The sequence below is a fragment of the Lactuca serriola genome, chromosome 2 (assembly GCF_051521515.1).
Source record: "Lactuca serriola cultivar US96UC23 chromosome 2, Lser_US96UC23_V15, whole genome shotgun sequence".
NCBI lineage: Eukaryota > Viridiplantae > Streptophyta > Magnoliopsida > Asterales > Asteraceae > Lactuca > Lactuca serriola.
This window is the reverse complement of record NC_136409.1, coordinates 221,504,811-221,576,899: the sequence shown is the minus strand read 5'-3', so window position 1 is coordinate 221,576,899 and position 72,089 is coordinate 221,504,811. Positions and strand designations below refer to the sequence as shown.

General features: G+C 39.7%; 1 long non-coding RNA gene across 1 annotated transcript; it reads right to left on the bottom strand.

The window, feature by feature from the left end:
* Nucleotides 1-41,630: 41,630 nt before the first annotated feature.
* LOC145090821 (uncharacterized) lies at nt 41,631-42,489 on the bottom strand. Its single transcript, XR_013701771.1, has 2 exons — nt 42,418-42,489; nt 41,631-41,806 (listed from the first exon to the last, which is right to left on the bottom strand). It is a non-coding gene; the product is annotated as an uncharacterized LOC145090821 (long non-coding RNA).
* Nucleotides 42,490-72,089: the final 29,600 nt, after the last annotated feature.

Sequence of the window (72,089 nt, the reverse complement as noted above, 5' to 3'; positions counted from 1 at the left end):
AATTGTGTGATTGCAGGTGGGTTGAGTCAGTCTTGCTTTGCGCTCTAGGCCAACAGACCCAGGACGACCCAGATAGACTGAAGGCCCATTGGGGCGTACCAGTCAGGCTAAAGGCCCGAAGAACGGTCCAGACATGCTGAAGGTTCTGAGAGTGGACCAGATAGACTGAAGGCCCGGTGAGGTGGTCCAATCATGCTGAAGACTCTATATGCATATTGTTTGTTTATGATATTGTCCTGTTGTATGGCGTTGATATTTTGGGGGAACTCACTAAGCTTCGGGCTCACAGTTGAGGATTTTGTTTCAGGTACTTCGGACGACCGCGAGAAGGCGAAGGCTTGATCGTGCACCTCCTCACATTTTATGTCATGACTTCTGGGATTCGCTGATGTTATAATATTTTGAAAACAATTTGTAAACAATGAATGTTTTGAGATAATTAAAAAGTTTAAATTTTTCATGAATTTTACGGATGTTAAACGGAGGTCGACAATGGGGACGGTGGTGTTGTGTGAAGTCGGCGATAGAGGAGGTGGTCGACGTTGGAGTTGGTTAGAGGTGGGAGGAGATCAGAGAGATGATCTAGTGAAGGTGAAGGTGGATGTGTATCGTGCATATGAGGGAAAAAAGGGATGGACGCACATTTTTTTATTTAGATCCAAGCTCAAGTATGAAAGTTTAAGAAGCTTTTAATCATATGGTACCAAACACTCTAAATTTGAAAAATGAAAAGATTGCCTCTTAATTTTAATTAAGAGACTACCAAACAACCCTTCAGATATGTGTACAAGTTGATTATTGGTTCAATTAATTTAGAGATTGCATGCTAGAATATTGTATTCTTATATAACCACCTTAGAAACCCCACTATTAGTGTCATCCAAATACGTGAGTTACCAGAACGGATTTCCTGATGTTGATTAAAATGGGGGAGGTTAAAATTTATCGATAGATTTACCAATACAATTTTCTTAAACTTTAATGAAAAAAATTGTTCGGTTATCTTATTCCAAATGCTTACCTTGAATTTCAAATCCAACCAAATGTCCACAAATTTGTCATGGATATTAATGATGAGTTTTGCATGAAATTGTTTTATTAATGGACTAGTTTATAACCCGTGAGAACCATGATTATAAAATTAACTAAAATTTTATATTAAAAATCAAAATTATTAATCAATCGTTTTAAATAAATTATTACTTAAGAGATATGTTTTTAGTTATATAAAATTATAATCATTGATTTAAATAAATACGTGAAGTTATATCACCTTATAATTTGTATTAATTTTATTTTATTTTTCAATGTAATGTTATTAATTTAATATAATTAAAGTGAGAAAATTTAAAATGATGAATCACTTATTAATTTAATGTAATTAGAGTGAGAAATTTAAATTTTGAAATTTGAAATGGATAATTAATATGTTGACAAGTGGCAGTATAGAGATATATAATATTAATGAAGAGTTCTAATTGTATGACACTTGTTAATAGAAGAATAAACCTATTCTTTTATTAGAATAGGGATTTCCCAAAATTATTTAGCAACGATTTCCCATCTGATAATTAATTATAGATTCTCATAGTTTTGTTTTAGGCTTTTAGCAACAGAGTGCACCCCACATGACAATTAGTTATAGATTTGTCACAGTTTTGTTTTAGCAACGAATTTGCATCGATGGCAGAGATACATCATACTTCTTAACAATAAGAAGTTCTATGGGTAATCCATCCCTAAACTATTTTTAAATAACATATAAAAAATAGACAAAAAAAATACATAAATGGTCCATGCGATTTATCAAAAGTCACAACTTCAATTCATGTTAATTTTTACGAACATGTTCAATGTGGTTTCCAAAACGTTTTTAGTTGGTCCTTAAGCCACATGAAATGATTCCTTTGCCATTTTTAATTTCTTTTGTGTTTTTCTTTAACCAAATTATTGAAAAAAAACAAGCCCATAATCCTCATATATTGTTTCCCCTATTTCTCTCTTTTCTCACACCTCTTTCTCTCTTTCACATTCGCACCACCATCTAAGTCACTGGAAAATCATCAATAAAAAAAATCAAGTAACTGACAATGTATAGGTGTATGTCAATAATATTCCCAGCTCTCGATTTCTATTCTCATACTCTCTGTTCTTCGTTTGTAATGTTTCCACAACATAATTTGTTCTTGATTCATGTATTTCAGTGCTCAATAATCTTATGATGTGTAAGTTTATGTCAATGTGTGCGTGTGTGTGAAATAGAATCATCTGATAAACCAAACCAGTGGTGTTTTGATGAAGTTACGTCATTTCGATTAAATTAAAGAGATGAAAATGAGATTTTTAATGCCTTTTTAATGAACTATGTTATAAGGTATAGAATTTGTTTGTTTTTACGGTGGGGGTACTTGAATTTGTATTTATAAAGTAATCAGTTTTTTCTTGTTGACGGTGCATTTAAATCGATGGGTGGGTTTCAAATCAAGGCTAGTTAAATGACTCAAACTCGTTGATTGGTTAGTTTTTGATGTTCATGGAGAACTCAACCTTGTAATTATATCTAATTTAGGGGTTTTCATTTCATAAATTGTGTTGTACAAAAGAAATGGAGGTATGTGTTTGTCGATTTCTTCCAAGGATTTGACTATCACCAGAATTGATGATCGAAGATACTATAATTACATTCCTACTAATAAATGAAGGTAAATTTCATACTTTAGTAGCTTATAACTTGTTCATTGAAGTTTATATGGTTGTACCCCTTGGTATCTTCCTTTAACCGCCAATACCTTATACCAAATTTCACATGATTGCATACCTGCAACAAATTATGTAGTTGGAGGTAGGAGACCTTGACTGCCAGTTTCCAACAAGAACATACTCTTGGTTATTCTTTTTTAATATTTGTAGTTAAAAAATATAAATAAAGACAAAATTACCAAACCTGGATATCGATTGAGAATGACAATAACAGGGGGAGAGCAGCATGTCGATCAATTGAGAACTTTACCAATCAATTTCTAGGTTTGTTCATGATTTTTTTCTCTTTGTTTAGGAACTTCAATAATCAATTTTTAGGTTTCAAGATCAGATCATAAAGGAGGAGTATGCATATATATATATATATATATATATATATATATATATATATATATAAGGAAGAAGAAGACGGTGGGGAGTTGGGGATGGGGTGAAATGTGTCTCTATTTATTATTTATTTATTTTAAGTAAAACTATATAAAAGAAAAGGCGAAATGAAATTGAAATAGGGTATAATAGTAACTTTATATTACTTTTGTAATAAAATGAAACCATGGGGATCAACCATGCAATATTTAGAAACCACGTGTGTAAGAACCCAAAATTTAGAGATATTTAACTTTGAGAGAGTTTTTGACTAAAATGACAATTTGGTCATTTAGAGAAATTTGATAAATTGAGAAGATAAAACTTCATGAAATGAGTTGAGACAAGTCTAAGTCATTTTATGAGAAAATATAAGTAGGTTCAATAGAATAAATGCAAAAGATTGTGCATTTAGGCCATAAAGAGTAAAATGAGAATTTTATACTTTTTAGGCCAAGTTTATGACTTAATAGATTATGACCCTATAAGTCGTCAGTTCTACGTGAATTAATGAAGTTGTAGAACTCATTCCTACCTTCGCATGGATATAAAGGTCACTGAAAACGGGTTTAAAATGAAGAAGTTACGAGTGTTAGAAGTTAGAATGAAAATTGACCAAAGTTAGAAAGAAATTAGCAAACAAGTCTGTTGACGTGCAGCAACTGCAACACGGTATAGTCCTTGCTACTGTGCGGTTTGCGAAGCAGTAAAATGGGCAAAGGTTTCGTCATAATTAAATAGCAATGTACTTTGCACCACTGCACTATAAAATGCTTATCATAACATGGTGAGGATGATCACCACGGCATAGCAACGTTCATGAGTCACGAACTTTTTAGGCTTCCATGACGTGGTTATGTATTGGCCACAACTTGGTAGCATCTGGGCTCAAAACCCTAGATCTTGGGCCATGGTCCCTATTTCAAAGATGTGATGGCTACGATTTCATCCGCCCTGAGCCTACATCCCCTCGAATTGCTTAGATCCAAAACTTAATCCCCTCTTCTCTACTTTTAAGCCACTTATGGTGTTCTTGGTATTCTGAAGGAAGAAAAAGCTTTGTGGAGCCAAAGGATCAACAAGATAACCTCGTTTCAGTCTCCTTGAGCTCTTTGTAGACCTTTGTAAGTCTACAAGTGCATATATTTTGCTCTACCTTTCTAGATCTAGGTTTTTGTGCACATTTCTTCATGAATGAGATGCATAGTTTGAATGGTTAGGATCAATAAATTTGGCAACTTTATTGATTCTTGCACTCCGAAGAGGGTTAAATGCTCTAGATTTTAAGTGTTGTGTAATTTTGAGTCCATGCAAGGGTTCTTGACCGCATTTCTCCCATTTTGACCTAGTTAGGTGAAAGAAATGCACTGGACATGCATGTCCACAAAGTAAGGATTTTTATGACGGATATAAGTGTGAAGAAGCCTTCTGGAAAATTTGAGCAAAGGACTTAAGGGATTTAGAGCTTAATCACTTAAGTTGTCTTCAGCCAGAAACCACGATGTCGCATGTTGCTTGTCATGACACAATGAAGGCGTTTTTGTGACTGTTTTGTCGTGTTGCTTCCATGGCATCGTGGCATGATTTCCACGACGTAGTGGCAGAGCTGGTCGCAATTGTCTTTCCGGAGAATAGCCACGACGTGGCTAATAGTATGCCACAATGTGGTGACTGCTGATTGTTGACTTTTTGACTTGGTTGACTTTTTGACTTGGTTGACTTTTAGTCAACTAAGTAGTTTTAGATGATAGACTAAGGTTTGATGTAACGTCCCAACATCACAACTAGATTTTTCATTTTAAATTATATAAAAACGTAGATTCTAGGAAAACCATGTCAAAAAAATCATAAGTATCAAAATACAATCATCCCAAAATCAAAGTATCATAAAGTGTGGAATCATGAAAGTTGTCAAGGACAGTGTACAGTCAACCCTTCAACTTTTCACGATTATCTGAAGTTACTAAAACACATTTAAATCCACAAGTATAAGCATGAAGCTTAGTGATTTCCCTAAAATATCACATACATCATAGCATAATAATTAGATATTGGTTATCAGCAACCCTGAAACTATCAACAATCTTGAGGACAATTAGTAGTCCTGAATATCACATACAACACGACAATATGAGCACTAATGGGTTATCAGTAACCATGTGACTATCAACAATCTTAATGGGATAACATCACCCTCTATGGGTTATCAGCAACCTTGAGGACTATCAGCAGTCCCAATGGGCTAACAGAATGCCCTAGAGCTATTAGCAACTCAATAACACGTAACATCAATCAAAAAATAAGACTCGGATGGTAAGTATGCACCCTACTATTACATAGGTAATATAGTGAAAAGATTCACCTCACAGGTAGCAGCTAAACACAACAAATCTTACACAATGAAGACCGATACAATGAGACACCTAACAACAATAAAGAAGTACACTCTCAGTCTACACCCTGAATACATTAAATTGAAAAAGTCAACTGTTGTCAAAGTCAACGCTCAACATCAAACTTAGCAGATCTCCATGTCGTGGCCACCCAAAGGCTACATCGTGGCAGCTTCCTAAAAAAATTGTCGAGCAACCCCTAGTCATGAGGTTGTGACGAGCAGGTTGTCACGTCATAGAAACTAGGCTTTCACAGCCTAATGGATTAGGCTCTCAATCCATGAAGCCACACATTCATACTTTCCAAAAAGCTTCCTAAGGTCTGATACAACATAAAAATTGATGCTTTTCAGTCATTCATGTCCAATGCATGACTAATACTCAAACTAGGTGAAAAATGGAGATATAACACTAAAGTATCATGCATGGAGCTCATTATACCAACAAACTTCAGATCTGGAATATATGTCCACCAAAGGACCTCAATAATCCATATAGTTTCTAACTTTATGGATTCCATGCACTCAACTCAACCCAAAAATGAAGAAAAGTGGGTAGAAACCTAGATCTTTCATGATATGAAGAGAAAGGTAAGATGTTTAGAGGCTTATAAGAGTCCAAAAATAGCATAAGGTGGTGAGGGAGATTTACTTTCTCGGACAAAGCACCAAGGATACATTCTTCTTCTTTTAGGCACTAAAACACCACCAAGAGCTTCACAAATCAACAATGAAGGCTAGGGTTTTCCTTGAGGGTGAAGAGATGTAACACTCGGAATTCATGTATGTTACCTTTTAGCACTTGGGTTAAATTTATTTTTTGCACTAGAGGCCCCTCTGTACTCTGGGCGTACATATGTGTACGCTTAGCGTACATGGGTGTTATGGACGCGGACTTTAACCACGTACGTTGGGCGTACTCTGGTGTACGCGGGGCATACGTGTCCAGAAAAAAACCCCTAATCTTAGGGCATGAGCCCTATTTAAGCTCACTTATGGCATTTTGATCTCACCCTTATCAACCTCCACTGCTTGTTATCGTCCCTTATACCTTAAATTGCTAGTGAGTGTGATCCGTAAGCTTTAAAGTGTCTTTGGTGGCCATTTTAGTGAGTGTGTAAGAAGAGGATCTTGGTGTGCAAGCCTTGCATGTGGTTGAGCTTCTAGATCCTATTGATGGGTTTTAGCCATAAGAACTTTCCTATGTGCGCATGCAAAACCCTAATGCTTGGATCTAGGCTTTCTAATTACACATGATTTGAATCCAAGACTTCTAATGACTATTTAGGTGTAATAACAATATTGAAACAGATCTAGAATCATACCTTTGAATTCCTTGTTGATCTTGTTGTCTTGGAGCTTCTAGAGTCACAATTGTCACTCCTCTAATGGCTTACAAACACCAAATAGCAAGGAGGATGATTTGAAAGAGAGGAGAGGGGAGGAAATTGGCCAGGGTTTCTATACTTTTTATGAAGTTCCAATTTCCTTATGCCATAGGGTCTATTTATACTTGTAGACTCCTTAAGGGTTACAACCTAAACCCTAATTGTATAATCTTCTCTTAAAGCTATCCAAATCCATTCCTTAGATAACTCTTGGACGATTTGAAGCTATCCTTAGCTTCTAGAATCCATCCAATACATATCTATATGGATTTACAGTCTAAAGCTTAACTATCAAACAATTGACAGTTTATACCTTCTTATTTAATTAATCTCTTTAAGTCACCAAATTAATTCCAATTAATTCTATGACTTATATTAATCAAATAACAATATTATTATTCTTTATATTATTCCCATAATATATTAATAATATTTACTCTCTCTTAATAAATCATCCTATCAAGTTGCTATGGTGAAAGCAACCCAAAAGGACCATGCACAACCGGGTCAAATACTTGCATAATATAGTTGCAGCCTTAGACACTATTCCAACAGTCTCCCACTTGGATAAGTCTAGTAACTATATGCACTAGTATAATTCGGTTTGCAATCGTAGCTCTCAAAGACGCTGTCAAACTCTGATCTATTCAATCTTGTCCTTTAGATAAGGGATCGTACAGTCCTCTGTTAGATATCATGCTGACAATCCTATGGAATGGTTAGTCAAGCATTTAGGTTTCTCGATCTCTGATTTATTTGACATAGAACTTAATCGAACACATCAATTCAGTTCTGACCGGGCCCGACACATAAGTCAAATCAAATCATCGAGCGGCCGAGATATCGTTTTTACCTTCTTAGATAAAAGTTACAGATAAACTTTGACTTATATGCATTTACTTATTCAATAATCAACTATACATAACAATGTGTTTTATAACATTGAGTTACCAATGCGTTTTCGCATTATCAATGTACAATCAATTAACAAATAACAAACCATATATCTAGGTTTTAAGACTATATGATATTATCGTCTTGCGATCACCCTTTTATATCATATTCCATAAGGTGATTCCAGCAAGCACGGGTTTGTTCCAATGCTCAAAACTAGTTCATAAGCACTCATGAACGTCGCAGCAACCCTTTGCTATGTCTAATACCATTTAGACAATCTATGCACCAATTCATGACAATCTTCATTCATATCTACTTCCAACACATGAACGATTGTGGACAATTTGAACAATTCGATTATTCCTAATAACCTCAATTATTCTGGAAGTCAAAACATGCAAAGTGAAACAATAGCTAAACAATTAACATAAGATAGTAACATTACTCATAAATAAAACTCCTTTATTTAATCATCAAATGTTAATTACATTTATCTATTACACGTTTCTAATACTATCTAATCTATGCTAATATCATCCTTCAGCCCAATACTCCTAGCATGCTGCAAGTGCTTAACCCTACTCAGTCCCTTCGTAAGCAGATCTGCTGGGTTATCTTCTGATGATATCCTCTTTACTACGAGTTGTCCTTCTTCTACACGATGTCTAATGAAGTGATATTTTCTGTCGATATGTCGTGATCTACCATGATCCCTCAGTTCCTTGGTCAAGGCAACCACTCCTTCGTTATCGCAGAAAATCTCCATGGGCTCCTTTATGGCAGGTACAACTCCAAGATCACCGATGAAGTTCTTTAGCCATATTGCCTCCTTCGACGCTTCGCTCGCTGCAATGTACTCTGATTCGCACGTTGAATCAGCTACGGTTTCCTGCTTGGAACTTTTCCATGTCACTGCTCCTCCATTTAGGGTAAAGACCCAGCCCGACTGCGAACGGTAGTTGTCCCTGTCGGTCTGAAAACTGGCGTCACTATACCCTCGCACCTTCAAGTCATCACTCCCTCCGAGGACTAAGAACCATTCCTTCGTCCTCCGAAGGTACTTAAGGATATTCTTCACCGCAATCCAATGGGCTTTGCCAGGGTTCCCTTGATATCTGCTAACCATGCTCAAAGCGAAGGCTACATCAGGGCGAGTACAATTCATAGCGTACATGATTGAGCCAACTGCGGAAGCGTATGGTACTCGACTCATTTCTGCTATTTTAGCTTCGGTACTCGGACTTTGAGTCTTACTCAACTTGGCATTACTTTGTATCGGTAATTCTCCCTTCTTCGAGTTTTCCATACTAAAACATTTTAGTACCTTCTCCAAGTAAGTGTTCTGACTAAGTCCAATCAGTCTCTTACTTCTTTCTCTTACTATCCTTATTCCCAAAATGTAAGAAGCCTCTCCGAGGTCCTTCATAGCGAAGCACTTCCCGAGCCAGGACTTAACCTCCTGCAGAGTCGGGATGTCGTTTCCTATGAGTAATATGTCATCGACATATAGAACGAGGAAGCTTACTATACTCCCACTGGCTTTGACATATACACATGATTCATCTTCGTTTCGTACAAATCCAAACTCTTTGACTTTGTCATCGAAGCAAAGATTCCATCTGCGAGACGCTTGCTTAAGTCCATAAATGGACTTCTCAAGCTTACACACTCTATTTGGATGCTTCGGATCCACAAACCCCTCTGGGTGAGCCATGTAAACATCCTCAGCCAACTTTCCGTTAAGGAAAGCGGTCTTGACATCCATTTGCCAAATCTCATAATCATGAAATGCGGCAATCGCTAGCATCACTCTAATAGATTTTATCTTCGCAACTGGTGAGAAGGTCTCATCATAGTCAAATCTGGGAGTTTGAGTAAAGCCCTTCGCAACCAATCGTGCTCTATATGTGTGTACGTTCCATCCACGTCAGTCTTCTTCTTGAAGATCCATTTGTACCCAACGGTCTTACGTTCGGGCACATAATCAACCAAATTCCAAACTTGGTTATCATACATGGATTGGATCTCGCTATCCATTGCCTCTTTCCATTTCGCAGACTCCGGGCCTGCCATGGCTTCCTTATAGTTATTCGGTTCATCAAGATTTATTAGTGTACCATCACTAATATACGTGCCCCCTTCGGTAGTAATATGAAAACCATAAAACTGGGGTAGAACTCTAACTCTATCGGAACGTCTAAGAGGTAAGGATTTGTCAATCGGTTCAACCGGAGTTTCCTCCTCGGGTTGAGTGCCAGCGGTAGAGGTTACTTCATCTATCGACTCTTGAATCTCTTCAAGCTCAATTTGCCTCCCACTGTCTCCTTGACTTATGAGTTCTCGCTCTCGGAAAACTCCTCTCCTCGCAACGAAGACAACATTGTCCTTCGGTCTATAGAAGAGATATCCAAAGGATGTCAGCGGGTAGTCGATGAAAATACATCGCTCACTTCGAGGTTCGAGCTTGTCGTGAGTATCTCGTCTTACGAAAGCCTCGCAACCCCAAACCTTGATATGTGCCAACGAGGGAGCTTTCCTTGTCCACATCTCGTGAGGTGTTTTGGCAACCTTCTTATTAGGGACTCGGTTAAGGATATGGGCGGCAGTCTCTAAGGCATACCCCAAAAAGAGATAGGTAGTGAAGCACGACTCATCATAGAGCGAACCATATCCAATAAGGTTCGATTACGCCTTTCTGCCACACCATTCAACTGTGGTGTCCTAGGAGGCGTCAATTGCGAAACTATTCCACACTCCTTGAGATAATCGTGGAATTCAAGACTTAGGTACTCTCCTCCTCGATCGGATCGAAGCATCTTGATTTTCCTGCCCAATTGATTCTCCACTTCATTGTTGAACTCTTTGAACTTTTCAAAGGTTTCTGACTTTTGCTTGATTAAATAGATATACCCATATCTACTATAATCATCGGTAAAAGTCACGTAGAAGCGGTTCCCATCCTTCGTGGTTGATCTAAACGGTCCACATACATCGGTATGTATTAAGTCCAATAGACCCTCACCCCTTTCACACATACTCGTGAAGGGTGACTTAGTCATCTTTCCAAGTAAACAAGACTCGCATGTGTCATCTTCCCTAAGGTCGAATGACTCCAACACTCCATCCTTTTGGAGTTGGGCTATGCGTTTCTTTTTGACATGTCCAAGACGATAATGCCACAAGGATGCTTTATCCATACTAGTGGAAGAATCTATGTTCAAAACATCACTTCCTAAGTTATCAACAATCATAACAGTTTCATAAATTCCATTACATGGTATAGCTTCAAAGTAAAAGACACCATTTAGATAAGCCAAAATAGAACCATTCTCATTATTAAAAGAAAATCTAAAACCTTGTCTAAACAAACCATGAAATGAAATGATGTTTCTAGGCATTTCTGGCGAATAGCAACAATTGTTCAAATCTAAACATAAATTATTCCTAAGCACTAAAGAATACACTCCAATCTTGTTCACAGGTGACGATCTTTTGTTCCCCATGATTAGATTGATTCTTCCTTGCTCCACATCCCTACTTCTTCTTAGTCCCTGCACATTAGAACAAATGTGGTAACCACAACCGGTATCAAGAACCCAAGAAATAGCATGATTAGAATCGTTAGATTTAATTGTATATATACCTGCGAAAGATGGCTTGATCTTTCCTTCCTTGATGGCTTGCAGGTTTTCTAGGCAGCTTCTCTTCCAATGTCCTATCTTGTGGCAGTGGTGGCACTCTGCCTCCTTAGGGTTAGGGCAGGGCTTAGCGGGATCAACTTTGGTCCCACTAGAAGAGGCACCATCTCGGGCTTTAACGTTGTGATAGTTCTTAGATGAAGCCTTCCTCTTCTTTCCCTTTCCTTGACCAATAGCCAAGACAGGAGCAGCAGGTGGATTGGGAGTTGGTGCAACAGACTTGTCTTTGAAGTTGCTCTCAGCGACCCTCAAGAGACCTTGGAGTTTGCTTAGGGTGACCTCCTCTTTGTTCATGTGGTAGGTCATCCTAAATTGATTGTACATCGGAGGCAAAGAGTGAAGCACCATGTCGATCGCCAAGTCTTCCCCTAAGTCAACATTTAACTTGCAAAGGCGGTCGACACACCTTTGCATCTTTTGCAGGTGCACGGTAAGAGACTCTCCATGACCCATCTTAGCGGAAATCATGTTAGTGAAAATCTCATAACGCTCTTGTCTCGCGTTCTGGTGGTATCTCTCCAATAAGTCTTGATGCATCTCGTACGGGTATATGTCCTCGTAGGACTTTTGGAATTCGGAGTTCATGGTGGCTATCATGATGCAATGTACCTTCGTTGCATCTCGCTCATGAGTTTCAAAAGCGGTAATTTCAGCCGGAGTAGCAATTTTAGGGTTGATTTTCTTGAGCGTCTCATCGAGGACATACTCCTTATCCTCATAGCGAGCAATGGTGCGAATGTATCTTATCCATTCGCTAAAGTTCATTCCATCGAAGGTGACCTTTTGGCAAAGGCTCATCAACGTGAAAGAACTAGCAGCAGCGTTGATTGCGTTCGACATCTACAAATAGAAAGGACAAAGATAGATTAGAATATGAATCCCTAATTATCACCCAATAAGAAAAATTAGGGCTAGGATCCAACAACAACATTTACATATTAGAAAAGGGATGTCGTAATCTAACATGCAAATAAATTGAAGGTAAGTGAATGACGATTCACTAATTCTCCACCATAAAACCTAACTATTAGTCCTAAATGTATTGAGAATTCCTAGGTTCGGATGAGATTCATTGAAAATTATTTAATGGCATGTTTAAATCTCGATATGTCCCTCTTGTTTGTGACTGGGATACCGAGGATCACAAAGCGGGTGTGAATTACCATGCAAATTCACATGGTGCCTTCATTGTAACGATCACCTATTCGATGTGCTGGTAAACCACACACGCTCCATCGAACTATGATAAACAATGAATCACCATTTGCCACCTTTGCTTAGAACCAATTAGTGTGCCGGTAAACCACACACGCTCCACTAACTTCTTAGCAATGGTGCAAAGTGTAATTTCATGGGATTGCATCAATTCACTTTTCCTAAAGTAACTAAGATTGGGAAATTTTAAAATATGTGTAGTTACTTTGTATTTCCTATTATACTTTTAATGAGAGGATGAGGTTGCCCTATCCTACCCGTTCGGCTAACGACCCTCCACCGATCAAGCAAGCGGTGGGTGTGAGTGTACACCCATTAAGCGCCATTTTATAGGCCGCAACCTTATACCCACCTTATAGATCGGCTTCGTGAATGAGGCCTACTAACGGTAAGACTAGCATTTTAGTTATACATACATACATATATATATATATATATATATATATATATATATATATATATATATATATATATTAATCTTGTAATAGTATATTAGTATAGGGTTGTATTTTAAACCTTTTAAAATCTTGGGTTTGAAATTTAAATTGTCTAAATTAAAACTTTTAATCACAAAATATAAATTTCAAAACTTGAGGACAAGTTTTAAACATTTAAAACATGGAGGATCAAATAACAAATAATTTCAATTAACAATTAATTTCCTAATTATCTATATTTGATTTATTCAAGATTTCTTTCAAGATAATTACCAAAATAATCAAAATAATTAGTTAATTATCATATAAGGAAATTAAATATTTTATTAGTTGATAAATATCTTCAATTAGATCAAGATAATAGTCATATATATCAAAAAATCGGATTAGGGTTGATCTAATATGATTAAGGTAAGTTTCCATAAGATAATCATGAAGAAATCCCGAATCTGGCCATTCCTGACGCTTGGACTCGCCGAGTGCACCAAGCGACTCGCCGAGTCAGGCCAACTCACCGAGTCCACTATGGAACTCGCCGAGTCCATGACTCAGAAACACAAAAATCGAATTTTGCAGTTTAGTTTCAAACAAATAAGCATCAATTTAATGAAAACCAAGCTAGGCTATGATACCACTGATGGGTTTTAGCCATAAGAACTTTCCTATGTGCGCATGCAAAACCCTAATGCTTGGATCTAGGCTTTCTAATTAAACATGCTTTGAATCCAAGACTTCTAATGACTATTTAGGTGTAATAAAAATATTGAAACAGATCTAGAATCATACCTTTGAATTCCTTGTTGATCTTGTTGTCTTGGAGCTTCTAGAGTCACAATTGTCACTCCTCTAATGGCTTACAAACACCTAATACCAAGGAGGATGATTTGAGAGAGAGGAGAGGGGAGGAAATCGGCCAGGGTTTCTATACTTTTTATGAAGTTCCGATTTCCTTATGCCATAGGGTCTATTTATACTTGTAGACTCCTTAAGGGTTACAACTTAAACCCTAATTGGATAATCTTCTCTTAAAGCTATCCAAATCCATTCCTTAGATAACTCTTGGACGATTTGAAGCTATCCTTAGCCTCTAGAATCCGTCCAATACATATCTATATGGATTTACAGTCTAAAGTTTAACTATCAAACAATTGACAGTTTATACCTTCTTATTTAATTAATCTCTTTAAGTCACCAAATTAATTCTAATTAATTCTATGACTTATATTAATCAAATAACAATATTATTATTCTTTATATTATTCCCATAATATATTAATAATATTTACTCTCTCTTAATAAATCATCCTATCAAGTTGCTATGGTGAAGGCAACCCAAAAGGACCATGCACAACCGGGTCAAATACTTGCCTAATATAGTTGTAGCCTTAGACACTATTCCAACACCTATATCACATCTTCTTGGAGAGATTTTTGATATAAAAAGTTCATACCTTACTAATCCTTTTGCTAGTTTGAGTTAGGGTTTGGAAGTCAGTTTAGTTTTGGTCCATGGATCCTCTTTTGTGAGTTTAAGCAAATCCAAAGGTTAGAAATGTTAGATCTGAGTCCCTTTGGGATGTTAATTAGAAGCATAAAAATGCAATCTTGATGGTTATAATGGCACCATGCATGGGTTTAAGTTCTTAAAGCGAGTCTTAATGGACAAAATGGGATGTTGGGCTCCCATGAAGCATGCAAAGGCATAAAGTTGCCAACTTCATGCCCTATGACCTTTAAAATGACCAAGATCTGGAATTTAACGAAGTGATTGCATGGATTAAGCTCTTAATGGTTGGTTATGCTTAGCAACCTTGTATGTTAGGTGTACTGGGATGTACATTGTGCGTGCTACCTTAATACCAGGTACGCTAAGCGTACTGACGGTGTATGCTGCGCGTATGTCCTCTGGGCAGATGGGGCGACATTTGGGCGTTTAGGACTCTTGGGCCTTATCTAGTTGTAACACCCAGAATCTAGAAGGTTAATTGTGGAAATATTTCCAATTTCAAGTCAAACTCGGCGAGTTGGAGGAGCTAACTTGGCAAGTTGAAGATGATGAATCGTGAGGATTTAAGGGGTCTAATCGACGAGTTGAGAAGTCTAAACTAGGAGAGTAGAGGTTGTTTTTGGTCGCGAGATTTGTAACATCCCTGAATATCAAGAGTAGAGTTGAAGGGCTAAAAGTATAAGTGTGAGAGGGCAACTCGGCGAGTCCACGAGTGGACTCGGCGAGTAGGGTCGCGACTCTGGTCGCGTGTTAAGTGACCAACTCGGCGAGTTGGTGCTGAGCGGAGAAAACCCTAATTCTGGGGGGATGAGCCCTATATAAAGAACATAACACTTCTTCCTCAGCCTCTTTACAATTCCTTGAGTTCCAGAAACCCTAAAATCGTGAGGAGACCCCATTATTGAGTGAATTAGAGTTTGGAGAAGGATCTTTGGTGCTTTAAGCTTGAAGATTTGGAGGCTTGTATCAGAGAGCTTGGGGAGATTAGGAATCTACAGTTGGTTGGACTCATTCCAGGGGTAAGGAACCATTTCCTTAAGCTTTTCCTTCATGGGGTTCATGTGTGGTGGTTGATATGGCATCTAAATTGAGATAGAAGCTTGGATCTGAGGATGCTACTTCAGATCTAAGCTTGTGATGGTCCTATATGTCATAGAGTCCCGATTTTTGAGTGATTGGTGAAGCCCTTTTGTCCCAAACCCTATCCCTAGCGTGTAAAATGCCTAGATCTCTTTGGATCCACGTAAAGTTTGCCACTTTACGTGATGGATGGCTTGTAGAAGAGTAGATCTATGGTTTAGAGCTTCTGCATGGCTTGGAAAGCCTCTGTATGGTTTCAGATCTAGGGGTACTCGGCGAGTCACAAGGGTGTACTCGGTGAGTTGCTTGAAGATAGGCTGGAACTCGACGAGTTGGATGAATATGGTCGGGAACTCGGCGAGTTGGTTGCAGATAGCCTTGGACTCGGCGAGTTTGTTATTGGACTCGGTGAGTCTGGTTGTGAGGTCCTAACCTTTCTTCTGGTTGAGCTGTGAATCGGTGAGTCAAGGGATGACTCGGTGAGTCGAGTGTGAAAGGACTCAGGGTTGTTGGACTCGGCGAGTCTCAGGGTGACTCGGCGAGTTAAGTCACAGATTGGGGAAGTTCTATGCATGGGGACTCGGCGAGTCATCGGGTTGACTCGGCGAGTAGAGTCAGTCAGGGGTTGACTTTGACTTTGACTTTGACCAACGGTTGACCAGTTGATTTCCAGGGGTATTTTGGTAATTGTTGGCATTTGTTTTGAGTTCAGTGTTTTGGTGGTTGGCCAGTGGTGGAGATCGTATCAGTGGTCGGAGCAGCTTGGGTTTATCTGTTCATTCGACAGTTGCGAGGTGAGTTATCCTCACTATATCAACAGGGTCTACGGCAGCAAGGCCGGCCCTTTATTGGATTGTGATCCGGGTATTGTTGTTATGTTATTGCTTTGCTATGTTGCATCCTGGTAGTTAGGATGGTATATGTTAGAGACATGGTGAAGGTCGGAATCCTGGTATATAGGATGATGCTATGCTAGTGACCGGTTAGGTCGGTATCCTGGTTAGGACGATGTTATGCTTTGTGATCTGCTAGATCGGTTTGATTTAATGCGAATTATTATATGTTTGAATGTTTATGTGCACATGGTTGTTTGGGCTGGGTTTGGGTTGAGGCGGGACCTGCCTTGTGCTGTTGGCCAACATACCCAGGGCAGACCGGTTACCCCAAAGGCCCAGCGAGCGGTCCGGATAGGCTGTAGGCCCCAAGAGGGTGGACCAGACGTGCCGAGGCTCGGAGAATGGACCAGACCGACTGAAGGCCTGGTGCGGGAGGACCAGTCATACTATAGACTCAGAGAGTGGACCAGGTGGATTGAAGGCCCGGTGCGAGCGGACCAATCACACTGTAGACTCGATGTATATGGCTAGACCTGGAGGGCGGACCAGGTGGACTGTTGGCCGGTGAGGCGGACCAGTCACACAGTAGACCCGAAGTGCATGGCGGTTCTGTGTTTTGTTATGTTATGGCATGTTATGCAAGTATGGTATATGTGGTTGGTATTTTGGGGATATCTCACTAAGCTTTCGGGCTTACAGTTGTGGTTTAATGTTTTTCAGGTTCTTCAGGAGACCATGGCAAGGCAAAGGCGTGATCGTACCGCTCCTCATGTTTATGTTTTATGATGTGGTTCTGGGAAGACTCTGAAATAATTGTATTTAAAACTTTTTTGTAATAATTTTATGAAATCGGGTTGTTTTTGAAAAGTTTAAATTGGTTGGAATTTTATGGTTGTTACAAGATTAATGAACCAAGTCAGCGAATTGGAGGAGCTGACTCGACAAGTTGGGCTCTGTTTGAGAAACCCTAATTTTTGGGGTTTTGCACCCTATTTTAACACCCTAAGTTCCAAGTGTTGGCCTCATTTCCATCCACCATAGCCCCTAACCCTAATCTTGGAACCCTAGAGCCTCCAAGAGTGTTGTGAGTCCATTTTGTGTGTTTCCATGTGTGTTTGAAGCTCATTCAAGGAGGAGAAGCTTGGTGCAAGGTGGTGGTTCAAAAAGGAGCTCATACATCTTGATTCTCTGCCCCATTTCTAGCTCATTTTGGGCTTAAAGTTATAACCTTGCTTAGTATTGGCTTAGATCTCCTCTTGGATTTATTTGAATGCCTTTAGCCATGGTTGGGTGATTTTTAAGTAAATAGAAGTCCCAAGTGTTTATCCTTCCATATCTATGATCTTCATGAGCTCTTTTGGCATAAAGGTGCCTACTTTATGGTCGTAAGGGCTTCATGCCTTCATTAAGTCCTTCTTTTGGTCTCTTTTAAGCTTTTGAGCTTCTTCTAAGCATGAAGAAGTGTAAAGCTGGAAACTTTACATGGCCATCTAGCTTTATATGGTCAGATCTGTATCTTGAAGTTGCGTCCTTGTGGATTAAGTGCTTATTGATTAAGTCCTTACTCTTTTAAGTGTAGGGTTTGGATTTTGAACCCATTTTGGTGGTTCTTAGGGTAAACTTGGAAACTTTACCCTTTTTAAGGCCATTTCAGTTAAGATCTGAGTGGGAGAAGCTATTAGTTTCGAATATATCGGCTTAATGGGTTGATTTGTTTGGACTCGGGTGAACTTTACGAGTTGGAGGTGCCAAATCGTTGAGTTGTTTGGTTTTCCCTGATTTTGAGTTGGTGATTGTCAACTCGGCGACCTGATTAGACAACTCGGCGAGTTGGACCGGTTTCTTCCCGACTTTGTGGTTGTCAGAGGAACTCGGCGAGTTGCGTCAACTCAGGTCGTTGACTTTGACTTTTGACTTATGCCTTTGATCAAGTTTATCCCACGGGGTGTTGGAAGCAATCTGAATTGGAAAATGTGGGCTTAGGATAAGGCCCATATAGGATTGGGCCCAATTTGGAAAATTGGGCCATTAGTAGGCTTTCATGGATTTTATGGTTTTGGATCATGTTGGATGTGGGCTTGGGCCTTAGTTATCAATATTATTGGGCCAGGGGTAAAATGGTCATTTTACCCCAAGTATGGATTGTGGATCATGGTTTGGAACCCAAATTGCAAATTAGGTGATATTTTGGTATTGTTAGTGTTGGATTATGTGTCTAAGCCCATAACTATAATTGGTATGTACTTGACCCGAGAGTAGCATGGTCCATTTGGGTTGCCTTCACCAGAACAATCTGATAGGATGGACATTTGAGAAAGAGGCTATTTATGATTTACTAATATATTATAAGTATAATATATTAACTGATAAATCATATTATTTAATTACTATTGATCAAGAATTAATTTAGTGATCAAAAGAGACTAATTAAATTAACGGGGGCTGATTATGTAAATCAGTGATATATATTGTTTGGGTTATTAATCCATGATAGGCTAAGTTTATGTAAATATCCATAAGAGTTAGCCCACATGAGATATGGATCATAACCCAAGTGTATGTATTAGGTTTTACCCATGATTCTTGGAATCCTACAATATATATATATATATATATATATATATATATATGTGTGTGTGTGTGTGTGTGTGTTACCCCTTAGCCAAAATCGACACGCCTAAGAGTTCTAGGAAGAGAGAAAACCAATGTTTTAAAAACCGGTTTTTTAGTTGAACCGGTATGGTGAACGGTTTCCGGTTCAACCGGTTCGACCGCTGAATAAACCAGTTTTTATAATTTTCATCTTTTTTTATATTTTCCTACACATAAATACATACACAAATAAATATTTGATGTCCACAAGTGCAAACATTAAAATACACATGAAAACAAGTTGTAGATCAATCTAAATACATTAAAATAACTCATAATCGTAAGTTTTACATAAATCCACATGCATTAAAAAGAAAAAAAGTTCTAGATGAATATAAACGCATCAAAAAACTTCATAACATTTATCATGTGTTTTTATTAAATTTTTTTTAATAAATGTGAAGAAAATACTAAAGTTTATTATGCAAAAAGTTTCATATCCATGTGTTTTTATTCAATTTAACAGGTTCAACTAGTTTAATTGAACCGGTTCAACCGGATTTTTGTAAAAACCGGCCGGTTCGATCCGTTTCAGAAATAGACATAAAACCGGTAATAGTTGAATCCTTTCCTTCCCCGGTTCCCAGTCCAACCGGTTCGATCGGCTGGTTCAAACCGGTTTTTAAAACATTGGAGAAAACCGATTTTGGAGTGTCTAACCTCTCTCTCAAAGTCCTCCTTTGTTCATGGTGTTTGTGAACCATTTGAGGCATCACACTTGAGGTGCTCAACTCTTGAAAGGCCAAAACTACAAACTACATCAAGAGGTATTCATCTAACTTGGCTTTTAGGTTGTATATCCTCCGTTGTATGCTAGTTAGGATGTGTGCTTTGGAAAATTGAAAATGCATGTGTAATTAGAGAAAACATAGATCCAAAGCATCTAGGGTTGCATGTGCACCATAGGAGTGTTATAGTGCTTAAAACCCAACAGTGGTATCAAATCCTATGATTGTTTTCTATTGTATTTGATGCTTGCTATTTTCAAAGCTGAAAAAAATCGATTTTCTGGCCTCTGACTGATGAACTAGCTGAGTCTACTGGCTGACTCGACGAGTACACTCGGTAAAAGGGCAACTCGACGGGTAGATGCTTCTGGTTGCGGAATTTCGAGTTTTTGGCCAGTATTGGACTGAGATCACTACCACAAACCGTTTTGTAAACATAAAAATTGTATTTTTCTGATTTGGTAATGATGATCATCTTCCAATTAAAAGATAATTGTCAAAGTTTAAAGTTAATTGTTGGTTATATCATAAACAAAGTTGCTTGTAAATTGTTTATATAAATTATCCTGCTTCATGAGTTTAGTTAGATCAATCATGAATTACATGATAATTTATTTGTTGAAATTGATCTAAATGTTTTTTAATGACTTCCATAACTTGTCCTCAAGTTATGGAACATGAAAAGTCTCATCCATTAAAATGACATTCAACTCATAAGTTATGGAAATGAAAAGTTTTCAAGAGTTACAAAACTTGCCCTCAAGTTTTGGTATTTGAAAAGTCTCAAATTTTGAAAACATTAACTCTTGTAACTGAAAGGTTTCAAAAGATGCAAATACTGAATTCATAACTTAAAAAATTAATTAAATATTTTCAAATTTGAATTTTTAATAACCTAGTTGCTTTGAATAGTTCAATTACACCTTATCGACTTTATTAAATTAATTAGAATGTTTAACTAAAAAAGAATTAATAAATCCATAATGATATAGTTTAAGTTTAATTAAATTAAAAGTATAATTTATTAATAGATTAAACCATCAAGTATTTTAAGAGTTTAAAATACACCCTTATACTATATAAAATTAAAAGTTTAATATATTATATATGTATAAGTAAAAACTCAGTCTTACCGTTAGTAGGCCTCATTCACGAAGCCGGTGTATAAGGGGGTATGAGGTTACTGCCTATAAAATGGTGGTTTAATGGGTGTCCTCTCTCACCCACCGTTTTCTTGACTGGTGGAGGGTTGTTAGCCGAACGGGTAGGATAGGACATTAATTCGAATTAACAAGTATAATGAAAATACCAAGTAACTAAACACTTATAAATTCCCAATATTAGTTACTTAGAAAAATGTGAATTTGTTGCTAACCCATGAAATTACACTTTGCACCTTGTTAAGTCATTAGTGGAGCGTGTGTTGTTAATCGACACACTAATCTGGGACTGACAGTGTGTGGCAAAGGGTAGCTTGTTAATCATGGATCAATGGAGTGTGTGTGGTTAACCAACACATTGATTGAATGATTTGTAACATTAAGTGTACCAGGCTAATTTGCATGGTTATTCACACTTTGTTTGTGATCCTTGGCATCCCAATCACAAACTTGAAGGGCATAATCTAGATTAAACATGCCATTGAAAAGTTCAATGAATATCAAAGAGGAATTTCGATTCATTTAAAACCTAAAGTTCATTTTCGTTTTTCATGGTGGAAATTGGTAAATCGTCATTTACCTACCTTCAAATATTTTACAATTTTATTACGGCATCCCTCTTCTGAATTGTAGAATATTGTGTTGGGTCCTAGCCTTAATATTTCATGTTGGGTACTATATTAAGGACTTAAATCAACTATCTTGAATCTCTTCCATTATAGATGTCTAGGTCAGACAACTATGGTCTTCCCGAATGTTATGGAAAAAGCTTTCCTTATACAGACGATATTCCACAAGACAATCAAGGTAAAAGATTAATCCCTTCTCTTGTGTTGTAGTGGAACTTCACTTACTCCACATCCTCCAATAGTTCTCCCTAAATCACAAGTTTAAAGACTTGAAAAGTTCAAGGTCACTCAAGCCCTATTGGCTAGCAAACACCAAGATGGAAGGTCTGTGTGTGCACATGTCTTGGAGATGAAGTCACATATTGACAGGATGGGAATGTTAGGAGTCGTTGTGTCGAGGAAGTTGGTTGTTGACTTGGTTCTCCAGTCACTTCCTAAGTCAGATAGTGAGTTCATTAAAGATTACTATATGACAGACCGCGACATGTCCCTTATCGATCTTACCTATTTGCTAATTGTTGCTGAAGCATAAATGATTTGGCGTACTGGTAAGGAAAATTTGATTGGAAGATCTACTTCCCAAAACTTCCATGCACATTGACAGTGGAAACATTGGAAGTCCAAAAAAGATTTCTCTTTCCAAGGGAAAGAGATAGGATAACTTTGTGATTGTCCTGTGTACCATTCCAAAAGAGTCTGTTTGTTTCTATTGCCAAGAAAAGGGACATTGGAAGCGAAGCTGCCCCGACTACCTGAGAGATCTAAGAGATGATAGAATCAAATTGTATGGTTCTACTTCAGGTAAGTTCATTATCTAACTCTATTAAGTTCCAATTTATTGATTCTTATTACATGATGTAAAGTTACAATTTGATGTTTTTCAGAATCAAAGAGAAAGAAGGAAATAGCATGTTGAGTTTGATCGCGAAGAAGTGGATTTCGGTCGCATGGTTCGATGATCAAAGTTTTGAGTTGCAGCTTAGGAGTTATGATAGATTGGTTAGAAATATGTAGTAACATAGTTTTCATAAGTATTTGCATTGTAAGGACAAGTTTTCCGCCTTTTATAAATATTGAATAAAATTTTGATTTTATCTTATTTATGTTTCCTTGCAATGGCATTTGTGAAAATTGGTGTTTATATATTATTAGCAATATTAAAAATAGATTTGATTCTTTCGTTTGTGGTAGGGTCATAATTTACCAAATAAGGAAATATTCTCATCACCCAAGTTTCAATTGAATAGAAACTTGGAATCATGCAACTTGTACTGTATGATGAGTGAGAACCTTTGTCTTTGGGAAATTAAGGTCCCGTTTGATAGTTTCTGTCTGGGAAAATGTTGTCTGGTAAAGTGCTGTCTGGGAAAGTTTTCTGACTGGGAAAGAAACCATGTTGTTTGATTGTACATCTGATTGACTATGCTGAATGATGAAAAAAAGTAATAATTCAATAAAAAATAAAATTTAAAAAAGTTATTTAAAAAAATTAATAATTCAATAAATAAAGAGGCAGGGTTTGGTGTATAATTGTCTTTCCAGCCCATTCAGCCAAAAGACATGATTTTGGGGCTTTATGGAAAAGGCATATCTTACCGGGAAAGACCCCTTCTTTTGTGCAAATCAAACAGTCTTTCCGGTCCATTCATCCAGAAAGATTTGTTTGGAGCTGGAAAGATGCGTATCAAACGGGGCTTAAGACTATTTCCTTGTTCACATGTAGGCATGGCAATCGTGTCGTGTTCGGGTTGGCGTGTCGCGGGTTGGCGGGTCAAAATATGCCAACCCAAACACGACCCATTTAAATATACAGGTCACGGGTTGGCGGGTTTGGAACATAAACCCATATATGACTCGCCAACCCATTTATTTATACGGGTTCATAGGTTGGCGGGTTCGTTGGTCATATTTGGGTTTGTGGGTTCGAAGACATTTAATTCTTAAACATCCAAATGAAAATTAAAAACATTTATAGAAACATATTACAGACTTAGCCTTATAGGTTACGACTTACGACCTTAGACCATCCACCACGAGTCAAAATGTCAAAATAGTCAAATTGTTTATGAATCAATGGTATATATTATATAATACTCATTAAATAATAATACTTGATACATAAATACATTTAAAAATAAAATAATTTTTTATTAAGAATATAAACGGGTTGGCGGGTCAACCCGTTTATTTCTTGAGAAACCCGTATATGACCCGTTTAATAAACGGGTTGGTGGGTTGGCGGGTTAGCGGGTTGAAAAACTCAACCAAACCCATTTATTTCGTTTTGTGTCACGGGTCGTGTCGAGAATTGCTAGCCCTATTCACATGTATATGTGAGTCAAGTGAAGGACTAGGGGATCGGGTAAACTTGGTTGTGCACTGATCAGGTCCACCTCAAAGAACGATAGGACTATTCATCATGATTTACTAAAAGCTTAGTAAATATTGTTATGCTAACAAGTTTAAGTGTAATTTTGAGTCATTGGAAAAGTTTCAACGTATAGCAGAACGAATAAGACGAATCAAATTAGGCAAAAAGATAAAACTTTCTCCAATCTGAAAAGAATGGGAGAGTACTTTAGTATCATGTTTTATGATCATCCTTATGATTATGGAACCATTTCACAATTGATCCTCTAAGGATACCTTAGTGCATGAGTATGGCTAAGAAGAGGAATCGTGAATTGTTGAAATGGTTAAATCAAGAAGATAAATCATACTTCATTCCAAAATCAAGTCTTAGAGTCATACTCCAGATTCCGCCTTGAGTGACATAATCTTAAGAAAGATTTATAACACTTATCAGATGTAGAGTAGAATGTTTTCTTACTCTTGTACATTTGAAATTGGTAAGTTGTGATGTCTTTGGTAAGACAAAGACCCACTAAGACCAATTGTGTGAAGTGTTAATCTCGATAAGAAACCACACTAACTCTTGAATATTTGTTTGTCAAGGAATGATTCTTGACAAGAGAATCTTATATGTCAAGAGGTCAGTGGGAGTCTTAAAGATCTTGAAAAGTTTCAAGAACTGATCAAGACTAACCCTATCGTTTATCACTAGCACACGACTTGAGGTTTGTAACCCATCGCGTTGACATATTCTTGTTTTTGTGCCCATTCCAGTTAAAGTTGACTATGCATATGAGTTCTATGAGTGCTCAATTGTTTGCATGACAACTTGGAAGCAATGGTAGGCACTTGAGCTACCAGGTGGCAAGAAATTAAGATTGACTAAGTTCAGTCCATATGAGTTTGGATTTGTCACTAACCTTGTCTTGTGATTATGGTTATGACAAATTTACATGGATAGGAACACATACACCATAAAATCTAAGTGTCATAAGGTTTCTCTCCAATTCTTGAAAATGATTGTGATGAAACACTTTCACTAAGTAGATTTTAAAGAGTTAGAAATTTTGATATTTGCATTCTCAAATTCGATTATGATTACGGAATCCCTCTTCATAGTTCGAATTGTGAGAAATAGCAAATAGTTTGAACATTCAGAACTTATTGTTGTAAGATCTGAAATAAGTTTAGACACACATATGGGCTTTCTAATAAAAGGTGTATGAGCTTAGATAAAGTCTTATCGAATCATCTCGTATCAGAAATCTGAACTTTGGTAAGAAAGTCAACAAATATTGATTTCTAGAAGTCCAGCTGATTTCTGGGTACATGTCAAAGCTAGTGGGAGCATAAGTGTTATGCTAGTAAGATGATAATTATTATGCTTGTGGGAGCATAATTATTATGGTATGTGATGCGAGTTAGCAATGTTAATTATAGAAAACAAAGGTTTCAATTTGCAAAGTTGCAGGGTTTGAAAAGTGTTTTGCTATAATTAATGGAGAGGAACTTATACTTCATTTCAATTCTAAAAGTTTAGATTGAGATTTTAACCGAATTTAGTCATGGACATATATGAATGTTATGTTGAAAAGATTCGACATAATGAAATTCTATATATGGAAATGTTATAGCAAGAGACTGGTAACGTCTCATGTCTTTATGTAAGACATTATGAATCGTGTCCCATATGCTTCGGATATAGGATCGATTGCATATGCTATAATATTCACATGTTCTAATTTTCTAAATGCCTAGGGAATTAAGAGAGAAAAAGGACAAGAACCAGATATGACTAAAGTTATTAGGCAATTGTGAAGGACAATCTGAGGTTCGCTAAGGATTGGTTGCTTAAGGACAGTTGGAAGTATAGTAATGTAGCACCTGGTTCCTCGTACGTAAAATTTATCTAAGTATCTTGCATTTTTAGCCTTGGACTCGGCGAGTTGTAGGCCCGACTCGCCGAGTAGAGACGAGTTTGGGAGCATGTTTAAGTTGGCGACTCGGCGAGTCCACATTCTGGACTCGACGAGTCCCCGCTGTCTGATGAAACCCTAAATTTCAAGGGTTTGCACCCTATTTAAACCAACCTTATGCGCCCCAACCTCGCCCCCTTCACCCTCAGAGCTCCCAACATCGTCCCAAACCTTTATTCCTTGTGAGATTGAAGTGTTTTGGTGTGTTTCTTGAAGATTTTGAGAGAAAAGAAGAGTAGATCAAGAAGAGAAGAAGGAGGCCAGACATCCTTGTGTTATCTCAGTGATTTCCTTGAGGTATAACTCAGTTTCCCTCTGTTTTCATGCTTATATTCCTTTGTAGCTCCATTAAAGTCCTTCTTGTGCCATTTCCAAGCTTGATTATGAATTAGGGTTTGTAATAAGTTGATTAACCCTTAGATCTAGGCATGATTGAGCTCCAGGAGCGCAGATCTACTGCCTTTATGGAGCCATATTGCATGAAAGCCCTAGATCTACTCTTTTAGTGCATTTTGAGCCCTAAAACCTTCATTGGTGTTTATTTACACGTAAAGTTGGAAACTTTACGTGCTAATCAGGCCCTAGAAACCCAGATCTATGTATGGAATGAGCTGGATTCGAGCAAAATCGAGTATATAGTGTTTGCATGTGAAAGACTCGGCGAGTCGTTCATCGGACTCGGTGAGTCGAGTCGTGAGTCCCCGAGTTTTCCCCCTTTTCGTGTTTGCGGAGTGGAGTAGTGAGTCATGGGGTGTGACTCAGTGAGTCGGAAGCCAGACTCACCCATGAAAGAACTCAGCGAGTCAATGCCCTGACTCGGCGATTCCAAGGCAATCTTCTTGCCTCAAGAACAGACTCGGCGAGTTGTTCATATAACTCGGCGAGTCTCAGCATAGAGTGTTCTTCGGATGAAGATGAACTCGACGAGTTGTTCATACAACTCAGCAAGTAGGATGAAGGACTATTGGACTTTGGTTTAGAAGGAAAACTCGTCGAGTCAATTCCTAACTCGAAGAGTAGAGACGAGATTATAGTCAGACAAAGGGATAGGGACTCGGCGAGTTGGCAGGCCAACTCGGCGAGTCGGGTCAACTGGAAGTTGACTTTGACTTTGACTTTGACTTTGACTCTTGGCTTGGTTAAGCGTAAATGGTCATTTTACCCTGAGGTCGATTAGCATTATTTGACTGAGTGTTTTGTGGGGATTATAGCCGGAGGATTTCCGGGACAGCAGCAACAGCAGGAGACCGTCAGTTCCCACACAGATCAGCAGCTACTTTGAGGTGAGTTACCTTCCAGTAGCGGTGGGTCTACGGCCACAATGTCGGCCCACCAGTAGGAGTTGTATGATAGATGATTGTCTCTGTGATATTCATCTAGGGTTGCTACTACCTGTGATATGTTATTGTGCTAGTATGATATGATGTTATATGCTAGTGACAGTAGGGGGAGATAGTCCCCCAGATTACCGGTCGATAGGGCCGAAGGGATGGTCATGCCCAGCCATGCTAGATAGGTTACGTGATATATGTGTTATGTGGTAGTAGTAGGGGGTGAAATAGTCCCCAGTACCCGGTTGAGAGGACCGAAGGGGAGACCAGCACCTAGATATGCTAGTCAGTACCCGGTCGAGAGGACCGAAGGGGAGGCAAGCTCCCAGATATACTGGTCAGTATCCGGTCAAGAGGAACGAAGGGGAGGCCAGCTCCCAGATATACTAGACAGTATCCGGTCGAGAGGACCGAAGGGGTAGGTCGGGCACCCAGATATGTCTGACAGTATATGTCTGTTATGTGATTGTATGGTATGTGGTATGTTGGGGGAAACTCACTAAGCTTCGTGCTTACAGTTTTCAGTTTTGGTTTCAGGTACCTCTTCTTAGAAGGGGAAGGAGCTGGGGCGGTAGCGGCCCATCACACACATGCCTTGTATTCCGCACTATGAGATCCTCCTGGGAATTTGTACTCTGACGATATTATGTTTTATTAAAATGTTTTTCAAGACATGCGATAACTTTTATGAAATGATATGATCGGTGAACGTTTTATTCCTAATGTTTGCTAAGTATATGTTTTAAAAATGAAATTTTTGGCTCATATTTTTGGGACGTTACAAGTTGGTATCAGAGCCCTGGTTTGAGGGATTCGAACACACCTTCGGGGGTGTTTGTACTCAAATCGAGGGATTAAAAGATTTTGAAAAAGAAAATGTTTTCTAAAAGGCTAAGTAAAGGGTTTTAAGAAAGAACAAAGTGTGTGATGTGCGCGACCGGCCAAGCTCAAGTAAGTATTCCCCAAAGTACCCATACAAGCTTATATTATGTTTATCAGTTTCAGTAGAACAGCATGCTAGAATAGGACTAAGGATCTAGGAGTGATGCCTTATGTGCCTGCTTTATGTGCTTCAGTGTATGAAAAACAGCATGCTAGAATTGAGTAGATAGCAGTAGGATAGCATGTTTAGGTTATGAATGATAGTACGAGTTTAGCATTGTATGCTAGTTCAGTTTCTCTCTACGAGGATAGAGTTGTTTGAGATTGTTTCCTTTTGTCCAAATGTTGTTTGCTTTGTGCTATGTGGGCTTTGAGTGATGGGAGTTAGCTGTTAGGTGAATACGTTAAAGTCACATGTGATCAGGGTTGAATAATCTCAGAGAGTTGGATTTGACCCTATTGCGTAGCTCTTGTTTGAGTCCTAACCGTTGTAGGGATGAGTCCCTTACTCGAAGGATTATCCGATCCTCGTCGCATGTGATTGTATTCAGGTAATAGCTAATTGGCCTCACAAAGAGACCTTCAGTAGCTGAGGACTGGGTTGGGTGGAGTCAGAGGTTTCCTAGGGTAAGCCTAGGATAAGAGTAGCAGAGATCAGCGGTAGTGAAAGGGATCTGGTGGAGTCAAGGCAGTCCTTGGAGAAGGTACGGATAGATGTGGAAGGTAGTATGGGCCCGTACTACTGAAAGCAGAGGATCCGTACCCAAACCGAGGAAAGCCAAGATAAGACCAGGGAACTTGTAGTAGGTGTGATCCCTCCAGAGGTATCAGTATCGCTAACGGTTATTATTTATGTATTTCGGAATGGTGGTACTACGCTCGAGGCCAACAGTTGGCAGTACAGGAGAGGGATCAGGTTCGGGATCAACTTCCGAGCCAGTAGATGAGGGGCTACTCGAGTTCATCGCGTCAGAGATCACCAGAGGCATCCTTGAGTCGACCCCCATTATCTTCGGGTCGATCAAGGAAGGGATAGTGGAGTTGATGGAGGATCGCCTCATGGAATTCAGGAGCGACATGGCATCTGGCCAGTCGGGATCTCACACACTGTCCTTCAAGGACTTTCGGGGCAGTGGTGCGCCGGATTTTCACGGGGCGAAGGACCCCATAGCTTCCAGGCGATGGATTGCAGACATTGAGTCTGCACAGTTGACTAGCTTCTGCCCGAGGGGTCGAAGGTGAGATATGCAACAGGATGTTTGAGAGATCGAGCTAGGGATTGGTGGGAGTCCGTTGGTGACTCGTTGCGAGCCTCGGTTGTCGAGGCTATGACCTGGTCGGACTTCGTGACCAGGTTCAGGGCAGAGTTTGCGCCGGCTATCGAGCTTCAGCAGCTGGCCAGGGAGTTCCTAGATATGAGACAGACGACGGAGACTGTGGCGGAGATCATCGCCAAGTTCCGGGAGAGGGTGTTGCTGGTGCCCCAGTACGCGGGTGATGAGGATATGATGAGGACCCGCTATCATGACATGCTATGAGCTGATATTCGGGAGCATGTCAGTTTTTCAGCTTGCCCTACCCTGGACTCTATGATTGCCAGGGCGAGGGAGAGGGAGATAGACCTGGAGCACATCCGGAAGAGGAAGGCGGAGGAGGGGCATGTTATGGGGGCTTCGGGGAAGAAGCCCAAGGGACCAGATGCTGGGCCGATAGGCCAACAGGGGGGGCCGCTGCAGGAAATGCGGCAAGACGCACGAGGGAGCGTGCAAGTTGGGATCGTTCGGCTGCTACAAGTGCGGCAAGTTAGGGCACTTTAGCAGGGATTGTACCGCCCCTGCACCTGTGATCCAGACATCAGAGTTGCTGTGTTTCCACTGCAACTAGAGGGGCCACAAGAAGGCCAATTGCCCCCAGTTGACAGCATTAGCGTCGGTTAAGGCGCCAGCTCCAGCTACCATGCGGATTACAGATGGCCGGCAGGTCAAGGCAGAGGCTCCAGTGATGAGGAGTCGGGCGTTTCAGCTAACTACAGAGGAGGCTCGCGCCGCACCCGATGTGGTGACGGGTATGATTCTTTCCCTCTATCTTATTTTTATGATGTTATGATATTGATATGTGCTCTGTGTATATGCGTTAGGATCGTTCCATGTGAATGGTATTCTTTTTCAGGTGTTGTTTGACTCGGGTGCCACCCGATCATTTGTTTCCCTTGCGCTTAGCAAGAGGTTTACTGAGTCTTCGGGCATGTTGGATTGCCCTTTAGAGGTAGAGATTGCCGATGATCGATCGGTGCGAGCGTCAGCAGTATTCAGGGATTGTGTCCTAAGGTTATTTGAGGAGCGCTATTTGGTGGATTTGGTTCCCATCCCTTTGCGGGGGAACAAGGTGATTATAGGCATGGATTGGTTGAGCCCTAATGGGGCGGTGATAGATTGCGCAAAACAGTTGGTGCGGATCAGGACCCCAAGTGGGGGAGAGTTGGTGATCCACGATGAGAGGCCACAGCGTGGACCTGCAGTATGTTCAGCAGCGAGAGATAGGCGCTACCTTCAGAAGGGTTGCGCGGGATATGTCGCGTATGTTATGGATAACCGGGAGACGGGTAAGGCGACGGTGAGCGAGGTTCCAGTGGTGCGAGACTACACTGATGTGTTCCCGAAGGAGCTTCCTGGAATACCTCCGGAGCATCAGGTAGAGTTCAGGATCGACCTAGTTCCTGGTGCGGCTCCGATACCCAAGGCACCGTATCGGTTGGCTCCTCCTGAGATGCAGGAGTTTTCTACACAGCTGTAGGAGCTGTTAGACAAGGGATTCATTCGACCGAGCAGTTCACCCTGGGGAGCCCCGATCCTGTTTGTGAAAAAGAAGGACGGGTCGTATCGGATGTGTATAGATTACCGGGAGCTGAATAAGGTAACGGTGAAGAACCGTTACCCACTCCTAAGGATTGATGACCTCTTTGATCAGTTACAGGGAGCATCTTGGTTCTCTAAGATCGATTTGCATTCAGGTTATCATCAGATGAGGTTCAGAGAGGAGGAGGTACAGAAGACTGCGTTTCGGACGCGTTACGGCCATTATGAGTTCGTGGTGATGCCGTTTGGGCTCACAAATGCTCCTGCCGCGTTCATGGGCCTCATGAACCGCGTGTGTAGACCGATGCTGGATCGGTTTGTGATAGTTTTCATTGGTGACATCTTGGTTTATTCCAAGACGCAGGAGGAGCACGAGGAGCATCTGAGAGAGGTTTTGGAGACCTTGAGGATGGAGAGCTTGTACACCAAGTTCTCCAAATGTGAGTTTTGGTTGCGCGAGGTGCAGTTTCTTGGGCACCTCGTGAACCAAAACGGGATTTCAGTAGACCCGGGCAAGGTGGAGGCCGTGATGAGATGGGAGGTTCTGAAGTCTCCATCCGAGATTCGGAGTTTCCTAGGATTAGTAGGCTACTATCGGAGATTCATTCAGAATTTCTCCAAGATAGTCGTACCCCTGACACGGTTGACTAGGAAAGTCGTGGTCTTTCGATGGGGGCCTGAGCAGCAGGCAGCGTTCGAGGTTCTGAGGCAGAGATTGTATTCCGCACTATGAGATCCTCCTGGGAATTTGTACTCTGACGATATTATGTTTTATTAAAATGTTTTTCAAGACATACGATAACTTTTATGAAATGATATGATCTGTGAACGTTTTATTCCTAATGTTTGCTAAGTATATGTTTTAAAAATAAAATTTTTGGCTCATATTTTTGGGACGTTACAAGTAATGAATGGACCATATTGATATAATTCTAAATAGATAGGATTCTATTAAGATTGGGTAGTCATATGTCAATTATGGAAAAGTTTCCATAATGGGAGTTAGATATCAAGAATCTATGAGTAAGTTAGAAACTTTTATGCAAGAAGGATGTTCAAAGGAATGTGCTTTGAATATGAGACTTCGTATCTATGTAATTGTCTAGTAACAATCTCCGATGGAAAGTTTTGTAATTGGCAAAGTCTATTTGACTTATATACATAGTCATTACAAAAGGATCACTGCGTATAAGCGTAGAATCTAACAGATTATAGTAAGTGGCAAGAACTTGGTATTCTCACACTTACGATAAGGATTTGGAATTATGAAATGAGTGTCATTGGAAATGTTTACAATTGATCTGTTTCACAAAGTAAGGACCACAGGTAAACATAGTGTGCATGCTTGGAGCACGGGATGACTATTGTTTTAATTCAAGTATCAAGTTGATTAATCGAAACATTATACAATGAATAATGTGTAATCAATATGGTGATTAAACAAAAGGTGTTTTATTTATATTCAAAAGTTTTGAAACCATATTGGATTCGATTATTATTATGTTTCACTTTGCATGTTTTGACTTCTCGAATAATAAGATTATTCAAATCATCCACAGTCGATCATACTTTCGAAGTAGGTATTGAGGAAAGAATGTCATGAATAGGTCGGTACATTGTCTAAAGGCGTTTAGACATAGCACAAGTTTGCTGCAGTATTCATGAGTACTTCTAGAATAAGATTCGAGTATTGGATTAAACTAACGCTCATTTGAGTTACTTCATGGATTTTATCACGAGTGATCGTGAGGCGATAATATCTTATATTCTTGAAACCAAGACATGTGAGTTGTAGTTTACAAGTCAGTTTCACATTGACATATGTAAATGCAGCAGTTCTTGGTGTTATAAAACATATTGTTATGTGTGATTTGATGAGTAAGTACAAGCAAGCATTTAAGTTGAAGTTTATCGATTCCTTTTACCTAATGTAGGATAAAAGCGATATTTGTAGGCCCCTCGATGATTTAGTGATGACAACCCTAAGCGCTTGGCTAAGCCTGGACTTATTTGATTTGTTAAATTACTCGGTCGTCATAAATCGAAAATCAGGAAACACGTGAACAAAGAGAATGATTATAATCCATGTCTCAGTTCATACAATATCTAGAATGGAGGAATATATGATCCCTTATCTAATGGACGCGTCATCTGACTAGGTCAAAGTTCGACAAAGGCTTTTGAGAGCTACGATTGCTAGTCGGGATTTTGGAGTCGTACTTGCAATAATAGTTATTAGACTTATCCAAGTGGAATATTGTTAGATTAGGTGTCTAAGCCTATAACTATAATTGGTATGTACTTAACCCGAGAGTAACATGGTCCATTTGGGTTGCCTTTACCAGAACAATCTGATAGGATGGAAATTTGAGACAGAGGCTATTTATTATTTACTAATATATTATAAGTATAATATATTAATTAAGAAATCATATTATTTAATTAGTATTGATCAAGAATTAATTTGGAATTAATTTAGTGATCAAAAGAGACTAATTAAATTAACGGGGAATGATTATGTAAATCAATGATATATATAGTTTGGGCTATTGATCCATGATGGGCTAAGTTTATGTAAGTATCCATAAGAGTTTGTCCACATGAGATATGGATCATAACCCAAGTGTATGGATTAGGGTTTACCCATGACTCTTGGAATCCTACAATATATATATATATATATATATATATATATATATATATGTGTGTGTGTGTGTGTGTGTGTGTATGTGTTACCCCTTAGCCAAAATCGACACACCTAAGAGTTCTAGGAAGAGAGAAAACCGATTTTGGAGTGTCTAACCTCTCTCTCAAAGTCCTCCTTTGTTCATGGTGTTTTTGAACCATTTGAGGCATCACACTTGAGGTGCTAAGCTCTTGAAAGGACAAAACTACTAACTACATCAAGAGGTATTCATCTAACTTGGTTTTTATGTTGTATATTCTTCATTGTATGCTAGTTAGGATGTGTGCTTTGGAAAATTAAAAATGTATGTATAATTAGAGAAAACATAGATCCAAAACATCTAGGGTTGCATGTGCACCATAGGAGTGTTATAGTGCTTCAAACCCAACAGTTAGCTCGAGGAGTTGTCAGGGCATCAGCTAGGGATTTCTTGAAGTGAGCTTCAACATTCGAGGTGAGTTTCCTTACCAGGTTTAGTGGGTCAAGGGCACCAATACCGGCCCATGTTTATGTTATTTTGATAGAATGTTAGTCGTCTTTGTGACTCTTACATGTACTTGTTTTTATATTCGTTTTGACTAAGGTGCGATGTCGGGCGAAGCCTGATGACTACTTGTATGTTGTGTATATTACATGTGTATGTCTTTATATTCTTTTTGAGCTCAATTTGATGACCGGGCAGGGCCCGATGATTGGGTGGGGCCCACTATATGTTTACTGTATGTTTGGTATGTGATATTTGGGGAACTCGTTAAGCTTTGTGTTTATGGTTTTCAGTTTATGTTTCAGGTGTTCCCGTTTTCAAATGAAAGGGGCTCAAGATGATCGCAACGCATACACCCGTGTTTTCCACAATATGTGATCTTTGGGAATGAACTCTGATAATAGTTTCATTTTAATTATTTTCAATGTTGGACAAAGTTACAATGGTGTTTTGAATATAATAAACATGAAATTTTTTTAACTTGGATTTTTGGATGTTACAAGTTGGTATCAGAACATTGGTTTGAGGGATTCAGGCATATTCTCGGGTGTGCCTAAACTCAAACTAAGGTTTTGGTGAGACTTTTTTTTATATAAAATAAACATTTAATTTAAAAGTACTTTCTAATAAAAGAAAAGGGTGTGATGCGTGCAGTCGTTCGAGCACAAGTAAGTGGTTCCCAGAATACCGATACATGTTTATTATGATATGTGATATGAGTATGAGAATTGCATGCTAGATTAGGGATAAGGATCTGCTCAGTATTATATGATAAGAGAGATGCCTTTATATGCCTGATTGTATGAGTTGTTAGAATTGCATGTTAGTATGGTGTCCAGATCAGTGGATATAATGGCTTGATTAGTGTATGATGGTTATATTTTCCATTGCCTAAATGTTGCTTGCTTTGTGCTTTGTGGGATTCTTAGTGATGTGGATCAACTACTAAGTGAATATGTTAAGTCATATGCGGTACAGGTTAAATAATCTAAGAGTGATGGATTTGACCCTATTGCGCAGCTCTCGTTTGAGTCCAACCATTCTAGGGTTAAGTCTTTTACTCAAAGGATTATCTGATCTATGTTGCATGTGACTATATTCATGGGGTAGTTGGTCGACATTGGTAAGAGTCTTTCAGCAGCTGAGGGTAGAGTGAGGTCGGAAACCTATAAGATCTAGGATATGCTTGAATGGGTTTGGTGATGTGGTCTAGTGAGTTTGTGGTGCATTGGTTGAGGAAGTGACTTAGAGGATTCAGGAGGATTGCTGAGGAAAGTATGGATAGGTGTGGAAGGTAGTATTGGGACCGTACTACTGAAAGCACATGATCCATATTCAAATCAGCGAGAGCCTTGGGGAATCTAAGGAGCTTGTAGGAAGGGATTTCCGAGCATGTTTTGATCGTTGGTTTGTGGTATTGAAGTTGGGAAATGAGCTCTCAGGGAGGTGGTTCAGGTTCGGGTTCTGGCTCAGGTGCGGGTGCTAAGTCGATTAGCGAGCAGTTGCGGGAGTTCATTTCATGAGAAATTTCTCGCTGTATTTTGGAGATCTTCGATGAGCGCTTGGGCGCGATTCACATCGAGGTTTTGGCCATTTTTGGAGCTTGCACGCCGTCTATATGTGAGAAAGAAATTGATTTGGAGCGCCTGTGGAAGAGGGGGTTAGATTCGGTGCAGACGTTGGAGGGTCCCGAGAAGAGACCCAAGACTTCTAATCAGCGTTTGAGAGGCCAGCAGGATCAGAGTTAGTGCAGCACGTACGGGAAACGGCACGATGGAGTCTTTTGTTCCAGGGGTATGGGTTGCTACAAGTGTGGCAAGGTTGATCATGTCAGCATGGATTGTCCTCGGGGGGAAAGCCCGTTATGTATTCTATGCAACCAAGTGGGTTGTAAAAGGGTCGTCTGTCCGAGAAGGAGGGGATGAGCAGCGAGTGCACATGCGTAGGCTGTTATTCGATTCTCTGATAGTTGTGAGGGTAGGGTAGGAGCCCCATCGGAGAGGAGTAAAGCTTTGCAGTGTCAGACAGGGGAGGTCAGGACTCCAGCAGTCGATGTTGTGGGTATGTATCTTTTGCTTTCTTTTAGTTTTATCTACATTTTGTTGATTGAATCTTGCATCAGTTTGGGTAAGCATATATTCGGTTCATTTCTTGCTCATGTTTGGGTTATATCTTCAAATATTGTCATATGTCATTTGCATGCCGTGAATCATTAGTAGTTTAGTAAAGGGGTTTTTTCTCTTATAGCGGGTGTGGAGTGTTTTGTGTTATCTTGGTTGTAGTCGGGATCAGTTCGACAACATTGTGTGGAAGGTTTATGGTTTGGATTCAGCGGGTTAGTTGTATAGTATCTCTAGGATTGTGTGGTTTTAGCAATGGTGCTTGGATTGGCTTTTGGAGGTATCGAGGGAAGTGGGTTGTTGCTGGGGTTCCGGTTGGAGCATTCGTCCTTTGGACTTCACGATTTGAGGGAGATATCAGGTTAAGCATCTGGGATCATCAACGTTGTGGGGATTCGGGAAGTGTTTAGCTGGTCTTCAGGGGTTGTGCGGTCTTTTGAGTTGGCTAGTAAGGGATCATTAGCAAGGATAAGCGTTGGTTTCCAGGGATTTATCATTGAAAAGTAAGAAGGATTGGGAGTTCTTCAATTCTCGTGTGCTGTGAGAACTTAGTCGATTGAAAGTTGGGGAGAATCGTCCAAGGATTCAGGAGCAGAAGCAGTTTCGAAACTAGGAAGAGTTTCGCATCTCCGTCGGGGAGGAAGGCGACCCAAGCGGTTTTTTGGATTGAGGATTCGTCAGTTGGAAGTTCGGGAAACTTACTGTGACATCCCCTAATTTCTCGGCCAGAAAAGACCGATTTAATTTATGCTTTTTAAAATAAAATCAGAGAAATCTTTTTAAAAGATGTTGCGGAATTGGTCCTCAAACAAAATATGATAAAAGTTTATCAAAACCCTTCATTAAGAAGGTATATGTTATCCATATATATATCAAAACCTCGGGATGTCATGTTCCGATACAGATCAAAAGCATAAACAAGACATTATAAGCCTTTCTACAGTTATTTACAACTACTGGCCTATAATCCAAAAATCTCTCGTTGTCCTCCGACTACGCTCGGGGTCCACTACCTGTAACATAAAAAGCTGAGTGGGTCAGGCTTGGGAGCCTGGTGAGCATATAGGGTTTTCAACCCACAATAATAATAAACTTACTAAGTTCATCAATCAACAATAACCCTGATTACCCGTTCCCGTTATCCTCACTTTATGTCCCTAAACACTTATCACAAGGGACCTAGTCTAAAGAATATCATCGAGATGGACACTACTGCTAAGGGGTTTCCTCAGCCATACATGTCCTAAAGGCAACCATGAGGGGGATGGAGTACAGCGAATGAACACTCTTAGTTCATTAACACCTACAGGTTGCGGACCTGCTAATGTTTCCCACTGGACTGTCTAGAAAGTCCGTGGTCGTCATCCAAACTCCGCTAGATGACTGGATCTCAAAACACATTGAGGCCTCTCATCAATTTTATTTTATCACACATCACAATCTACCCATGTTCTACCCAACATATTTGTAGATAAAAATACTTATACAGTTTAAAACTTGTATAAAACATCAACACAACAATTACCTCAAATAAATAATTAATATATTTACACATAACACGTATTATAAGGTAAATACTTCATATCTATGTGTAAAATGAAAGTGACTATACACTCACATGATTTGATGATAATCGGGCAGCAATTCGTTTCCTAAAACGATCGTTTCTAATAAAACCGGGAGTTTTATTGAGAAACCGGGCTTTGTAAAAGTCGGGCTTCGAAACCGAAAAAATAAATTTTTCGGGCTTCTCAGGCACTTCGTGGCGTATTCTGGGCTTTACAATCGATACCGGGGCTTTGCGGGATGTTAATATGAAGAAAATATGGGTTTAGGGGCTAAATATGGCAAAATTCCAAAAATACCCGGGAGGTCTCGCACCCTTCTATTTATAGGGGTGAGGCTTCTGATCGGACGGTCAGGAGGTCTTCTGATCCAACGGTTGAGAAGGCTCGCAGAGGGGGGGAGGCTCGCATGAGGTCTGCGCGTGCGAAGGAGCTGCTGGCGGCTTGTGATTGGACCGAAGTCCGGATCCGATGAGGGAAGCACGTGGCTTCTGCGAGGGCTCGGACACGAGGGAGAAGGCACGCGTCGGATCTTCACTAGACCACTTCGGATAGGTCCATGTGCTCGGATGACTCAGCAGCTGCGGTGACTCAGCAGGACACGTGGCGCATGCGAGGCGAGGGTGACGTGGCAATTGTGACTATGCGAAATTTCTCGGTTTTCACGCCACAACTTCTAAAATCCATAACTTTCGCATACGAGCTCCATTTTTGACGTTCTTTATATGCACGAGTAGCTAAAATTACGATCTACAACTTCCGTTTAGACTTCGTCGGCTAATTTTGACTTTAAATTTTATATTATTATTTTTAACAGACCGGGACAGGAAACCCGTTAAAAATTCATAACTTCTTCATCCGACGTCCGTTTTTGTCAGAATTTTTACCGTTGTGCTCCTAATGACGAGAGCTTCCATTCTCGTTTAGGTTGTGTCGGCTAAAAATCACTCGATCTAAAATTCGAGTTTTTAGCTATCTACTGCTACGCTTAAACTTCGAAAAATCATAACTTCCTCATACGAAGTCAGATTTGGGCGTTCTTTTTATCGAACTTCTCGGTTTAACGAATACTACGACTTTTGTTTAGATTACTAAGGATAAAAAGTAGTTTATCAAAAACTCACTTTTTACGACATTCAGCACCGTGCCGGTTTTGTCGCGAAACTTCGACAGCTCATAACTTCTTTGTTATAACTCGGATTTTGGTATTCTTTATATCCCCGAAATCCTTGTTTCGACCACTACAACTTTATGTAAATATATCGGGCTTATCTCATACTTTAATTTTGACACTTATTTTTATTCTTAATTAATTAAGCCCTAATAATTAAGCATAAAACACATAATTCACATAATATTCACATAATTCCTTTTCATTTCTTCAAAATGAGTTACAAAGGTTAACCTAGACTATCAACTCAATATAAATGCCTAGGCTAGAAACACGAGTGTTACAATTCTCTCCCCTTAGGATGATTCCATCCCTGGAATCATATATCACCAAACAAATGCGGGTAGCGACTCATCATGTCACTCTCTGTTTCCTAAGTGAGATTTGGTCCATTCGTATGTTTCCAGCGCACAAGCACTAAATCGACCATCTTGCGTCGTAACTTCATAGTCTTACGGCCAACGATTGCCTCAGGTTCCTCGATCAACCTCTTGTTTTCATCCAACCTTAACTCAGAAATCGGAATTATGTCGGGCACATCTCCTGTGAACTTTCTCAAATAACACACATGAAAGGTGTTATGAATACCCTCTAGTTCTTCCGGTAACTCTAGCTTGTAAGCTTGATTCCCGATTCTCTGAAGAACTTTAAATGGTCCAATAAACCTTGGACTCAACTTCCCTCTCTTACCAAATCTTATAAGTCCCTTGCACGACGAGACTTTAAGTAAAACCGAATCTCCAACATCGAAGGATATCGGTTGTCTATTCTTGTCAGCATAACTCTTTTGTCGATCTTGAGCAGCTAACATCCTTTCCCTTATCACTTTCAACTTTTCAGCAGTCTCATGGACTATTTCAAGTCCCATAAACTGCTTTTCCCCAGCTTCCAGCCAACATGATGGCGTTCGACACTTCTCCCCATACAAAGCGTGATAAGGTGCCATATTAATGCTTGAGTGGAAACTATTATTATAGGAGAATTCTACTAAAGGTAAGTGTTCATCCCAGTTACCTTGGAATTCTAGGGTACATGCTCTCAGCATATCTTCCAATGTTTGAATCGTTCGCTCGCTCTGACCATCGGTTTGCGGATGGTAAGCTGTACTCAAACATAACTTGGTTCCCAATTCCTCTTGTAGACTCCTCCAAAACCTTGAGGTAAAATGGCTATCACGATCAGACACAATCGTTAACGGAACACCGTGAAGCCTCATAATTTCCTTCACGTAAGAATTCACAAGTTTATCCATAGACCATTTCTCTTTGGCCGCTATGAAATGCGCACTCTTAGTGAAGCGATCAACGACCACCCAAATCATGTCGTGACCGTTCCTTGTTCTGGGCAGTTTAGTCACAAAATCCATGGTGATATCTTCCCATTTACCCATGGGTACGGGTAAAGGTTCTAAACTCCCATACGGTTTCTGATGTTGTGCCTTAACCCTAGCACAAGTTACACACTTGGCCACATACTTAGCAACATCGAGCTTCATCGTCGGCCACCAATAATAGGGTTTTAGATCCCTATACATTTTTATACTGCCGGGATGAATCGAGTACATGGTCTTGGGAGCTTCTGCCATCAGAAGATCTCTTATTCCGCCCGTCTTAGGTACCCAAATCCTTTCTTGGAATACCTTCAACCCTTGGTTGTTTGTGTCGAACACTAACTTTTTGCCCAAACGTTCTTCCTTTCGGTCATTTTTCTCTAAACCTTCCTCTTGAGCTTTCTTTATACTTTCCACGATTGTCGAGACAACTTCAATTCTCAACGCTCTTGGCCTTTTCTTTTCAAGGTTTACCTTCCGACTGAGAGCATCAGCAACCACATTTGCTTTACCAGGGTGGTAAAGTATCTCATAGTTGTAGTCCATGAGTAACTCTAGCCAACGTTGTTGCCTCATGTTCAATTCCTTCTGATTAAAGAGATACTAGAGACTCTTATGATCAGTGAAAATTTTACACTTTGTTCCATAAAGATAATGCCTCCATATCTTTAGGGCAAATACTACCGCTGCCAGCTCCAGATCATGAGTGGGGTAGTTCTTTTCATGTTCCTTCAATTGCCTCGATGCATACGCTATCACTTTATCCCTTTGGGTTAGAACACAACCTAACCCAACTCCAGATGCATTGCTATAAACTGCGAAGTCATCAACTCCTTCAGGCAATGAAAGAATCGGTGCTTCACACAATCTCTTCTTCAACTTCTCAAAGGCTTCCTTATGCTTCTCATTCCAAGCATAAGTAGCTCCTTTGTGGGTCAAATCTGTTAATGGAGTAGCAATCGAAGAAAAGCCTTGGATCATCATCGGGACATCTGTGCCTCCTGTCAAGTGTGTGACATCCTCAAAATCACGGCCAGAAAAGACCGGTTTGTTTATGCTTTGTTTAAAAATCAGAGTTACATTTTAAATGAAAGTGTTGCGGAATTTGTCCCAAAACAAAAATATGATAAAGATTTATCAAAAACATTTCCATAGAAATGTATTTCATTAAAAGACTCGGGATGTCATGTTCGTACAGATCAAAAGCATAAACAGTACAATATAAGCCTTACTACATTATTTCATATCTACAGGCCTATATCCGTAATCCCTCGTCCAAAACATCACACCTATGCTCATGCGCCACTACCTGTAATACATAAAACTGAGTGGGTCAGGCTTGGGAGCCTGGTGAGCACATAGGATTTTCAACCCACAATAAATAAGTTTATTAATTTCATCAATCAACAATAACCCGATTACCCGTTCCCGTTATCCTCACTTTACGTCCCTAAACACCTATCATAAGGGACCTAGCCTAAGGATCATCATCGGGACAGACACTACTGCTAAGGGGATTCCTCAGCAATAAATGTCCTAAAGGAAACCATGTGGGGGATGGAGTACACCGGTGAACATATCGTTCACAAACACCTATAGGTTGCGAGCCTGCTAGTGTTCCACCGGACTGTCTAGAAGAGTCCGTGGTCGTCATCCATACTCCGCTAGATGACAGAATCAACAACATCAACATCGAGGCCTCTCATCATTTTATCACACATCACCTATTGCATCTACCCATGTTTTACCCCAACATTTTCGTAGATATAAAATACATATACAGTTTAAATCATTGAAAACATGTATAACAACGTTCATCTAGCATAGATAGCAAGTATTCAGATAATATGCACACATAGCATGTAATTTATATAAAATACTTCATATCTATGTGTAAGTTGAAAGTAACTATGCACTCACTTGTTAAGGTGATGATTCCAAAATCGGGCAGCGCTTGCTTTTAACGATTCTATTTTCCTTCGACGAAACCTAGCATTATTATCGCTAAATTTTAGTCTAATATTTACCGTGACCAACTATTAGTCTTAGTATTATTATTATTATATAAACGTTAAACAATATTTTCCAACCACTATGTACAGACAGGGGCTAGACATAAAACACCGGAGGGCAGGACCATTTTGGCATATAGCACTTCTGAAATCCAACAACTCTATGCGGCCCTTTAAACCAGATTCCCCGTACCGCGAGTAGTTAAAAAAAATATTATAACGACACTTATATAAGTTATAATAATAGCTCAATTATTTATTATAAGTTCATAATAACAATACTAATTTTAAATATAAGCTATATTAAAATAAGGTAAGCATAACTTACTTACAAGGGGGTTTTAGCTAGGAGTCGGGCTCTGCAGGGGCAGAACTTCGTCGCTGAATCTTTCTAAGAAAGATTCGTGCAGCGCTTCAGCGCTCACCTTATACTTAGCTACAGAAAGAGAAGTCGAATCACGAGGGACCGAAATGCTCGGGGGATAAGGAGAGAAAGACTCTTGAATCAAGAGAATGGTGCAAGAAATATGAGAGCCCAAGGCTCTTATTTATACTAATTGAATTTTCAAAAACTACCCTCCATAATTACTTAATGACCTTTTAGTTATATAAACAACTAAACACCCCTCTATAATACTATTATAAATGGATTTAATGATATCTGTACTAAACTAATGTCGAAAGAACTCAACATTAGTCTTATAATGACCGCATCGTCGATACCTTTCTAATGATATATACATATGTATATATATGTGTACGTATACATGATTTATACTTTATTTTAATACGTAAATATGCTATTATAATTTGTAACTCGTTCATACGAACTCCGTTTTTGACGTTCTTTATATCCACGCGTAGGTGAAGACGTAGTCTATAACTTTCGTTTAGACTCCGTCGGCTAATTTTGACTTTATTTTTAAAGTTATATTTTTAACAAGCCGGGACATGATTGGTCTGTTTAAAATCTCATAACTTCTTCATACGAAGTCAGATTTGGGCGTTCTTTTTATCGATGTTCTTAGTTTAACATATTCTACGACTTTCGTTTAGATCACTAAGGCTAAATCTCGCTCTATCGTAAATTCACTATTCACGCTTCTCGGTATCGTGCCGGTTTTGTCGTGAAACTTCGACGGGTCATAACTTCTTCGTTATAACTCGGATTTCGGCGTTCCTTATATGCACGGAAACCTTGAGACATATTCTACAACTTTATGTAGAGATATCGGGATTATCTCACAATTTAATTTTGGCGCTCATTTTTATTCTTTATTAATTATACATTTATAATTAAATAATAAACACATATAATTCACATAATACTCAAATATTTCATCTTTATTACTTCAAAAAGAGTTACAAGAGTTGACCTATACTATTACATTGACAAAAATGCTTAGCCCTGAAACCCGGGCGTTACAATTCTCTCCCCCTTAGGATGATTCCGTCCCGGAATCATGCATCAGCAAACAGATGTGGATAGCGACTCATCATGTCATCCTCTGTTTCCCAAGTGAGATCCGGCCCATTCGGATGTTTCCATCGGACTAGCACCAAGTCGACCATCTTGCGTCGTAACTTCTTAGTCTTACGGTCAACAATTGCCTCAGGCTCTTCGATCAACCTTTTATTTTCATCCATCCTTAACTCTGAGATTGGAATTATGTCAGGAACATCTCCCGTGAATTTCCTCAAATAACACACATGGAAGGTGTTATGAATACCATTGAGTTCTTCGGGCAATTCCAGCTTGTAAGCTTGGTTCCCTATCTTCTGAAGAACTTTGAACGGTCCAATAAACCTTGGACTCAACTTTCCTCGTTTCCCAAACCGTATAAGTCCCTTCCACGGTGAGACTTTAAGCAAAACAGAATCCCCAACTTCGAAAGTTATCGGTCGTCTTTTCTTGTCAGCATAGCTCTTCTGACGATCCTGGGCTGCTAACATCCTTTCCCTAATCACCTTCAACTTCTCAGCAGTCTCATGGACTATCTCGGGGCCCATAAACTGCTTCTCTCCGGCTTCAAGCCAACAAGACGGCGTACGACACTTCTGCCCATACAAGGCTTGATAAGGAGCCATCTTGATGCTCGAGTGAAAACGATTGTTGTAGGAAAATTCTACCAGAGGTAAGTGCCCGTCCCAATTCCCTTGGAATTCGAGGGTACATGCTCTCAGCATATCTTCCAGCGTCTGAATCGTTCTTTCGCTCTGACCATCAGTTTGCGGATGATAAGCAGTACTCAAACACAACTTTGTACCTAACTCCTCTTGTAGACTCCTCCAAAACCTTGATGTGAAACGACTATCACGATTTGATACAATCGTAAGAGGGACACCGTGAAGTCTTATAATTTCCTTCACGTAAGCATTTGCGAGCTTATCCATAGACCATTTCTCGTTGGCTGCTATGAAGTGTGCACTCTTGGTGAAACGATCCACGACTACCCAAATCATGTCGTGACCGTTCTTCGTCCTGGGCAGTTTAGTCACAAAATCCATGGTGATGTCTTCCCATTTACCCATGGGTACAGGTAAAGGTTCCAAACTCCCATACGGTTTCTGATGTTGTGCCTTAACCCTCGCACATGTTACGCACTCGGCCACATACTTCGCAACATCGAGCTTCATCGTCGGCCACCAGTAGTAGGGTTTTAGGTCCCTATACATTTTAGTGCTACCGGGATGAATCGAGTACATGGTCTTGTGTGCTTCTTCCATCAGAAGATCTCTTATTCCTCCCGTCTTAGGTACCCAAATTCGATCTTGGAATACCTTCAGTCCTCGACTGTTTGTACCAAACACTAACGTTCTTCCCAAACGTTCTTCCTTTCGGTCATTTTTCTCTAAAGCTTTTTCTTGAGCTTTCCTGATACTTTCCACAATCGTCGAGACGACTTCAATTCTTAACGCTCTTGGCCTTTTCCTTTCCAGATTGACTTTCCGACTGAGAGCATCAGCAACAATATTTGCTTTACCTGGGTGGTAAAGTATCTCACAGTCGTAGTCCTTGAGAAGTTCTAGCCAGCGTCGTTGCCTCATGTTCAACTCCTTCTGATTAAAGAGATACTGGAGACTCTTATGATCAGTGAAGAGCTTGCACTTCGTGCCGTAGAGGTAATGCCTCCATATCTTTAAGGCAAAAACTACCGCTGCCAACTCCAGATCATGAGTGGGGTAGTTCTTTTCGTGCTCTTTCAATTGTCGAGATGCGTATGCTATCACCTTTTCTCTTTGGGTCAGAACACAACCCAACCCGACTCTAGAAGCGTCGCTATAAACCGCGAAATGTTCGACTCCATCGGGTAGAGAAAGTATCGGTGCTTCACATAACTTCTTCTTTAGCTTCTCGAATGCCTCATCGTGTTTCTCACTCCACGTATACGTAGCTCCTTTTTGAGTCAAAGCTGTTAATGGAGCAGCTATCGAAGAAAAGCCTTGGATAAATCGTCGATAATATCCGGCTAATCCTAGAAAGCTTCGAATCTCCGTGGGACTCTTTGGACATTCCCACTTCATTACAGCCTCGATCTTTGCGGGGTCAACCATTATTCCCTCCTGGTTAACAACATGACCCAAGAATTGGACTTCCCGTATCCAAAAGTCGCATTTGGAGAACTTTGCAAAAAGCTTCTCCTTCTTCAACACTTCTAATACTTCCCGTAGATGCTTGCCATGCTCCTCTTGGCTTTTCGAGTAGATGAGAATGTCGTCGATGAACACTATCACGGATTTATCGAGGAATGGTTTACAAACCCTATTCATCAAATCCATGAATGCTGCAGGAGCATTGGTTAGCCCGAATGACATAACCAAGAACTCGTAGTGTCCATATCTCGTTCTGAATGCAGTCTTCTCAATATCCTGCTTTCTCACCTTTAGCTGATGATATCCTGACCTAAGATCGATCTTTGAGAAGTAGCTCGAACCTTGCAGCTGATCGAATAGGTCATCAATCCTCGGCAATGGATACTTGTTCTTCACCGTTGCCTTATTCAGCTCTCGGTAGTCTATACACATTCTCATACTTCCGTCCTTCTTCTTCACGAATAACACCGGAGCTCCCCAGGGTGATGAACTAGGTCGAATAAAACCGTTGTCCAACAGCTCCTGAAGTTGCGTCATGAGCTCCTTCATCTCCGTCGGTGCTAATCGGTAAGGTGCCTTTGCTATCGGTGTTGTTCCTGGTAACAAGTCTATACGAAACTCCACTTGCCTATCAGGTGGTAATCCGGGAAGATCTTCGGGAAAGACTTCCGGATAATCACACACAACCAGTATATTCTACACCTCTTTCTTCTCCTTCTTGGCATCGATTACGAATGCCAAGTATGATGCACATCCTTTGGACAAAAATTTCCTGGCTTTCATCAGGGAGATGATTCCAGAATTCACTATGCGTTTGTCCCCATACACCATAAATGATTCTTTTCCGGGTGGGTTTACCTTTACTATCTTCTTTCGGCATTGAATCTCAGCATCGTTGGCGCTGAGCCAATCTATACCCAAAACGATGTCGAAACCGTTTAACTCTATGGGTAATAGCTCTTCGTGGAATTCGTTTCCGTTTAGGTCAATGACGATGTTCCTAATACGATTACTAAGAGGTACGAATTTGCCACTGGCAACTTCTACAATCAGGGCATTATCTAGTTTTTCTACAGGCAATGCTAATTTCCCACCAAATTTATGCGACACAAAGGAGTAGTTGGCTCCGGAATCAAATAGTATATTTGCAGGCAAACCATTTACAAGAAAGGTACCTGAAGTGACGTCTGTTGCCTCCTTTGCAGCCTCGAGCGTCATCTGGAAGGCTCTCGCCTTCGGCTTCGGTGGTATGTTGGGTCTTCCTGTCTCCTTCTTATTCGGGCAGTCCTTCAAAATGTGCCCTTCTTCATTGCACCCATAACAAGCTTTCTGGTTGAGGGTGCATTCATTGGCGTAGTGCCCAGGCTTTCCGCACTTGTAACAAGTGACCCCTCCGTCACACTTCCCAAAGTGCTTCTTCTTGCACTTGTCACACCACTTCGCTTCTGATCCTCCTCCCCTCGAACCAGACTTCGAGAATCTACTCTTCTTGTTGGACTTCGAGGATCCATTGAACTTCCGTTTCTCACCAACCTCAGCCCTCTCCAGACCTCTTTCCTTTTGTTGGGTCTCCACGTTCTTAGCTGCTCGAACAACTGATTTCAGAGTGGTTGCCATCTTGACTGTTGGGCCAAAGTCAGTCGGCAGTCCGTTTGCGAATTTCTCAATTTTGGAAAGTTCGGTTGGCACTAGGTATGGAAACAACTTCATCTTTTCTGTAAATGCAGCAGCATAGTCATCGATGCTCATTCTCCCCTTCTTCAAATTTTGGAACTCATTGTTCAGATCAATCAGGTCTATCTCTGAACAGTACTGCGCCTTCAGTTGTTCCAAGAACTCATCCCATGACATTTTCATAGCTTCTCCCCGTGGCATTGTATCTGCCAATAGCTTCCACCAGCTCAAGACTCCAGTTTTCAATTGTCTCACAGCGAAGACAGTCTTCTGCTTCTCGCTGCAGTCGCAGCTCTCAAACACCATCTCCATCTCGGAGATCCGGTCCATAATCTCAACAGGCTTTGGGCTTCCTGAGAGACTTGGTGGTTTCGCACCCAAGAAATTTTTGTACATCCGCCCATCCTTGTTGTTTCTCCCTTCTGGGCCATCCTTTTGCTCACCTTGAGTCCCTACTTGACTCACTTGGCGGCTATAGTTCCCTTCCTCAGATGGCTCGGGAACTGGCTCCGTCGGTTCAACATGTATGGTAGGTTCGTCCCTATTTTCGTGGAGCATCCGTCTCATTTCTTCCCTTTGTTCAGCTAGCATAGCCTGAATCATGGCTTGAACTCCAGCCATGGTGACTGGCTCAGGTGCAACTTCTTCAACAATAGGTATTTGCTGAACCACTGGGGGTTGGTTCCTACCTCCATTTGCGTTCACGTTTCCGCTACGGGTCCTTGCCATCTTGATCTATACGCCGAATAAGGTGAATTTAGATCTTTATTTAGGATAGACGTTTTAAATCGTCCTTATCACTCCGAAACGTTTACATGCTAGTTCTAATATCGTAGTCGTACGTTTAGAATCCTAAACACATAAGGTTTCCAGATCCGGTCGGCAACAGACCATAGATCCGAACAATTAACAGCATATTATGCACAAAGCATTTAGCACATAAAAGCATTTTAGGCACAATTCCTAAAATAAGCTAGTGCTCCCACCTCACAATCATCGCTTAGCATTCTAAGTTTAAGTCTAGAAATCCTACAAATTCCTAGTTCGCTTAAACTAATGCTCTGATACCAACTGTGACATCCCCAAAATCACGGCCAGAAAAGACCGGTTTGTTTATGCTTTGTTTAAAAATCAGAGTTACATTTTAAATGAAAGTGTTGCGGAATTTGTCCCAAAACAAAAATATGATAAAGATTTATCAAAAGCATTTCCATAGAAATGTATTTCATTAAAAGACTCGGGATGTCATGTTCGTACAGATCAAAAGCATAAACAGTACAATATAAGCCTTACTACATTATTTCATATCTACAGGCCTATATCCGTAATCCCTCGTCCAAAACATCACACCTATGCTCATGCGCCACTACCTGTAATACATAAAACTGAGTGGGTCTGGCTTGGGAGCCTGGTGAGCACATAGGATTTTCAACCCACAATAAATAAGTTTATTAATTTCATCAATCAACAATAACCCGATTACCCGTTCCCGTTATCCTCACTTTACGTCCCTAAACACCTATCATAAGGGACCTAGCCTAAGGATCATCATCGGGACGGACACTACTGCTAAGGGGATTCCTCAGCAATAAATGTCCTAAAGGCAACCATGTGGGGGATGGAGTACACCGGTGAACATATCGTTCACAAACACCTACAGGTTGCGAGCCTGCTAGTGTTCCACCGGACTGTCTAGAAGAATCTGTGGTCGTCATCCATACTCCGCTAGATGACAGAATCAACAACATCAACATCGAGGCCTCTCATCATTTTATCACACATCACCTATTGCATCTACCCATGTTTTACCCCAACATTTTCGTAGATATAAAATACATATACAGTTTAAATCATTGAAAACATGTATAACAACGTTCATCTAGCATAGATAGCAAGTATTCAGATAATATGCACACATAGCATGTAATTTATATAAAATACTTCATATCTATGTGTAAGTTGAAAGTAACTATGCACTCACTTGTTAAGGTGATGATTCCAAAATCGGGCAGCGCTTGCTTTTAACGATTCTATTTTCCTTCGACGAAACCTAGCATTATTATCGCTAAATTTTAGTCTAATATTTACCGTGACCAACTATTAGTCTTAGTATTATTATTATTATATAAACGTTAAACAATATTTTCCAACCACTATGTACAGACAGGGGCTAGACATAAAACACCGGAGGGCAGGACCATTTTGGCATATAGCACATCTGAAATCCAACAACTCTATGCGGCCCTTTAAACCAGATTCCCCGTACCGCGAGTAGTTAAAAAAAATATTATAACGACACTTATATAAGTTATAATAATAGCTCAATTATTTATTATAAGTTCATAATAACAATACTAATTTTAAATATAAGCTATATTAAAATAAGGTAAGCATAACTTACTTACAAGGGGGTTTTAGCTAGGAGTCGGGCTCTGCAGGGGCAGAACTTCATCGCTGTATCTTTCTAAGAAAGATTCGTGCAGCGCTTCAGCGCTCACCTTATACTAAGCTACAGAAAGAGAAGTCGAATCACGAGGGACCGAAATGCTCGGGGGATAAGGAGAGAAAGACTCTTGAATCAAGAGAATGGTGCAAGAAATATGAGAGCCCAAGGCTCTTATTTATACTAATTGAATTTTCAAAAACTACCCTCCATAATTACTTAATGACCTTTTAGTTATATAAACAACTAAACACCCCTCTATAATACTATTATAAATGGATTTAATGATATCTGTACTAAACTAATGTCGAAAGAACTCAACATTAGTCTTATAATGACCGCATCGTCGATACCTTTCTAATGATATATACATATGTATATATATGTGTACGTATACATGATTTATACTTTATTTTAATACGTAAATATGCTATTATAATTTGTAACTCGTTCATACGAACTCCGTTTTTGACGTTCTTTATATCCACGCGTAGGTGAAGACGTAGTCTACAACTTTCGTTTAGACTCCGTCGGCTAATTTTGACTTTATTTTTAAAGTTATATTTTTAACAAGCCGGGACAGGATTGGTCTGTTTAAAATCTCATAACTTCTTCATACGAAGTCAGATTTGGGCGTTCTTTTTATCGATGTTCTTAGTTTAACATATTCTACGACTTTCGTTTAGATCACTAAGGCTAAATCTCGCTCTATCGTAAATTCACTATTCACGCTTCTCGGTATCGTGCCGGTTTTGTCGTGAAACTTCGACGGGTCATAACTTCTTCGTTATAACTCGGATTTCGGCGTTCCTTATATGCACGGAAACCTTGAGACATATTCTACAACTTTATGTAGAGATATCGGGATTATCTCACACTTTAATTTTGACGCTCATTTTTATTCTTTATTAATTATACATTTATAATTAAATAATAAACACATATAATTCACATAATACTCAAATATTTCATCTTTATTACTTCAAAAAGAGTTACAAGAGTTGACCTAGACTATTACATTGACAAAAATGCTTAGCCCTGAAACCCGGGCGTTACAAAGTGTAAGTATTTTGTAGCTGTTTATGGTCAGTGACTTTGTTTCCCTTCAAAGCAACAATGTGATCGAGGGTTGGAAGCTTTTTGTTCGGTATGAAACTCTATGAGGATAGTTTGGTGGCAGTTTGGTATGGAAGGTCTGATCGGGGGTAGGTGGGGTCAGACCATTGAGACCTTAGATTTCAGAATTCAGGAGAGATAGGATTGGGTTTTGTTCAAGGAATTGTGGTTTCGTTCTTCTTCGGACTTGAAGAACTATTCTAAGTGTGGTTTCAGTAAATTTGGATAGGCCGTGGTACGTTCAGAACTGGAAGTGTTATGTTTGGTCAGTTATTCGTTGAGTATTGGGCATGTGGTTGTTTTAGTGAGAGCGGTCTGTCAGGGATTCAGAACATCATATATTTCAGGTCTCAGAAAGGTAGAAGTGGGTTGCAAGGGCTGAAGGTTTGGATGTTGTCTTCGGGATAGAAGTTTCGGGTTGGGATTTCGGTTGTCTTGGGAAGATTGTCTTATGCGTAGAATTTTGATTGTTTCCCTTAGGTGGGTTGTTTTGTTATGAGTGGCAGTAAGGAGCGATTTCAAGGACGAAATATAATTTAAGTGGGGAAGAGTTCTAACACCCGGTATCTAGAAGGTTAATTGTGGAAAGATTGACAATTTCAAGTCGAAATCGGCGAGTTGGAGGAGCCAACTCGGAGAGTTGAAGATGATGAATCGCAAGGATTTAAGGGGTCTACTCGACGAGTTGAGGAGTCTAAACTCGTTGAGTAGAGGTGGTTTTGGACGCGAGATTAATGAGCCAACTCGACGAGTTGGGCACTGTTTGAGAAACCCTAATTTTTGGGGTTTTGCACCCTATTTAAACACCTTAAGTTCCAGGTCTTGGCCTCATTTCCATCCTCCATAACCCCTAAACATAATCTCGAAACCCTAGAGCCTCCAAGAGTGTTGTGAGTCCATTGTGTGTGTTTTCTTGTGTGTTTGAAGCTCATTCAAGGAGGAGAAGCTTGGTGCAAGGTAGTGGTTCAAGAAGGAGCTCATAGATCTTGATTCTCTGCCCCATTTCTAGATCATTTTAGGTATAAAGTTCTAACCTTGCTTAGTATTGGCTTAGATCTCTTCTTGAATTTATTTGTATGCTTTTAGCCATGGTTGGGTGATATTTGAGGAAATAGAAGTCCAAAGTGTTTATCCTTTCCAGATCTATGATCTTCATTAGCTCTTTTGGCATAAAGGTGCCAACTTTATGGTCCTAAGGGCTTCATGCCATCATTAAATCCTTCTTTTGGTCTCTTTTAAGCTTTTGAGCTTCTTCTAAGCATGAATAAGTGTAAAGTTTGAAACTTTACACGGCTATCTAGCGTTACATGATCATATTTATATCTTGAAGTTGTGTCCTTGTGGATTAAGTACTTAATGATTAAGGTCCTTACCCTTTTAAGTTTAGGGTTTGGGTTTTGAAACCATTTTGGTGGTTCTTAGGGGTAAAGATGGAAACTTTACTCTTCTTAAGGCTATTTCAATTAAGATTTGAGTGGGAAAAGCTATTAGTTTCGAATATATTGTCTTAATGGGTTGAGTTGTTTGGTCCCGGGTGAACTCGACGAGTTAGAGGGGCCAACTCGGCGAGTTGTTTTGGTTTTCCCTGATTCTGAGTTGGTGAGGGTCCACTCGGCTAGTTGATTAGACAACTCGGCGAGTTGGACCAGTTTCTTCCCGACTTTACGGTTGTGAAAGGAACTCAGTGAGTTGAAGGATAAAACTTGACGAGTTGGGTCAACTCAGGCCATTGACTTTGACTTTTGACTTATGCCTTTGATCAAGTTTATCCCACGGGGTGTTTGAAGCAATTTGAATTGGAAAATGTGGGCTTAGGATAAGGCTCGTATGGGATTTGGCCTAATTTGGAAAATTAGGCCATTACTGGGCTTTCATGGATTTTGTGGTTTTGGATCTTCTTGGATGTGGGCTTGGGCCTTAGTTATGAAACTTAATAGGCTAGGGGTAAAATGGTCATTTTACCCCAAGTATGGATTGTGGTTCATGGTTTGGAACCCAAATTGCAAATTGGGTGATATTTTGGTATTGTTAGCTCGAGGAGTTGTCAAGGCAGCAGCTAGGGATTTCTTGTAGTGAGCTTTTGCATTCAAGGTGAGTTTCCTTACCAGGTTTAGCGGGTCGAAGGCACCAATGTTGGCCCATGTTTATGTTATTTTGATATGTTTATATGCTTTTGGACTAAGGTCCGATGTCAGGCGAAGCACGATGACTATTTATATGTTGTGTATATTACATGTGTATGTGTTTATATGCTTTCCGAGCTCAGCTCGATGACCGGGTAGGGCCTTATGACTAAGCGGGGCCCACTATATGTTTATTGTATGTATTGTATGTAGTATTTGGGGAACTCACTAAGCTTTGTGCTTACGGTTTTCAGTTTATGTTTCAGGTACTCCAATTTTCAAATGAAAGGGGCTTGAGAGGATCGCAGTGCATACACCTGTGTTTCCCACAATATGTGATCTTTGGGAATGAACTCTGATAATAGTTTTATTTAAATGCTTTTCAATGTGAGACAAAGTTACAATGGTGTTTTGAATATAATAAAAATGAATTTTTTAACCTTGATTTTTGGGATGTTACACTAGTTTTAGGCCATGGCCCGTTTAGGATAGTTGGGATTAGTTTCCTTCATGGGCCTTGTCCGTCATGGAATGGGCCTTAGGTGGAAACGTTGGGCCTTTTAGGCCTTATGGCTCGTTATTGATTTTGGACCAAGGGTAGTTGGGCGCATTAAAGGAGTAAGGCATTTGGGCCTTATTTGAAGAGCTTGGACTTAGGGATTTTTGGCCCATGAGTGGGTTCGTATCATAATTCTAATTAGGGTAAATTGTATATTTACAGTGTGAGATTTTCGAACCATAGTCAATCAGTTATTATTTATCATCAGTCTGAGGTGAGTCTTCCCATTGTATCAATAGGTCGTAGGCACCAATGTCGGCCCATTACCTGACATGTGGATTGACAGTTGTTTATGTATTTAATTGTCTGAAGGCCCCAGGGGTAGCGCGTGACACTTGTATGGATACCATGGGGGTAGCCCGTGGCACTTGGATATCATACCATGGGGTAGCCCATGACACTTAGATATCAGACCATGGGGGTAGCCCATGGCATTCCAGGTAAAGACCATGGGGGTAGCCCATGGCAACTATATGTATGTTGCATGGTATTTTATGGTTGTATGTTATGTGATATTTTGGGAACTCACTAAGCTTTTGTTTACAGTTTATTTGGGTGTTTTCTAGTACTTCCGGTAATAAAGGGAAGAGCCCAACTTGATGGCGCATCATTTACTCTCCAGCATTTTCCATATTTATTGATATTGATACTCTGATATTTTGACATGATATGATGTAATGGGTTTATGGAATCACATTATGATTGTAATTCCTATTTTAAAAATGAAAATTTTTATCTGGTTTTTGGGTTGTTACAAGGGAGGTGTTAGAGTTTGAGGGTGTGCAAACCCTAGCTCCCACTTTCCATAAATAGAGGCACAAACCCCAGAAATTAGATTTAATCACTTCGAGGCCACCATGTCATGGCGCTCAAGGAATGATACACAATTTTTACCGCAATGGCCACGTCCTGGCACATTCTTCACCACATCATGGCTACCATAAATCCACATTTTAACTCTTTAAATTGCCCAAAACATAATGAAACATTTACCTAGAGTTGATGTTACATTTGATATTGAATGTTTCACTTGGTGGTGGGTAGCACTAGCTTTTCGTCTGAGAGAGTTTTGGTATTTTCGGCTTTGACCGTGAGATGAGTCTTCTGACTATACTATGTAGGATGTTAGGCTGTCTTTGTAACTTTTGCAAGAAATATTATCGATGGATTACAACACTTGTATGGAAGATTGTGTGAAACATCTCAAAAATACGGTCCAAAAATTTCGTTTTTAAATCATTAATAAAACCATAAATATCATCATCATCATATAAAAATCATAAACCATGTATCTCAAAATAAAGTAATATATGCCATCATATCAAAATCTCATATCAAATATCATAGTAAACCTCCCAGGCTAGAAAATTGTGGTGTGTGCCATGCGATCATCCCGAGCCCTTCCCTTTGCTAGCTGAAGTACCTGAAACCAAAATGAAAACTGTAACCACGAAGCTTAGTGAGTCTCCCCAAACTACCACATACCATACACATAATATGTATAACATATAACATAAACTTTGGGACATCGCCCAGTTGCATCCAGACGAACCCGACATCGGCTTACCCGACATCGGACTCCTGCCCGGCATCGGGCTCACCCTGGCATCAGACTACATCTGGAATCGGGCTCACCCCTACATTGGGCTTACCACGGCACATACACAGCATATCATATATCATAAACACATAACATTGTTGGGTCAAAAATAGGGTTAAGAGGCTAGAGAATAGAGAGAAAGTTAGAGAGAAGAAGTGCGTGTGAGAGAGAATCTATTGTAAGGAGCATCACTCAATTTCATTAATACATCATAGATTCATCTTCTTCTTCTTCTCATTCTCTTCTATATTGATCTGACATCATCCAATTGATTGGGATTCCGCACCATCAATTGGATCTGATTGATACACAAGCAATTTTGGGGACTTACAATTGGTATCAGAGCTTGGTTGTATCAATAAATTTTTTTCAGATCTGGAGCTTATTTGATCTTATTTTGAAAAGATAATAGTGTTTTTGGATAGATCTCGCAAAAATAAGGGGGGTTACTTCTTTGCATTTTTCATAAAAACGAGTTTTTGAACGAGTATTGGAGCAAAAAAGGGTGAAAAACGTCGTTTTTTTCGCGAATTTGTTGAAGGACTTTGAAGGTGTGCGGCTCAGCAGCCTCGGTGTGCGGCCTCGGTGTGTGTGGCCGGCTCGGTGTGCGGCTCAGAGTGTGCGCCTCGGACGTTTTCGGTCTCGGTGTACGCCTCGGAGTGTTTGGCTCGGTCTCGCCTCATATTCTCGGCTCAGCTGCCCCGCTCTCGTATCAACAGCGTGTTTGGCTCGCATTTGGCTCTCCTCGCTTCGCAGCTCTAGTCTGCGCACAACAGCCTTGTATTAAAGAAATAGAAACGAAATTGAAGTTGCCAGGATTCGAACCCGGGCCTTCCCCCTACACAACCGGCGCCCTACCATCTCGACCAACTTGCTAGATGTCTACTTCCTTCGAAATTTAATCCATAATGACTCCATTTCGCCCCTACTTTCGCATTTTTGTCATTTTCAGCCCAAAATTGATTTTCCTTTAATTTTAAATTCTTTTTTCAACCAAAAAATTTAGTTTTTAATTTTTGACTTTTGACTTAAAATTTTGACTTTGACTTTTAAAAGTTGACATTTGACTTTAAATTTTGACTTTCTCGTTTGACTTTTAATTTTTCAAATTTGGCTTTTCGGTTTGACTTTTCAAGTTTGACTTTTTAAATTTGACTTTTAAGGTTGACTTTCTCGGTTTTTAAGTCAAAGGGCAATTAAAAATATAATAAATAAATAAATAAATAAATAAATAAATAAATATAAATAAAAATAATAATAAATAATAATAAAAAAAATTAAAAATTAAAAAAGAAAAAAAAAAATGAGTTCCACATCAATTCCGGTAAATGAAGTTTCATGCTCTCCATCTTGTGTTAAAACTATTAAATTTTTACGAGAATCAATAGATTTATTAAAAAGAGAAAATGAGGACCTCAAATACGAAGGCTATACTCTTAGGAAAGGACAGAAACCGTTAAAAGCTCAATTAGAAACCAAAATCAAGGATTTCCGGAAATTACAAGAAGATTACAGCAACAAGTGGGAAAATTATGATCACATTAAGAAAAAACTTGATGCTGTAACTGAAGAACATGACGCTTTGAAAATAAAGTGTGGAAAAACAGATGTTAGTTTCAAAAATTACACTGCGTCAAGTAAGACAGTCGAGTCCTTATATGAAACCCAATTAAAATTCAAAGAAAATCAAAACAAGGGTCTAGGGTATGATAGTGTTCCTCCACCTTTCAATCATAACTACACATCCATCCCTATGACACAGGACGAAATTGACAGGGAGGCACATCTTCGATATGGCAAACCAGTTAGATTTGTGTCAGGAGGTATTCAAGTTGAAGATACTAATGCTTCTACTTTATGTGCAGGTAAAGTAGCAGAGGATGAGAACAAGGAGAACACCATTGAACAAACCAACATCTCCTTGAACTCTGAATCTGTTGCTTCGAACTCAACTGCTTCTGATCAACCTGCCGTTGAGAAATACAAGCCACCAATTCCAACACAACAGAGTTCTTGTTGCAAGTGTGCATGTGGGAACAACAAGAGACAAGGCATGGATACTGTAACGCCTGTGTTTCTGGGCTTGTCATTAATGTTGATATAATAGTCTAGGTTAACCTTTGTAACCCGTTTTGAAATAATAGAAGTATATTATTTAAGTATTATGTGTTTTGTGCTTAATTGCTTAATTATGTGGTTCGATTAATTAAGAATAAAAATAAATGTCAAAATTTAAGTGTAAAATAAACTTGATATCTTTGGATAATGTTGTAGTAGTTGAAACGAGGTTTCCGAATATATAAAGAACGCCCAAATCTGACTTCGTATTAGGAAGTTACGATTTTCTGAAGTTTCGACTTAGCGGTATGCAGCCTGAAATACTCGATTTGAGATCGAGTGGTTTTTAGCCGAAACAATCTAAACGAGAATCGAAGATCTCATTGTTGGTATCGAAGCGATGAAAAGTTAGGCGAGAACGGACGTCAAACGAAGAAGTTATGAATTTATAACGAAGTTTTTCTGTCCCGGCCTACTAAAATTAAATAATAAAAATAAATCAAAATTAGCCGACGGAGTCTAAACGAAAGTTGTAGAGCGTAGTCTCACCTACGCGTGGATATAAAGAACGTCGAAAACGGAGTTGGTATGAAGAAGATATGAATTTTCGAAGTTTATTAAATAATTAATAATTAAATTTAATTATTAAATCCGGCATTATCCGAAGAGGAGTCATCGGACTCATCCGAAGTACGCCCAGCGTACTAGCGTACAGCGAAGCATGACACGCCTCGCACTCGAGTTCTTCGGATACGTAAGCAATGACGATTCTGAGGCAGTACGCCCCGCGTACTCCGAGGCTCCAGCCTCCTATAAATAGGATGCGAGGGCAGCCGACTCCTTTGCTATTTTTCTGTCTTCTCTCTCCCGTTTTGCATCGGTTTGCGTGCCAGAAGTACCCCGAAGCCCCGGTAATATTCTCGAGCCCCGAAGCAAGTCCCGAGATCCCGAAGATCCCGAGAAGTGCGATTCATGAGCCGAAGCTCTGCCCGCGAGGAGTTCGATTTTTGTAGAGATCTTCCAGATCTGCTGAGGATTACTACTTCTGCAAGCCGTAGTGCTGTCCGATCATCTTCTGATCAAGTGAGTGTATACTACCTTTCATAAACACGATAATAATACAAGTATGGTTTGAGTGTATTAAGTATATTGTGGTTTATACGTGTGAGTGTGTAGTTACTTTCTTCTAAACGCATGATTATGAAGTATTTTATACGAAATACGTGTTATGTGTATAATATTGTTGTTATATGTGTGAATGTATATTCATTCTCTTCTATCTCATAGATCTGATTTATTTTCTATGAAATACGTGTTATGTGGGTGTGCCTCATCTGTTATGTGGAATATGTATTGAATGAAAATGATATACAGGTTTTAAACTATGTATAAAAATATATATTTTTATCTACTAATATGTTGGGTAGAACATGAGTAGATAGTTGGTGTGTAATAAACAGATGAGAGGCCTCGATGTTGTTGTTGTTGTTGATCTAGTTATTCAGCGGAGTATGGATAAAGACCACAGATTCTTTCTAGACAGTCCAGTGGAACGCTAGCAGGTTCATAACCTGTAGGTGTTGTGAACGATGTGTTCACCGGTGTACTCTATCCCCCTCATGGTTGCCTTTAAGATATCTATTGTTGAGGAAACCCCTTAGCAGTAATGTCCGTCCCGATGAAAATCCTAGATTAGGTCCCTTGAGATAGATGTTATTTTAGGGACGTAAAGTGAGGATAACGGGAATGGGTAATTGGGATAGTGATTGGTTGGTGAAATTAAATATAATTTATTTATTGTGGGTTGAAAACCCTATATGCTCACCAGGCTCCCAAGCCTGACCCACTCAGTTTTATTTGTATTACTGGAAGTGGTGCAAGGGCGTAAGATGGATGAATCATCGAGTTGTTTTGTTTACAAGTCTATATATGTATATATTTGTTGAATGACTTGTAATGTTATCGTTTATGCTTTATGGTCTGTATCGGAACATGACATCCCGAGTTTTGACTATATAATGAAAATGCATCTCTTGATGAAATGCTTTGATAAATATTATTTTATCATGTTTTGTTTTGGGAACAAATTCTGCAACACTTTTAAATCAAAAGGATTTACTCTGAAATTATTTTAAAAAGCATAAATGAAATCGGTCTTTTCTGGCCGTGATTTTGGGGATGTCACAGATACTCCACCAGGGGCAGGAAGAAACAACTCCACAGTGAAGAAAAAGACATGTTTTCACTGTGGAACACCTGGACACATTGCCAGAAATTGTCCAAATCGCGCATACGTTCCCTACTACGCACATGGCTGGCAGAAAACACCAAGAGGGAGATACCCCAAAAGAAACCCTTCGAGGCCACATTCATACAATAGCGACTGGAATGCCCAGAAGGCCAAGAATCAAATCCATAAGGACAAAAATCAAAATCCCAAGGGCAAGAAGGGAATGTCGGCCAAGAAGCCAAATCCAAGAGATGCTCCCATGAAGCCAAAATCAAAGTCATCTCAATGGCCGACATCAAGTCCCAAAGCAAGTACTGAACCACCCATCAGATCGGAAAAGAAATGGGTTAAACCCAACTACAAATGGGTTCCAAAGGCCCACTCTCCCAAATCAACTAATGACTCTAATATTTCTTCATCTTCTGTTTGTGATAAACAATATATGTCATGGGAGAGAGTACCATGCAAGGATGACAAAGGTCGACCCAGTTTCAAAATGGACTGGGTTCCAAAGTCTAACTAATCCCGCTCTGTATCGGAGCAGCTATGGAGGCATATCATCAGACTTCGTTTTGTTGGTAGTGGCTGTTCCTGGCACTTGATAGGAGACATCTCTCAACTGTACAACACTCAAAACATTGTTTGGGAGAATGTGTCCTTTGCGGGAAGGGAAGAAAGGAAGTGATCACTCATGGGGTTTGTGCTTAATGGCATGAAGAATTTTCGGATCTGTTCTGAGATTACACGTGTTGTTCTCAGACCTTCCGGATGCAAATTCAATCAATGACTTACGCTTTGAGTTTTCTTCTCTATACTCCTGAGTTTTTCTTAAGCTATTTCGCTTTAAAGACAAATTTTTGTTTTAGGATAGTTTAAATTGGCGCATTTACTTTCATTTCTCTCCTATGCACAAATTTAGGGGGAGAAATAAAAACAAAACAAAAATTAGAAAATTTAAAAAAAAAAATATATATATATATATATATATATATATATATATATATATATCAAAAAAATAATATTATGTTGGTTATGGAATGTGCTTGAGGGAGGTGTTTTGGGAAGTGAGTGATAATGGGCAATCTGAGTCTGCGTAACGTACCCAAAGTTGAAGGGTCTATGCTCTGGTTTGATGCGTCGGTAGGCACGAAGAATTTAACAGACTTGACTAGGTGCAGATGAACTTAAGGAATCTATAGACTTGACAAACTTGACCTAGTTAGTTCCATTTAGCCTGACAATACGACGCTTGGATAGGTTGAGCAGGGAGATATATATATGAGAATCTACTCGTCACATTAAATGAACCCGTATCTGGAACTGTGGTTTAACTTTTCCTCCATGTGTGGATTTTGTCCTTAATTCCGGTATTGATGGGGCAACTGGTAAATTCCGATAAATTAGGTTTGTAGAAAATCATTTTTTCTTTCTGTCTGTTAGTCATATGTTACCTCCTCTGCGTGATTGGAAGAGATCCGACCTGGACTGTAACATATGCAACTCTATTTCTCTGTATATTATACATACATACATACATATATATATATATATATATATATATGAAATTCCTCTTATCTGTTAGCCATATGCTGTCTCCTTTGCGTGACTAACAATCCGACCTGGTACACAACATATGCACTATAAATGATAATACTCTGAATCTATCTTCTCCCCTAATGATGGTATGCTCATCCAATGTAAGGAGTACTCTGGAAGTCCTTGATTACCGGGGCATATCTGGAAGTGGGAAACATGTTCCAGTACAATTAAAATTGAACACTCAAAGATTGTCTATTGATCTCGCTGCTCAATTTAGGTGGACAACAATATCCCTGGTTGTCGTCAGCTGAATGGTCCTTAAGATATAGTATCTAGAAACTTAGGATCAGATATAATATCTAAGAACTCAGGATCACATTGTCTTGTCACTTATAGTATGTCCTAATTTTGTCACAATTTTTCATATTTAAGTGGACAACAATATCGGCGATTGACCAGACAAAGACGTGAAGATGGAAGGTACCGACAAGCGGATAAAAGTTGTCTAAAAACTTTGATCCCAAATCATTCTTAAAGTTAGATATCATTTTATTTTTGTTAAATTTGTTCATAGTTTTCCTCTATGCACAAACTTTAGGGGGAGAATTAAAAATAATTCAAAAATCAAACAAAAATATGAAAATTAAAAATCCAAAAAATAGTGTTATTTTTTGTTCAAAAAATCCAAAAATATTTTTGTTTCTATTTTTATTTTTCCAGAAAATATAAAAAATCCAAAAATATTTTTTGTGTGCTAATTTTTCTTTTAGTTTTGTTTTGTCTTGAAAAGTGATTTCAGGCGTAGAAGAGACTCATGGAGACTGTATTGAAGATCTTCTGAGCCAAGGCTTCATTCATGAGCATCGAAGAATTCGCATTCGAAGGAGCAAGAAATGAAGATTATTCTTTCAACATTCAATATGTCAACCCCTGAAGCATGGTGAAGCTGTACTTGAAGATTATGTGACAGATTGCATTGAAGCCTCCTCAATCAATTTGTTGCTATCTATGAACCTGCTGAAGTGATCCAAAAGATTATTTCTCTACGTTGTTCTCTCTGAATATTATCAAGCTGAAAGTGCTATCTTTCAAGAATCTTTTCATCAAGCCTCCTCACCCAACGTGCGTTCAATGTCAAATTTTGAAGAAAAACCCAACCGCTCAAGATGAATTCATTTATTGAAGATTCATATGTTCATCTTGATGCTGTGAAGAAATATGAAGATTAATGTTGAAGTCAACCTCCCAATGAAGATTAACAAGAAAAAGCCAACTACTTTTTAGGGGGAGTTTGTTGGGCCATTTAGAAAAGAAAGCTATAAACCAAGGTGGAGATTGTTGGGTCAAAAATATGGTTTATACTTTGCTTTTCTAGGAAAATATATTTTTATGTAAAGTTATATGTGTTTACGGTTTGTGTGTATAGCCGCACACCCTGTGTACGGCCGTACACAGGGTGTGCGGCTGTACACATGTGTATGGATGGAGGTCCTAATAAATAGATGTAATGGGTAGAGGAGTGTACGGTTAGAAAAGAGAAGGCTAGAAGAGAGAGAAAGTTAGAGAGAAGAAGTGTGTGTGAGAAAGAGAATCTATTGTAAGGAGCATCACTCAATTTCTTCAATACATCATAGATTCATCATCTTCTTCTTCTCATTCTCTTCTCAAGCAATTTTGGGGACTTACAAACATAAACATATAACATACATCGAGCTTACTGATAGTTAGCTTTGTTTACTTCTTTTTATAGTTTATTTTAGCATATTTCATCCATAATCTAGTTAATTTTCATGCATATTTTCCTTTTTGTTATTTTATGACTATTTCGGGCACTTTCTAGTTTCGTGAGCTTTATTGCAGATTTAATGGAGACTAGTGGAGCGGGAATGTTCGGGACGTATGGAAAGCGATGGGAATTGGTGGAAAACAAGGATCTTAGGCTTGATGGGTGGTGGAGATGATGCATGGAGCGAGCTTGATGATTATTTGAAGGCTTGGAGAGAAATCAACATTTAAATTTGCAAGATGCGGGAGTATATTCAAGCATGCATAGATTATTAATCGGGCGAGTTTATGAGCTATGAATCATTTGGAGAAGCCAAATTGGGCTTAAATTGAAGAAAACTTGAAGAAAAATGGGCTAGGAGCTGATTGGGCTCGCACTGGGCCAAGTGGGCTAAGCTATGGAGGCCCAAAACCTCAAAGATGCTACATTCAGGGACCACCCGCGCAACAGCACGCGGGTCATGCAACCTCCTGCAGGGGCAGTTTCGGAAATTCTTCTTTTGAGCTATTTGAGGAAGATTGGTGCCCATCTTTTGGAGACTCTTGGACATCCGATTTTTGGAGATTCTCTCTGGAGTTTTGAAGACTTTTGAAGGCCAAGAACACTTGAAGAACATCATATTTTTACCTCTTGATTCTTGCTTAATGTTTGGTACAATTTTCTCTAACTTTGTTTCTTTGGGTTTAGCCATGCTTGGCTAAACTAATCTTGGTTGACTTTTGGTTAATCCTTTGAACTTTTGTTGAATGTTGAAGAATCCATGAACATGTTCTTAAATCTTTATAGGAATGTTTTGTGTTTTAACATCTTATCACTACTTGTATGTTTTAGTTCATGAGTTTAAATGTGTTTGTGGTGATTAGTTGGCTAATTTCTTGATTAAGTAAAGGATCCTCAAATTAGCAAGCAACAAATGATATTTGTGTTGTTTTTGCTTCACACAATCATAAAAACATTTCCTCCAACATGGTGGTGAAAGCATTTGACCCCTCTTGGATTTGGTGACTTTTTGGTTCTTAATGCTAGTTGACTTTCACTAATTACATGCTATTTGGAATTAGTGACTTTGACTAAGGAAATTGTTATGAGCTTCTCTAGCCATTTCAACAATTAAGAAAAGTCTAGGTAATCTCAAGCTCCTTGGATTACTATAGCCAAATTAAGGATTTAAATCAAAGTATTGCACCATTGGATTCTAATGATATGTTCATCAAAAGTCAAAGTGAGGAAACTTTAAGTCAACCATCTCTCCCTTATTGATTTTACATCAAACTCTTATTTTTGTTGCATTTGTCTATTTAAATCATAGTTAATTCTAGTTTGTTTCAAGTATTTCAAAACACCAAAAAACCCCCCATTTTATTTTTATTGTCATTTTACAAGTATTTTTACAAAGAGATTTTTCATAGAGTTATAAATTGAACCAATCTCCGTGGATTCGATCCCTTTACCACTATACACTATTTTAGTGTGTAATATTTAGGGTTATTATTTGTGTTGGCCTCGACAACCACCACTTACCTCGACATCGGACCAAAGCCCGAAACACAAACAACTAACATATAAGCTAACATGCATCGGTGAACCCAAACGGCATCACCACAAACTCATAATGACCATAGCGATTCCTAAAAGCTGTCTTCTGTACATCATCCTCCCTGACTCGCATCTAGTGATACCCTGACCGGAAATCAATCTTGCAGAACCAAGATGCTCCCTGAAGTTGGTCAAACAAATCATTTATCCTCGGAAGTGGGTAGCGGTTCTTCATTGTTACCTTGTTCAGCTCCCGGTATTCTATGCACATGCGATTTGACCGTCCTTCTTCTTCACAAACAGGATCGGGGCTCCCCATGGTGAACTGCTCAGCTTAATAAAACCCTTGTCCAACAGCTCTTGCAACTGCGTAGACAACTTCTGTATCTCAGGAGGATCTAACTGATATGGTGCCTTGGCTATCAGAGCCGCACCAGGGACTAGGTCAATCCTAAACTCAACTTGTCTCTCCGGAGGTATCCCAGGTAAATCCTCCGGGAATCCGTCCGGGTACTCTCGCACTACCGGTACATCATCAACTATCGCCTTACCCTTATCTCGGGTATCCATGACATAGGAAACGTACCCTGCGCAACCCCGCTGAAGATGGCGCCTCGCTCTCGCTGCTGAACATAAAATTGGTCTGCGTTGTGGTGTCTCGCCCTGGATCACTAACCTTTCCCCACTAGGAGTGCGAACCCTCACTAGCTGCTGCTCACAGTCGATCACTGCCCCATTGGGGCTCAACCAATCTATACCGACTATCACCTTATTCCCTCACAAGGGAATAGGGGCCAAATCCACTGAAAACTGCTCATTGAATACCCGTAGCGTACATCCTCTATGAACCCTCATGAACCGACGGTCCTATCATCTACTATCTCAACATCAAGTGGGCAATCCAGCTCCCCCGGAGCTCTACTAAATCGCTTGCTAAGTGTGAGCGACACAAAAGATCGGGTGGCACCCGAATCAAACAGTACCAAAGCTGATATGTAGTTCACTAAGAACGATCCTATAAAAACACATAAACATAAGTAACAGACAATATAAATAAAGAGATAAGAGAAAGATACATACCAATCACCATGTCAGGAGCTGCTCGAGCCACCTCTGCAGTAAGCTGAAAAGCCCTGCTCCGCGTCGTAGGCGCCTCAGCCCTCTGATTGCACTAAAAGCAAATCAGATCTGATGCTGTCGTGGTGGTGGTAGTGGCTGTGTTATCTCGTCTCACATGTCCAATTTGGTCGCACGTGTAGCATCCCGAACTCCCCGCCTTGCATGTTCCCTAGTGCATCCTGCCGAATTTGCCACAATGGTCGTGGCTCTATTGGCTCCACAATCTGTGATCTACCTTGGGCTTCTTGCCCGATCTCCCAGACTGACCCCCATCTGGTCTCCTCTTCCTCTCCTTCACTAAATTCAACTCTCTGTCTCTCTCTCTCTCTCTTTCTCTCCCTCTCTCTCTCTCTCACTCGAGCCCTAGCCATCATGTCCTCTAGTGTCTTATAGCTGGAGCGGCTCACAAACTGGAGGATATCACTCCGCAACATCTCATGATATCGGGTCTTCTTCATCTCCTCGTTTGCCACATACTGCGGAATGAGAGGGACCCTCTCCCTAAAGTTGGCGGTGATCTATGTCATTGTCTCTGTAGTCTGTTAAAGGTCCTAAAACTCTCTAGCAAGCTGTTGCACCTCTATCACTGGTGCAAACACGGCCCTGAACCGGGTCGTGAAGTCACTCTATGTCATGACATGAATAGATGCATCATCACTCATGGCAAGTCCGACCTCGTCCCACCAATCACGTGCCCTGTCCTTCAGAAGATAGGACGCTAGTCTAACCTTGTCCCCCTCGGGACATCTGCTGGTGCGGAATACGTCGGCGACATCAGACAACCATCTAGTACTCGCAATGGGGCCCCGAGCCCCATGATATTCGGGAGCTCCACATGCTCTGAACTTCCAGAAAGTGAGTTTGCACAACCCTATCATGTTCGCCACCTCGGTGCGGAAAGCACTAAATCTCTCATCTATAAGCTCCAAGATACCCTCCTTGATCAAACCGAAGATCTCATGAGTCTGCTCAAGAATACTGCGCGTGGTCTTTGAGGAGATGAACTCCCTAGTCTGCTCAGCTAGCTGCTTAGCTCCAAAGCCTGAGCTTGATCCCTCATCGGCACCTGAACTGCCGATTGTTGGTCTAGGGCGTAAAACCACCATTCTGAAAAGAAAAAACATCACAACAAACATCAGAATACAAAAGATAACTCGAGGGATCTCATACACTACAAGTTTCCTGAATTCATCTCAGCCTTCCTTGATTCGAGTACAGATCCTCTGCTTTCAGTAGTACGGGCTCATACTACCTTCTACATCTATCCGTACTTTCCTCAAGAACTGCCTTGACTCCACCAAGACCCGTATACTACTACTGCTATCTGCTACTCCCATCCTAGGCTTGCCCTAGGGTAATCACCAATCCACTCTCCGCCATCAGCTACATAAGAGGTCCCTGCTATCTTCACCTAACTTGCTCGTGAATACTATTATATATCACTAAGACTAGATAATTCTTCGAATGATAGGTTCTACCCTACAACAGTTAGAATCAAACGAGAGATGCGAAATAAGGCTAAACCAAACCTTGTGAAATTATTTTGTCCTCGTAATATGTAATTTAGCATATTCGTTTACTAGTTAGTAAAAGACAACTAGAACTCCTAAAAGCACAAAGCAAGTAGGATTCGAGCATTGAGTACACATAATCTAGCATATTCGAATCAGGCTATCATACTGACTAATCTGTACTAGCATGCAATTCTCATAAAGTTGATACACATATAGCATGCACATAAGCCATCCTCCCTACATCCTTAGTCCTAATCTAGCATGATGTTCTCATAAAACTGATAATCATATCATAACATAAACTTGTATGGGTAATTTGGGAGTGCTTACTTGAGCTCTGCTGATTGCATGCACCACACCCTTTTCTCCCTTTCAAAATTCTTTTTCCTTTTTATAAAACTCTTTTCTTTTCTAAAAATTCTTTTTATAAACATGGTTTTTATTTTGAAAACTTCCATACCAATTTCTTAGTTTGAGTTCAGACACACCTGAAAGTCTTCCTGGATCCCTCAAACCAAGGCTCTAATACCAGCTTGAAACATCCCAAAAAATATGGTCCAAAAATTTCGTTTTTAAATCATTAATGAAACCATAAATATCATCTTCATTAGATAATAATCATAAACCATGTATCTCAAAATAAAGTAATATTTGTCATCATATCAAAATCTAATATCAAATATCAGAGTAAATCTCCCAGGCTAAAAACTATGGTGTGTGTTATGCGATCATCCCGAGCTCTTCCCTTTGCTAGCTGAAGTACCTGAAACCAAACTGAAAACTGTAAGCACAAAGCTTAGTGAGTCTCCCCTAAGTACCACATACCATACACCTAACATATAACATATAACATAAACTTTGGGATACCGTCCAGCTGGATCGGGACGAACTCGGCATCGGTTTACCCGACATCGGACTCCTGCCCGGCATCGGGCTCACCCCGACATCGGGCTTACCCCGACACATACACGGCATATCATATATCATAAATACATAACATAAGCATATAACATACATCGAGCTTACCTTGGCATCGGACTGAAGCCCGGAACACATACAACTAACATATAAGATAACATGCATCGGGCTTACCCCAAAACACATAACAAATAACAGATACACTAACATACATTGGGCTTGCCCCGGAACACATAACACATAACATGCATGAATCACAAAGACATCAAGCATACATATACTCTTCTCGGGACCGCCCCGACATTGGACCGTAATCTGAAACTACTAATATCTAAACGGGCCGGCATTGTGGCCTTAGACCCATTCCTACTGGAAGAGGACTCACCTCTCAAACTGGATGCTAAATTCGTGCGTGAGGAATATCTGTTGGCTGCTCCAACGACTCCCCGGCTAACTCTATACAGCAATACTTAGTCAGACAAACTGAGAATCCTTCTAAGGGTAAAATGACCATTTTACCCCTGTTTTGATTTGGAGCCTAATCAAGGCTCGATTCCATCTAATCTTTCTAAGTCCACTAATGGCCCATTAAAATCCCATTAATGGCCCAATTTTCTAAATTGGGCCCAACTTCTCAAATGGGCCTTCCCTAAGCCCAAACATATTCTTAGCCCAAATTATCTGACTTTTGATGGCCCAATAAGGCCCAAAGACCCAAAGTCCAAAGTATGGGCCAAACTGAGGCCCAAAATGCGCAAAGCCCGTATCTGTTGAGTACATGGGGCGTACTCCTATATACGCTAAGCGTATTGGCTAAATGGCATGTACACTACACGTACCTACATGTACGCCCAACGTACTTTTCTGTTAAGTCACTTTTCCCATTAAGTGCTTAATACTCTAATCCAAAGGCTATAATCACAGATCCAAGTCCTCTTTAATGTCTTTATCCATAAAGTCGATCACTTGGTGGCTTGCAACCCACCAAATGAGCCCAAACATAGAATAATAGCAACTAACTCCATAGAAATGGCTAGATCTCATGCATGGATACATAAAAGCCTTAAAGGTTGAAACTTTACTGCTAAAGGAATGCTTTGAGCTCCAAGGGTGGCAACCCTAAGCTCAAAAAACGAAGTTTCATGATAAAGATCCATCCTTTGAACCTAAAAAGGTCCAAATCTCCATAATCCTAGATCTATGCTTCTAAGAGGCAAGTTGGAAGCTTTATACCTACTTTGAGTGCCAAAAGATGAAATAGTCCCAAATCCTTAGGCTCAAGATACTCAATTTCTTCTTCTTCAACTCATATTCTCTTCTTCCAAGATTTTCTTCACCAAAATGAGCTCAAAAGGTCAAACACACACAAAAATAGAGTATGAGGGTGTATTAGGTTTTTCAGAGGGTGGGGGATTGGTAAGGAGGCTAGGGTTTGAGCCATAATAGGGTATTTATGATGGGTTTTGGCCATATGAACATTCCTATGTGCACATGCAAACACTAATGCTTGGATCTAGGTTTCTCTAATTAAACATGCATTGAATCCAATACTTCTAATGGCTAATAAAGTATAAGAACAATACAAAATCAAATTTAGAAGTATACCTTGAAACACTTGTTTGATCTTCTTGTTCTTGGAGCTTTAGAGTCACAAATGTCACTCCTCTAATGGCTTACAAACACCAACTAGCAAGAGGATGATTTGAGAGAGAGGAGAGGGAAGAAATCGGCCAGGGTTTCTTTGCTTTAGCAGAGGTGCCGATTTCCCTTGCCCCAAGGGTCTATTTATACTTGTAAGGCTCCTAGGGTTTCACCCTTAAACCCTTAATTGGATAATCTTTACTCAAAGCAATCCAAATCCTTTCCATGATAAGCTCTTGGACGATTTGTGGCTTATCATAAGCCCTAGAAATCGTCCAACCCTATCCAAGAAGGATATTCAGCCCAAAGTGTAACTATCAAACAATTGACAGTTTATACCCTCTTACTTAATTAATCTCTTTAAGTCACCAAATTAATTCTAATTAATTTATGACTTATATTAATCAAATAACAATATTATTATTCTTTATATTATTCTCATAATATATTAATAATGTTTATTCTCTCATAATAAATCATCCTGTCAAGTTGTTATGGTGAAGGCAACCCAAAAGGACCATGCACAATCGGGTCAAATACTTGCCTAATATAGTTGCAGCCTTAGACACTATTCCAAATGTCTCCCACTAGGATAAGTCTAGTAACTATATGCACAAGTACAATTCGATTTGCAATCGTAGCTCTCAAAGACGCTATCAAACTCTGATCTAATCAATCTTGTCCTTTAGATAAGGGATCGTACAGTCCTCTGTTAGATATCATGCCGACAATTCTATGGAATAATTAGTCTAGCATTTGGTTTCTCGATCTCCGATTCATTTGACATAGAACTTAATCGAACACATCAATTCAGTTCTGATCGGGCCCGACACATAAGTCAAATCAAATCATCGAGCAGCCGAGATATCGCTTTTACCCTCTTGGGATAAAGTAACAGATAAACTTCGACTTACATGCATTTACTTATTCATTAATCAACTATACACAACAATGAGTTTTATGAAACCGAGTTACTGATGCGTTTTCGCATTATCAATGTACAACCAATTAATAAATAACAAACCATATATCTAGGTTTTAAGACCATATGATATTATCGTCTTGCGATCACCCTTTTATATCATATTCCATAAGGTGATTCCAGCAAGCGCGGGTTTGTTCCAATGCTCAAAACCATTTCATAAGCACTCATGAACGTTGCAACAACCCTTTGCTATGTCTAATACCATTTAGACAATCTACATACCGATTCATGAAAATCTTCATTCATATCTACTTCCAACATATGAACGATTGTGGACAATTTGAATAATTCGATTATTCTTAATAAACTCAATTATTCTGGAAGTCAAAACATGCAAAATTGAAACAATAGTTAAACAATTAACACAAGACAGTAACATTACTCATAAATAATACTCCTTTATTTAATCATCAAATGTTAATTACATTTATCTATTATATGTTTCTACTACTATCTAATCTATGCTAACATCATCCTTCAGCCCAATACTCCTAGCATGCTGCAAGTGCTTAACCCTACTCAGTCCCTTCGTAAGCGGATCTACTGGGTTATCTTCTGATGATATCCTCTTCACTACAAGTTGTCCTTCTTCTACACGATGTCTAATAAAGTGATATTTTATGTCCATATGTCGAGATCTACCATGATCCCTTGGTTCCTTGGTCAAGGCAATTGCTCCTTCATTATCACAGAAAATTTCCATGGGCTCCTTTATGGCAGGTACGACTCCAAGATCACCGATGAATTTCTTCAACCATATTGCCTCCTTCAACGCTTCGCTCGCTGCAATGTACTCTGATTTGCGCGTTGAATCAGCTACGGTTTCCTGTTTGGAACTTTTCCAAGTTACTGCTCCTCCGTTTAGGGTAAAGACCCAGCCCGACTGCGAACGGTAGTTGTCCCTGTCGGTCTGAAAGTTGGCGTCACTATACCCTCGCACCTTCAAGTCATCACTCCCTCCAAGGACTAAGAACCATTCCTTCGTCCTCCGAAGGTACTTAAGGATATTCTTAACCGCAATCCAATGAGCTCTGCCAGAGTTCCCTTGATATCTGCTAACCATGCTTAAAGCAAAGGCTACATCAGGGCGAGTACAAGTCATAGCGTACATGATTGAGCCAACTGCGGAAGCGTATGGTACTCGG